A 71,164-nucleotide genomic window follows, 5' to 3' on the forward strand; every position below is an offset into this window, starting at 1 on the left:
AGTGGGGGGGGGGTGGGGGCGTGCAGGAGGCAGCTGATCGATGTTTCTCTCTCATCGATGTTTCTAACTCTCTTCCTCTCTGTAAAAAATCAATAAAATATATATTTTTAAAAATTAAATGAATGGGGGTCCCTGCACTGTTTGGCGCCGTTTTTCTGCCTCCCAGCCCCTGGGGAGTTTAGCCGCAGGGGCCTTGAGGGGAGCAGCGCCTCCTGGTGGCGCTGGGGAGCCAGCGCAGAGCGCCGCGGGGGGCGGGCGTGGGCGGGGCGGGGGGCGGGGCGAGGGCGGCGTGGGCGGGGCTCCGCGGGGGTGGAGACTGGCCCAGTCGCGCCGCCTCCGCCGCCTCTGCCGCCCTCGCCCCGCAGGCACGGATCCCTTGCACAGCAGCCTCGCTCCGACCCCTGGTCTCCGCGTCCCCGTGTCTCGGCGTCCCGGTTCCCGCAAGATGACGCTCAAGGCGAGCGGGGGCGAGGGCGGGGGCAGCATGCGCACCGCGCTCTCCGACCTCTACCTGGAGCACTTGCTGCAGAAGCGCAGCCGGCCCGAGGTGAGCGGGCCCCGGGGGTGCCCGGGGCGCGGGGTGCCGAGCCAGCGATCGGCCGCGCCGCCCGCTGCGGGACCTCCTCCGGCTGCGGCCCTGGCCCCGGGGGGCCTGCCCTGGGGGGAGGGGTCCTCTCTCCGGGGTGGAGGCCGCGGCGGGAGGCAGCGTGTGCTGAGTTTTGGGTGCGATGGGCGGTTGCCCTGGTCAGCCCTTCTGGGTGGGAAACAGCCGAGGCCAAGGCCTGGGCAGAGTGCTTTTTAAGGTCAAGGAAAACTTCTTCGTGGACGGAAGTCAGGGGAACAGAAAGACTGGGGGAGCAGATCCAAGAGGTCTGATTCGTTGGTGTTGAAACGCTTGTGTCTGGTCAGCAGAAAGGGTTGTAAAAGCCAGCTCCCGCTCTAAAGTGCTCACTCACCGTCCCTCTGCATGGAGCAGGATCCCCTTGTTAGTGTGTGCCTGTGTGTGTGTGTGTGAGAGAGAGAGTGGACCAGGAATGCAAAGATCTCAGAGATAATTCCGCCCTCGGGGTCTCTGCGATGACCTGTAAGAGCCTGCCTGCGAGCCTCTGTCCTCAAAGATGCCCACAGGGCAGGGTGACCATTTTCTTAAGAATTCCTCATGGTTCTGGGTGGGAGTGGGGTGTCTCCCTCAGGGGTGCTGTTATCAGAAAGCTCATTCCCTCGCTCATCTGACTCATCAGCCACAGGACACATCATGGTGGCCAGGTACCACGGAATGTAGAGGGAGGGAAAGAGAGAGGGAGGGAGGGAGAGACAGAGAGACCGAGAGAGTGAAGGAAGAGAGGGAGAGAGAGAGAATCCAGCTGTGGGCAGCCCTTTTCTGTCTGGTTCCTTTCCCTCCACATGAGCTGAGCCCCTCTCTAATGCCATGACCAGGCCGTGTGTACATCTGAGGGGCAGGGGGGGAGATGGTCCGCCTGTTTGCAAACAGGCCCCACGACGGCCAGCGTTATGTGGTGGGTGCACCGTCTGAATAGACAGCGGTTTTTGTGGGGCTGTGAGTTTATCCTCAGATATCGGATACAGTCTGTGGGTCCGCCCAGTTGTCCTGTTGTTATTAAACGATTTGAAAAGCTGAAATAAGAAGAGGTACTGCATCCCTGAGTGACATAGTATCCAGATCTGCCAAGGTGTGGGCGGGCATCAGAGGGAGAATCTCTAAGTGGTGATGGGTGGGGCTTCACCCCACCAACCTGCTCTTTTCTCTCTCTTTTATCTTTTGTTTTTAATATGTTTTTATTGATTTCAGAGAGGAAGAAAGAGGGAGAGAGAGAGAAACATCAATGACAAGAGAGAATCATGGATCGGCTGCCTCCTGCACGCCCCACACTGGGGATCGAACCCGAAACCCAGGCCCGTGCCCTGACCGGGAATTGAACCGTGACCTCCTGGTTCACGGATCGACGCTCAACCACTGAGCCAAGGCGGCCGGGCTGATTCTTATTTCTTGAGTTCCGCCTTCCTTTTCAGGGCTCTTACCGGTCTTCATTGCCAACACCAGGCTGTGCCTCGTGCCTGCTGTGTGGCCTTTAGCTGCTGAGGCGCTCTGTGCCTCTGGTTTCTCTTCTCTATGCAATGGCCCTGCCTGGGGGGTCCAGTTGATGCTTTCCTGAGATAATGCTTGTCGGGCACTTCAAGAATCACTGGGACATCCAGCATCTCTCAAAGAGCCGCCCTCCAGAGGCAGGTATCTTGTGTGCCTATCCTGGCAAGACTCAAAACCCAAAGTTTTACTTCTGACCGTAGTCCACATTGAATATTGAAAAAGTGGCCCTCGCTGGTTTGACTCATTGGCCTGCGGACTGAAGAGTCCCAGGTTCGGCCGAAACCGGTTTGGCTCAGTGGTAGAGCGTCGGCCTGCAGACTGAAAGGTCCCAGGTTCGATTCCGGTCAAGGGCATGTACATTGGTTGCAGGCACATCCCCTGTGGGGGGTGTGCAGGATACAGCTGGTCGATGATTCTCTCTCATCGACGTTTCTGACTCTCTATCTCTCTCCCTTCCTCTCTGTAAAATATCAATAAAATATATATATTTTTTAAAAAGGGGTCCTAGGTTCGATTCCAGTCAAGGGAGGCAGCTTATCAATGATTCTCTCTCATCGTTGATGTTTCTATCTCTGCCTCTCCCTTCCTCTGTAAAATCAATAAAATATATTTTTTAAAAGGAAATATCTAGATTCTTGCCTTTAAAAATATACACTGAGTGGCCAGATTACTATGATCTCTGAACACATAAGAATCTGGCCACTCAGTGTATATCCTATATCAGTGGTTGGCAAACTCACTAGTCAACAGAGCCAAATATCAACAGTACAACGATTGAAATTTCTTTTGAGAGCCAAATTTTTTAAACTTCTAACAAATGCCACTTCTTCAAAATAGACTTGCTCAGGCCGTGGTATTTTTAAAAAAATATATTTTATTGATTTTTGTACAGAGAGGAAGGGAGAGAGATAGAGAGCTAGAAACATTAATGAGAGAGAGTCATCGATCAGCTGCCTCCTGCACACCCCCCACTGGGGACATGCCCGTAACGTGCCCTTGACCGGAATCGAACCCGGGACCCCTCAGTCCCCAAGCCGACGCTCTATCCACTGAGCCAAACCGGTCCCGGCCAGGCCGTGGTATTCTGTGGAAGAGCCATACTCAGGGGGCCAAAGAGCTGCATGTGGCTCACGAGCTGCAGTTTGCTGACCACGGTCCTATATAACAAAGGGCTAATATGCAAATTTCCCCTCAACCAGGAGTTCAACCAACTACCCATGTCCCCTCCCCCTGGCCAGGCTGGCCAGACCCCACCCATACACAAATTCGTACACCAGGTCTCTAATATATATATATATATATATATATATATATATATATATATATATATATATATATATATAACTGAGTGGCCAGATTATTATAGATCATAATAATCTGGCCACTCAGTGGTATGTGGTATATTGAAAAAGTGTCAAATTATAATTTTGCAATAAGTTTGAACTGTAACCTGTCTCCCATTAAGTATATAGTTCCTTCCTTAGAGAAACTAATTTTATTTTTATTTATTTATTTATTTGAATATATTTTATTGATTTTTTACAGAGAGGAAGGGAGAGAGATAGAGAGCTAGAAACGTCGATGAGAGAGTAACATCGACCAGCTGCCTCTTGCACACCCCCTACCGGGGATGTGCCCGCAACCAAGGTACATGCCCTTGACTGGAATGGAACCTGGGACCCTTCAGTCCGCAGACCGACGCTCTACCGCTGAGCCAAACCGGTTTCGGCTAGAGAAACTAATTTTATAAGCTCTCCCTGGCCTTAATTCTTTTGTAAAAAAAATATTTTTATTGGTTTCAGAGCGGAAGGGAGAGGGCAAGACAGATAGAGACATCAATGATGAGAGAGAATCGATCAGCTGCCCTCTCTGCAGCCCCACACTGGGGATCGAGCCCACAACCTGGACATGTGCCCTGACCCAGAATTGAACTGGGACCTCCTGGTACATAGGTTTAACCATTGAGCCACACCAGCTGGGCTGGCCTTATTCTTTACATAGTACCCATTAGTACACATAAAATTGATTGTAAAATTCCTACTCCTGCTTTTCTTTTGAGTCTGATTTGAAGCAGCACTTTTCCCATGACCTGGCATTGAGTAGGTTGAGAATCCCTAAAAATTCCCTTGGGCCTATCCCACATAAAAAAAAAAAAAATGAATGAACAGACCTGGCCAGTTTTCTCAGTGGTTAGAACATCAACTCACGGATTGAAGAGTCTCGGGTTTGATTTCATTCAAGGGCACAGGCGTCAGTTGAGGCTCGACCCCCGGCACCGGTCAGGCAGGTACAGGAGGCAGCCAATCAGTGTGTGTCTCTCACATCGATGTTTCTCTCTGTCTCTTCTCCTCCCTCCCTCTCGCTCAAAACCAGTAGAAAAAAAATATCCTCGGGTGAGGACTAACCAAAAAGAAAAAAAAGAACTGACAAATAAGTCAGGCCTAGGTGAGTTTCCTCTAAGACCTGTCTGTTGCTTCTTAGGCCAGTGGTCGGCAAACTGCGGCTCACGAGCCACGTGCGGCTCTCGAGCCTCAGTTTGCCGCTCTGTTACTAATGAGTTTGCCGACCACTGCCCTAGACTCTCGATTCCAATAATTAGAGGCTGTTGTTGTTCCTTGTGATTAAGCTCCTATCCCAGTGATCTGCAAACTCAGTCAACAAAGCGGCTCACGAGCTGCAGTTTGCCGACCACTGTCTTAGGCCATCACAGGCAGCATCACTCCACAGCGGTCATCATTCACTCTGGCCCTACTATGTGCAGGCCTGGTGCTGCGGCTACGTGTAAATAAGTGAGGACACAGAGGCAGGTGTGGGGGGCTGTGAAACTGTTGGAGCCCGAGTTTTTTCTTTTCATTGACCTATGAACCAGGAGGTCACGGATCGATTCCCAGTCAAGGGCACATGCCCGGGTTGCGGGCTCCATCCCCAGTGCAGGAGGCAGCCGATCCATGATTCTCTCTCATCATTGATGTTTCCCTCTCCCTTTCCCTTCCTCTCTGAAATCAATAAAAACTTTTTAAAAAAAAAGAAAGAAAGAAAAGAAAGTGCTATTTTCCAATTATTTAGACCTCTCCCCACTTTCCCAGCACACGGTGCGACTCCTTTCCTTCTGGGAACTTGGTGACTGCCTTTCACAACTAAAGAGTCTGCCCTGATCAGTTTGGCTCAGTGGATAGAGCCTCGGCCTGCGGACTCAAGAGTCCTAGGTTCGATTCCAGTCAAGGGCATGTACCTTGGTTGTGGGCACATCCCCAGTAGGGGGCGTGCAGGAGGCAGCTGATCCATGTTTCTCCCTCATCGATGTTTCTGACTGTCTGTTCCTCTCCCTTCCTCTCTGTAAAAACAAAAACAAAAAACAAAAAAACGCACTAAAGAGTCTGGTGTCCCTGTGACCACTCGGAGGCCGAGTGTATTAAAATGCTATCATGCACATTCTAGTCAATATTTTAAATGAGAGAAGATAACCTTTTCTAATTCATTTGTCCTCTCACAGTGAATTCGATTTCCTGGGTCAAGACCAATTCCCTGAAGCCGGGGTCTGTCTGACCTTGGCGTTGTTGACATTTGGCGTCTGGCCATGCTTTGTTGGGAAAACTAATACCTGCCCCGCTCACCCACTTGCGACAACAAAAATGTCTGGAGACGTTGCCTAATGTGCCCTGGGGGAAGCGAGACGAACTCAGTTGACATTTCATTGATGTAGGGATTTTCCCTGAGCAGTGACTGGCTCAAAATTTCAGGGTCGCTAAGAAAGAGGGCTCTGGGTGTGGGGCATAGAAAGGCCAGAGTGGCCGAATTTCCAAAAGCTCTGGGAGAGGGAAGTGACCTGGGGGTAGGGGGTGGGGTGGGTGGGGATTGGACCGGAAGAAAAGCTCTGAATTACGGAACCAGAACACAACTTTCGTAACATGGAATTTTCTTTTCTGATTCTTCACTTTTTTTTTTTCCTCTTTTTAAAAATATATTTTATTGACTTTTTACAGAGAGGAAGGGAAAGGGAGAGAGTGTAAGAAACATCGATGAGAGAGAAACATCAATGAGCTGCCTCCTGCACACCCCCTACTGGGGATGTGTCTGCAACCAAGGCACATGCCCTTGACCGGAATCGAACCTGGGACCCTTCAGTCCGCAGGCCAACACTCTATCCACTGAGCCAAACTGGGTAGGGCTTCACTTTTTCTTTTTCCTCCATATAAAGACATATACAGGAAGAAAATACATATGTATGTTTTTGCTCAAAAGTCACCTTTCCTGCAATGCCTCTTCTGGACACCCTACTTAATATGTTTTGTTGTTTTTAATTTACTTCAGAAAGAGGAAGGGAGAAGGAGAGAGAGAAACTCGATGATGAGAGAGAATCATCGATCAGCTGCCTCCTACATGCCCCCTTCTGGGGATCGAGCCTGAAACCTGGGCATGTGTCCAGGAATGGAACAGTGACCTCCTGGTTCACAGGTCAACAACCACTGAGCCACACCGGTTGGGCTGGACACCCTACTTAAAATCGCAAACCCCCTTGCCCCACTTCTGCCTGATTTTCCTCCATAGCACATATCATCTTTGATATTCCATCTAATCAGCCCACAGACCCAAGGGCCCCAGGTTCGATTCCAGTCAAGGGCACATGCCTGGGTTGCAGGCTCGATCCCCAGTAGGGGGCGTGCAGGAGGCAGCCGATCCATGATTCTCTCGCATCATGGATGTTCTGTCTCCCTCTCCCTCTGACTGTGTAGTCATTGAATCTGCCCACTGCAACGCCCACTTTGTGAGTATGGGGTCTTGTCTCCTACTCATTGCTCTATCCCAGACACCTGCATGTACCTCTGTCAGGTGAGCACTGGTCCTCTCACGGGCTCAGCTTGCCCAAAGTTGTGTGGAGAAGCCCTCCTAAAGCTTGGACTCCAGGTGAGGAGATGACGGGAGCAGAGTGCCCTGCAGCTCCAATAGACATGAACTTCCATCAACACTAAGGTGACCAGACGTCCCGCTTTTGGCGGGACAGTCCCGATTTCTAACAATCTGTCCCGCATCCCGCCAAAAATCGGGACTGTCCCGCCAAAAGCGGGACGTTTGGTCACCTTAATACCCATGTGCGCCCCTCACATAAAGGCTCCCCCTGTCCCATATACTTTGTAAGGTGCTGTGCCCATGCTCTTCCTCCAACCCTCACTCATTCTGAAATCCATACTCTTTTTGGAAAAAAAATTTTTTTTAGCCCTGGCCCGTTTGGCGTAGTGGATAGAGCATCAGCCTATGGACCGATGACTTTCAGGTTTGATTCTGATCCAGGGCATGTACCTCGGTTGCAGGCTCCTCCCCAGCCCAGGGCCCCGGTCCGGGTTTGTGCAGGAGGCAACCAATTGATGTGTTTCTCTCTCATTGATGTTTCTCTCTGTCTTTCCCTCTCTCTCCCATTCTCCCTAAAAGTCCATGGAAACATATGCTCGGGTGAGGATTAAAAAATAATAATATTAAAAATATGTTTTATTGATTTCAGAGAGGAAGGGAGAGAGAGAGAGAGAGAAACATCAATGATGAGAGAGAATCACGGATCGGCTGCCTCCTGCACGCCCCACACTGGGGATGGAGCCCGCAACCCGGGCACACTGGGAATCGAACCATGACCTCCGGGATCTTAGGTGGACTCTCAACCACTGAGCCATGCCGGCCAGGCCATGCTCTTAAGTCCTAGAGTCTAAAACTTTACCTTCAGACAAATTTCTAAACCTTTTCACACAGAGTGGGGATGCACACAAGTATCTGGCTTTGCAGTCCTGCGTTTCCTGTTTTCCTCCAGTGGACATAGAACAGCGGGTAGATGAAGGGTACTGGAAAAGGAGCTTAGGGAGTTGGCCTTTGGATGGATGGACGTGTTCTCAGAGGGCTTTACTGCCTGAGGAACAATGTGCCTAGTTAATGGATAATTGGAAGACAGTACTTGCCTGAAATCCTGGCTCTCAAGTCTTCCTCTCTCTCCCCAACTCTTCCCCCAGTTCTTGGTCATTTGTGGTTAGACAGTGATAACCTCTTCCTCGTGTCTTGAAGCACTCTTAGTTTCCTTAAAGGTTGTCTTTGTTTGTTTGTTTTTTTGTTTTTGTTTGGTTTCAGAAAGTGGAGTAGGATCTCCTAGGCGAGCAAAGAGTGGGGTGTTTGCGTGCCCCTGGCCCCGGGCCGGGCTGTGGGAGGCCAGCAGTGTGGAGGGGCAGTTCCCAGGGTCTGCCCTCTTGGTGACCGCCCACCTTCTGGGCCCAGACTCTCCCCTGTCCCTTTGCCAGCTGCGGCTTGGCAGAGAGCCTGGCAGTAGGCTGAGCTGGACTTGTTCTTTCCTCTGTTCACTGTCACTCGTTTGTAATTTGATTGTTTGAATGAGAAGAGCAACTTTAATTGCCCTGCTTCATTCACTTCCCCACCCCCACCCCGCCCCCGAGTTTGTTTTTCATCTTTTTTTTTTTTAAGCCCAGCTTCCTTTGAGCAGCTACCCCTGCCCTTTGAACCCTGTGGCAGATGTTTCCTCCAGAGGGGGTTTCAGAGCGCCAGGCTTGCCACCCCAGCAGTTTGTAGGACTAAAGACCAAGAGGCTGCAGGGCAAAGGCCAGCCGTGCAGCCATGTTTGCTCCCCAGTTTCTCCTGAGCCTGAGCAGTCATCTCTAAGGAGGGTCCCTCCACCTTGCCTGTCCTTGGGGCAGGCTCACCTCAGCCCTGGGGCTCCCCAGGTGCCTCCGAGATGAGGGTGTGGTTTTGAAGTTGTGGAGGGAACTCTGCGAAACAGAGTCTAGTTACCTTTGACTTTTCCTGTGTGTCAGCATTGATCTTGTCACTTACCACTTGTGTGCTGGTGGCGATGATGGTGGTGGCAAAACTGAAAACACAGCAGCACAACCCGGCCGAAGTGGCTCAGTGCTTCAGGGGCAGCCTATGAACCAGGAGGTCATGATTCGATTCCCTGTCATGGCACATGCCTCAGTTGCAGGCTCGATCCTCAGTGGGGAACGTGCAGGAGACAGCCGATCAAGGATTCTCTCTCGTTGTTGGTTCTGTCTCTCTCTCCCTCTCCCCTCCTCTCTGAAATCAATAAGACTATATTTTTGAGAAACAGCAGCACATGCCATTGACCTTAATCATGCATGTCTTCAGTGACGTTGCAGAAGCTCTTGTGAGAGCCGGCACTGTCTGGGTCCCCGGGTCCATGAGGGAAGACAGCAGAGGTGAGAGCTCTGCCTGTGTGGGACTTACACTCCAGCTGCGGAGAGAAAAGCAATGGAGCCAACAAGTCAAACATGCAGAACCCATTGGGATGAACGACCAGCGGTGTGAACAGGCCAGGTTTGAGGAGATCGAGGAGTCAGGACACATGCTTTAAGACATCCACCTGGGCCCGTTAGTTACCGTGTGTCCCCCCTCCCTCCTGAGCCCAGGAGGGAGGGGCCCTGGGACACAACTTCCTCAGGCAGAACTGGAGGCTGAGTCTCTGTCTTTCTGTCTTCGCCTCGCACTGAAGAGCAGACTTCACTTGGGTCTGCCCCCAGGACTTCCTGTCTTCTTCCCCTCTCTCCCCTGCAGGTGCTGTCCTCCTCACCATCTAGCTGTGAGGCTCCATTTGCTAGTTGGTTGTTGTTTTTATTGATTTTTAGAGAGACAGGAAGGGAGAGGGAGAGAGAGATAGAAACATCAATGATGCCAATTTGGCTCAGTGGATAGAGCATCAGCCTACAGACTAAAGGGTCCTGGGTTTAGTTCTGGTCAAGGACACATGCCCAGGTTGTGGGCTCCATCCTCTGTGTGGGGTGTGCAGGAGGCAGCCGATCAATGATTCTTTTTCATCATTGATGTTTCTTTAATATATATATATATATATATATATATATATATATATATATATATATATACACACACACACACACACACACACACACAGAGAGAAACATCAATGATGAGAGAGAATCATTGATCAGCTGCCTCCTGCACACCCCACACAGAGGATGGAGCCCTCAACCTGGGCACGTGCCCTGACTAGGAATCGAACCCTGACCTTCTGGCTGATAGGTCAACATTCAACCACTGAGCTACACCAGCCGGGCGCTGCTAGGATGTTCTGTAGCGAGGAGATACAGGGGGTTAGTGGAAGGCGTTTGCTGCGAGGTGTGGCTGAGGAGAAGATGGCCCTACTTTTCAGAGGGAAGCCGCAGTGAAGACGGGGCTGGGGGGCAGGGGGGCTTGGCAGGCTGGGCAGAGTGTGTCTCAGGAAGACAGGCTGGCTCGGGGGACAAGTTCATGGTGGAGACTGTGCTTTGCTTTTGGAAGCCTTCCTGGTGCGAGTTGGTTCTTTACTTACCACGTCGGAGGCTTCCGTTGCCCTTAATCATCATTTGTAACTTCTGCGTGAGGGTGATAGTGACTCTGAGTCATCGCGGAGGGGAGTGACTTGATGGATAAGCACATTTGAAAGACCAACCTTTGGGATGGCAGCTCTTGAACTTGTCTGACTGGAATGTGTTTTGCCTCTGGTCAGCTTTCCTGAGGCCTTAATTGAAAGGCTGATATGTCCAAATCAACCTTTGTCACGAGGCTGAGTAAGAAGTTTATCTGCCTCACCGAGGTCCTGTATCTCGGAGGCTTCTCCCCCTCTCAAAGGTCGTTTTGTGTTCTGCGGACTAAGACTTTCTAATCTGTCATTATTTGGAACATTGTACAGGGCTCGCCAAGTCTGAAAGCACAGGTGGATCATCATAAACGGTTTATCGTGGGACATTACAGCACGCGATAAAATAATATGAGCCACCTGGCCTGACTTTATGGCCACCTGGAGACTGTTAGTTGCCAACACGCAGAAATGGTAGTTGCTGATAAACCCATACAAGGAATGGCCAGGTTCGGTTTTCCGCTTTCTCAGCCCCACAATAACGAGTGATAAGAGACTCAGAGGTCAGGGTCAAGGAAAGGCCTTCATTTTATGTCATGCTTTGCATTAGAAATGTGAAATTGGCCGAAATCGGTTTGGCTCAATGGATAGAGCGTCGGCTTGGGGACTGAAGGGTCCCAGGTTCGATTCCGGTCAAGGGCATGTACCTTGGTTGCAGGCATATCCCTAGTGGGGGGTGTGCAAGAGGCAGCTGATCGATGACTCTCTCTCATCGGTGTTTCTGACTCTCTATCTCTCTTCCTTCCTCTCTGTACAAAATCAATAAAATATATTTTTTAAAAAAAGAAATGTGAAATTGGAGCTCATCATTGGAGGGCAGCGATTATTCAATCGGTGGTCCTTGAATTCCTCATTCTGTAGCCCATGCACACGGTGAAAACATACAAATAATATAGATGATTAATTTGAGTAAAGGAATTTCCCTTTATGCTGATTTTGCTCTGGTTTTCCTGAATCTACTTGGATATCTGATCTCGTGCCCTTTAAGCGGATCTGTGGCAGTAGACACATAGCCTGGAAGAGTTCTAAGCAAATGTCCCGAGGAACTGCTTCATCACTGTGTATCATGGCCTCTTATTTTCTTTTTCTTTTTTAAAATCTATTTTTATTGATTTCAGAGAGGAAAGGAGAGGGAGAGAGATGTACAAACATCAGTACTGAGAGAGAATCATTGATTGGCTGCCTCCTGCATGCCTTCCAGTGGAAATCAAGCCCGAAACCTGGGCATGTGCCCTTGGCCGGAATCGAACCTGGGACCTTGAAGTCCACAGGCCAACGCTCTATCCACTGAGCAAAACCAGCTAGGGCAGTATGCAATTGTTTTCACTCAACAGAATGCCTTTTAGATCCGTCCCAGGTTGTTGCCTGTATGAATAGTTTACTCCTCTTTATCGCTGAGAAGTGTTCCACGTTACGGATGGACTAGAATCCATTGAAGTGCTCATCTGCTGTAGGCCATTCTGGTTGCTTCCAGCTTTGGGTATTACGAAGAAAGCTTCGATGACCCTCCATGTACAGGTTTTGTGTGGACATTTCCAACAAAGCACCCAGCGCTCTTCCCCAATGGCATACCACTTTACATTCCTGCTGGCAGTGGCTGAGAGATTTGGTTTCTTCGAATCCTCACCAGCATTTAGTGTTGTCTATTTTTAACCTTAGCTATTCTGAGTATAGTGGCTTCTCATTATGGTTTTCATGTGCGTTCCTCCTTGATGATGTACAACATGTTTTCATACCCTCGTTTGCCATCCTTCCTTGCATATTCTTTTCGTGAGATAGCTATTTATGTCTTCTGCTCACTTTCAACTAGATTGTTCTTATTAATGAGGGTTGTTGTTGTTTTTTTAAATTTCAGAGAGGAAGGGAGAGGGAGAGAGAAACATCAATGATGAGAGAGAATCATGGATCGGCTGCCTCCTACATGCCCCCCACTAGGGATCGAGCCCACAACCCAGGCATGTGCCCTGACCGGGAATCAAACTGTGACCTCCTGGTTCATAGATTGACGTGCTTAACACTGAACCACGCTGGCCAAGCTATACCACACATTCTTAACTGCTTGTACCTATACACTGAGTGGCCAGATTATTATGATCTCTGAGTGCATAATAATCTGGCCACTCAGTGTATATATACATTAGAGGCCTGGTGCATGAATTCGTGCATGGGTGGGGCCCGGCCAGCCTGGCCAGGGGAGGGGACATGGGTGGTTTGGCCAGCCTGCCTGCTGGTCGAACTCCTGGTCGAGAGGACAATTTGCTTATTAGCCTTTTATTCTATAGGATATACACTGAGTGGCCAGATTACTATGCGTTCAGAGATCATCATCATCTGGCCACTCTGTGTATGTCTTGAAAGTGTATACACTGATTCCTTCTATCTTCCTTTTTGAAATGGTTTCTGTTGTTTGGGGCCTGTGCCTTCATGTCACATACGTGATTTTGTAAAGTCATTCAGAGGTGCTTTTAGTGTAACCCACATGGATCAGGTGAGTGAAGCTGCTTGCATGTAAGAGAAGTAACGTCCCAGGTAGAGGGGGGTCAGCACCCAGCACTTGGCTCCTGTACCAGGGAGCAGCAGGAGGGAAAGAGCTGGAGAGCGTGGGCCGGCCTGCAGGGGTACGCCATTCCTCAGCCCCACCAACAGCTTAGCCCCACTTGCTACCTATTTCATGCAACAAGCTCAACTCTGCCAGCTGTATGTCTTCACACTGTGCACACCAATTCCTTCTACTGGCTTCCTTATCCCGGTTCTCCCTGATTTTTTTTTTAAAAAAATATGTTTTATTGATTTTTTTACAGAGAGGAAGGGAGAGGGATAGATAGAAACATCCATGAGAGAGAATCATTAACCAGCTGCCTCTTGCACACACCCTACTGAGGATGTGCCTGCAACCAAGGTTCATGCCCTTGACTGGAATCGAACCTGGGACCCTTCAGTCCGCAGGCCGACGCTCTATCCACTGAGCCAAACCGGTTTCAGCCGCCCTGATCTTGTTTGGGATGGCAAGACGCCCAAATCAGTTCTTTTCTCAGCCTTTCTGCAGCCTGAGCTGGCCATAGTCAATCCTGGCCGAGGAAACACGAACAGATGTGCGCTGGAGAAGTCCTCGGACAGCTGTCCTGGCCCCTTTCCCTTCCTCCTGCCTTGAAAGTGCAGCTCAAGGCCTGATTGGCAGCTTTTCCAGAGATGTTTTCACCCCGAGCTCATTCTTCCCTTCCTCGGAGCCCTGGGCTATGTGCACTGCAGAGAGACACGCCTCACCCCAGCAATCACTCCTCCGTGCACATGTCAGGCTCGGCTCTCTCAGCTCTGCTCGCTCAGTGACCATCCATTCCCCCATCTGCTTTCCGTCTTCCAGAAAGTGATTGAAATCTCTCCTCCCTGATGACTTCCTCATGTTTGCTTTTGGTGTGTGTGTTCCCAGTCCCTTCTCCCCCCCGCCCCCCCCCCGTCCCCGCTCTCATTTAAGCAGGGTGTGGGGTGCACACCGGTTCTGAGGCTGCCAACTTGAACCTCAATCACAGTCACGAGAATTCTCTCTCGCCAGAAGGGAAAGCATTGTACTTTGTAGAGCTTTTAGGAAAAACAGATTCTCATTTGCCTATATAGAAATACATTGAACCCAGCTGGTGTGGCTCAGTGGTTGGGCGTTGACCTATGAACCAGGAGATCATGGTTTGATTCCCGGTGAGGGCACATGCCCAGGCTGGGGGCTCAATCCCCAGTGTGGGGTGTGCAGGAGGCAGCCGATCAGTGATTCTCTCTCCTCATTGATGTTTCTCTCTCTCCCGCTCCCTCCCTCTCTGAAATAAATAAAAAGGTATGTAAAAAACAACCACAAAAAGAAATTAATTGAAACTGAAGGGATGCATGAAAAAATTTATTTTATTTTTATTATTTTTTGTTGTCGTTAATCCTCACCCGAAGATATTTTCCCCTCATTGATTTTAAGAGAGTAAGACGGAGGGAAGGAAGGGGGAGAGAGAGAGAGAGACATCTATGTGAGAGAGACACATTGATTGGTTGCCTACTACGCACACCCTGACCCAGCCGGATTGTGCCTGCAACTTAGGTACATATCCTTTTTTTTTTTTTTTAATATATTTTATTGATTTTACACAGAGAGGAATTGAGAGGGACAGAGAGTTAGAAATGTCGATGAGAGAGAAACATCGATCAGCTGCCTCTTGCACACCCCCCACTGGGGTTGTGCCCGCAACCAAGGTACATGCCCTTGACCGGAATCGAACCTGGGACCCTTCAGTCTGCAGGCCGACGCTCTATCCACTGAGCCAAACCGGTCCCGGCTAGGTACATGTCCTTGACTGGGAATCGAACCCAGAGCCTTTGGTCCATGGGCAGATGCTGTAACCACTGAGAAATGCCAGCCAGGGCTGATCCATAAAATTTTTAATGCTGAACCTCTGTAGCAGTGTCTTTCTAGATTCTTTTTTTTTTTTTTAATCCTCACCTGAGGATATTTTCCCATTGATTTTTAGAGAGAGTGGAAGAGAGAGGGAAAGACAGAAACATCGATGGGAGAGAAACCTATCGATTGGTTGCCTCCTGCATGTGCGCTGACCAGGGCCTGGGCCAGATAGAAGCCTGCAACTAAGGTATGTGCCCTTGACCGGAATCGAACCTAGGACCCTTTGGTCTGCAGGCTGGTGCTCTACCCACTGAGCCAAACCATCTGTGGCTCTTTCAGGATTCTAAATGCATCTCAGCCCTCTCCTACAGACAGACTGGGCACAGCATCTTGACAATAGCCCACATTGGTTTTGGTTTTTGTTTTTTTTAAAATATATTTTATTGATTTTTTACAGAGAGGAGGGGAGAGGGATAGAGAGCCAGAATCATCGATGAGAGAAACATCGATCAGCTGCCTCCTTCACACCCCCTACTGGGGATGTGCCCTCAACCAAGGAACATGCCCTTGACCGGAATCGAACCCGGGATCTTTCAGTCCGCAGGCAGACGCTCTATCCACTGAGCCAAACCGGTTTCGGCAATAGCCCCCATTTGTAAGTGAAGCACCGAGAGCTCGCCATCACCCAGATGCTAGTGAGAGTCAGGACTCGGACCCAGACAGTTTGGATCTGTAACCTGTGCTGCCTTTCTCCTCTCTGATTTCCTTTACCGCAGTAACACACACACACACACACAGAAAATTATTTGAAAGGTTGAAGTGGCTGATACCGGTTTGGCTCAGTGGATAGAGCGTCGGTCTGCGGACTGAAAGGTCCCGGGTTCGATTCCGGTCAAGGGCATGTACATTGGTTGCGGACACATCCCCGGTAGGGGGTGTGCAAGAGGCAGCTGGTCGATGTTTCTCTCTCATCGACGTTTCTAGCTCTCTATCCCTCTTTCTTCCTCTCTGTAAAAAATCAATAAAATATATTAAAAAAAAGAAAGGTTGAAGTGGCTACACGGGGAATACAATTTCCTCCTCACCCCATTCTGTGGTCACCCAGTTCTCCTTCTAGAAGCACTCCGGTTGCCTGTATCTGCTTTTAGAGGTCACGTATGCATTTATAAGCAAGTATGAACGCGGTCATTGGTTCGCTGTTGATGCTGTGGGTTTTCTTCCTCTTAACAAATTATCTTCAAGGTTAACCGCAGCCCCTCCTTGTCCTTGCTACATGCTAGGGTGCCCCCAGGACAGTGGTCAGCAAACTGTGGCTCGCGAGCCGCATGCGGCTCTCTGGCCCCATGAGTTTTTGGCAAAGGCCAGCTTAGGAGTACCCTAATGAAGTTAATAACAGTATACCTCCCTATATAGTTTATGTTTAAAAACTGGCTCTCCAAAGAAATTCCAGTCGTTGTACTGTTGATATTTGGCTCCGTTGACCAGTGAGTTTGCCGACCACTGGCCCAGGAGAAGCCATATGAACTGTACTGTTGAGCCGTCTGCTATAGAGAACCGTGAAGTTATGTGGAGGTCTGTGCTTCCAGGTAAAATAAGTGGGATTTCTAAATATACAACTCTGTCGCAGGCGATTCTGTTTTCAGAGCGATGTCCTATGATTCGATGTCATGTGAGTCTGGTTGCTACATAGGCAGTTTCTCTTTCTTAGTACTTCCCTCATTTTAGGCCGCCCTGTCACTAGCACTATTTCAAGTGTCATCATCTTCTCAGTCTCCATTGACCTCTTAGAAATATGTTCATTAAAATGGCAATAGTAGCCCTAGCTGGTTTGGCTCAGTGGATAGAGCGTCGTCCTGCAGACCCAAGTGTCCTGGGTTCGATTCTGGTCAAGGCCACGGTTGCAGGCTCCTCCGTGGCCCTGGTCGGGGCATGTGTAGGAGGCAACCAATTGATGTGTTTCTCTCCCATCGATGTTTCTCTCTGTCTCTCCCTCTCTCTTCCACTCTCTCTAAAAGATCAATGGGAAAATATCCTCGGATGAGGATTAAAAATAAATAAATTAAATTAAAATAAAATAGTATATTGTTTTATGAGTAACACCCCCTATCTTATGACATATATGCCCATCCACAGCTTCAAGCCTCCTTGTCTCTGATCTACCGACCCTTTTCCATATAGTCTTTCGGATAGGCCATTGGGCACTTCCCAGGAATGAGTGAATGAATGAATGAATGAATGAATAACTGATTCATTCAAAGTGGATAACAAGGTGCACCACTCACAGCCCCACTGTCTGAGGGACACCCCAGGGTATGGCTGGAATGCAACTGCCAGCCATTTTCAGCTTCTACTCAGATACTGAATTGACCCTGCTCCTCCTCCTCCATATTGTTTTTTATTTATATTTTACCAGGGTGGAGGGCACTTTTAGAGATTCCACTTGGCCTTCCCCACAATCATCGTGCTACCCGAAGACCTGGGCTACTTCAACATCAATCGTTTATTTTTTTAAAATTTTTAAATTGATTTCAGAGAAGAAGGGAGAAGGAGAAAGAGATAGAAACATCAGTGATGAGAGAGAATCATTGATCAGCTGCCTCCTGTACGCCCCCCACTGGGGATTGAGCGTGCAACCCGGGCATGTGCCCTTGACCGGAATTGAACCCTTCAGTCCCCAGACTGATGCTCTATCCACTGAGCCAAACCAGCTAGGGCCAACATCAATAGTTTAGAAAGGTGAGGGAGAGCCAGCAAAGAAGACTGGGAAGGAGCATTTCAGGGAGGAAAGGGTTGGAGATGCATAACCTCAGACTAATCATGTGAAAACATTGGACAAATACAAACTGAGAGACAGTCTACAAAATGGTTGCCCTGCCTGGCTGGTGTGGCTCAGTGGTTGAGCAACAATCAGGGCACATGCCCAGGTTGTGGGCTCGATCCAGTGTAGGGTGTGCAAGAGGCAGCCGATCAGTGATTCTCATCACTGATGTTTCTCTCTCTCCCTCTCCCTTCCTCTCTGAGATCAATAAAAATATATATTAAAAGAACAACAGCCGAAAATGGTTTGGCTCAGCGGTAGAGCGTCGGTCTGCGGACTGAAAGGTCCCAGGTTCAATTCCGGTCAAGGGCATGTACCTTGGTTGCGGGCACATCCCCAGTGGGGGGTGTGCAAGAGGCAGCTGGTTGATGTTTCTCTCTCATCGACGTTTCCAGCTCTCTATTTCTCTCCCTTCCTCTCTGTAAAAAAAATCAATAAAATATATTTTTTTAAAAACAAACCAAAACAACAACAAACAAACAAACACAGTAGCCCTGTCCTCTTAAAAAATGTCAAGGTCATAAAAGGCTGAGGAACTTTTCCTAATGAAGGATGATTAAAGAGATGTGCAAACTCAATGCAGTGCCCAATCCTGAATTGAATTTTCGTCTAGGAAAAGAAAATATCTATACATATAAAAGCCTAAATCAGTGGTCTGCAAACTCAGTCAACAGAGCCAAATATCAACAGTACAACGATTGAAATTTCTTTTGAGAGCCACATTTTTTAAACTTAAACTTCTTCTAACGCCACTTCTTCAAAATAGACTCACCCAGGCCGTGTTCTTTTGTGGAAGAGCCACACTCAAGGGGCAAAAGAGCTGCATGTGGCTCGAGAGCTTCAGTTTGCCAACCATGGGCCTAAACGACCGAAGGACCAGTCAACTGGTTGCTATGACTTGCACTGACCACCAGGGGGCAGATTCTCTGACCAGTAGGTTAGCTCGCTGCTGGGGTCCAGCCAGTCAGGACTGGGCGAGACAGGCCAGACATGCCCTGGAGCCAAACTCCCACAGTCCCTCCCCTGCCTCTAAAATACTCTAATTAATTTGCTTTCAATGTGCACCGGGCCTCTAGTTTCTTTAGAGCCTCAGAGGTGGTTTGTGAGAAACTGATGGTAACCTGAATCACGTTTCCTGCTGTGTGATCCAGAGCATCAGGAAGCAAAGGGGGCTCTAACCGGTTTGGCTCAGTGGATAGAGCGTCGGCCTGAGTCAAGGGTCCCAGGTTCGATTCCGGTCAAGGGCTTGTACCTTGGTTGCGGGCACATCCCCAGAAGGGGGTGTGCAGGAGGCAGCTGACCGATGTTTCTAACTCTCTATCGCTCTCCCCTCCTCTCTGTAAAGAAATCATATATATAGTTAAAGGACTTAAAGAGGAAAGAGCAGTTGGGTCTGATCTCACCAGAGCTCTTGGCATCCGTGCTCACTTCTCTGCGTTACTGAGGCTTTCCCACCACAGCTGTCCGCTCTCCTCCTCCCATTCTGAGTTAACCCCCTTGGCCCTTCACTATGGAATGTGTGTGTGTGTGTGTGTGTGCGTGTGCGTGCGCGCGCGCCCCATGTCAGTACACAGCCCCTTACCAGGAGCTCTTGGGGCCCAATGTGCATTAGAAATCACAGTTTTCCTGGCTGTGTTCTCCTTTTTTAATCCTCCCAGCAGGGCAGTACCCTGCAAATCAAACACATTAATATTTCTGCAGAGAGCTGAATCAACATGTCTATTAAGTTGGCTAAATAAAGCTTCCAGACAGCTTCACATAAATTCAAAGAGATTGGATGCCAAACTCAGCACTGTTGGTTGTCAGAGTCTTGGGGTTTAATTTTTTTAAATATACTTTTATTAATTTCAGAGAGGAAGGGAGAGGGAGAGAGAGACATCAATGATGAGAGAGGACCATTGATGGGCTGCCTCCTGCATGCCCCCTACTGGGGATCGAGCCCACAACCCTGGCATGTGCCCTGACCAAGAATCGAACCGTGACCTCCTGGTTCACAGGTCAATGCTCAACTACTGAGCCACACCGGCCGGGCCATGGGTTTTAGAATTGCTATTACAGACTGACCTAGGGGGGATCTTCGCTGCTTACTTCACACATTGCTCTGTTGTTTTGATGGGACAGGCCGTGAAGCACCAGTTGAATGCGGTGACTGAGGACATGTATACCGATGGGCCTGCTGCTCCGGGTAGTCCTACCCAGGCTAAGGGACAGGAAGTGCGGAAGGTGCGACTCATCCAGTTCGAGAAGGTCACCGAGGAACCTATGGTAACCCCTTGTCCTTTTACCCGCTGCTTACTCTCCACCACATAAGTCACTGGGCCCCGAGAGGAAACTCAGAAGCTGAGTTAGGGGAGCAGCCAGCTGTCACATAGTCTGTCTCCATCTCAAATTCCTCCTCCATGCAGGCTTCATGCTCGTTCTAGTTGAGGAGCACCCCATGTATAGATGCAAAATCTTTCTCCTGAAACATTGCCTTACAACCAAGATTACTATACCCAGAAAAGCTATCATTCAGAATTGAAGGTCAGATAAAGAACTTCATAGATTTAAAAAAAAAGCTAAAGGAGTTCATCACTGCTAAACCAGAATTATATGAAATGCTGAAAGGTATTCTTTAAGAAGAGGAAGAAGAAGAAGAAAAAAGTAAAGATAAAAATTATGAACAACAAATATGTATCTATCATATTTGTTGATATTATATTCTCCAGTTAATACTGTACATCAGATTTTTTATTCCCTTGCTTTTTAGATAGCAAGGGAATAAAAAATCTGATGTACAGTATTAACTGGAGAATATAATAGAATCAGGGGCATAGAAAGGGTGTGGACTGACAATTCTCGGGGCGGGGGGGAAAGGGAGTGGGGGTGCGGGAAGAGACTGAACAAAAAGTGTACATCTGCTGAAACCGGTTTGGCTCAGTGGATAGAGCATCAGCCTGCGGACTGAAGGGTCCCAGGTTCGATTCCGGTCAAGGGCATGTACCTTGGTTGTGGGCACATCCCTGGTAGGGGGTATGCAGGAGGCAGCTGATCGATGTTTCTCTCTTATTGATGTTTCTTGGAAGGCAGTTATGCTCACCACTATACCACCAACGCGGACTTATTGATGTTTCTTACTATCCCTCTCCCTTCCTCTCTGTAAAAAATCAATAAAATATATATATTTTTTAAAAACGTATACCTATGGAGGATAGTGGCGGGGGGTGTGGAGGCAGAGGGTGGGATAGGAACCTGGTGGAGGGGAAATATGGAGGGAAAAAGAGGAACAATTGTAATAATCTGGACAATAAAGATTTATTAAAATAAAATAAAATAAAATAAAATAAAATAAAATAAAATAAAATAAAATAAAATAAAATAAAATAAAAATTGCCTTATCAGGGGTCCTCAAACTTTTTAAAGTGGGGGCCAGATCACGGTCCCTCAGAGAGCTGGAGGGCCGGACTATATGAACTACTAATTCCTACTGTAACACCTCGGCTGCGCTCACTGCCCAAAAAACCTGGCGGGCCGGATCAGACTCCTCTGCGGGCCGCATGTGGCCCGCGGGCCGTAGTTTGAAGACCCCTGCCTTAAATGGTCTTCAAAATAACCTCAGAAAGATCTTAAAGTAAAGCATTCTGCACCGCTGTCTCTGTTTCAGGGAATCACTCTGAAGCTGAACGAAAAGCAGTCCTGTACGGTGGCGAGGATTCTCCATGGCGGCATGATTCACAGACAAGGTACTCTGCGGTTCCTAGATTGTGTCACTCACCTCAGTGGTGAGGGACATGAAGCTTATAATCTTCAAAGCCAGGAGCGTTTTTGGACCCTAGCCTGTGTGGGTCAGTAGTAGAGCTTCAGTCCTGGCAGTGAAGGGTCACGGGTTCGATTCCTGGTCAAGGGCATGCACCTCGGTTGCAGGATTGATCCCCACCTCCAGTCAGCCTGCATGTGGCAGGCAACCAACCAATCGATGTGTCTCTCTCACATCGATGTGTTTCTCTCTCTCCACCCCGCCCATTTCCAATATCTCTAAAAATCAAGGGGAATAATATCCTTGGGTAAGGATTAACAACAACAAAAAACCCAGCATTTTTTTATGTGTGCCAAAAGATTATTTGTGGCTTAATAACTGGCTTTTTAGAATAATTGAGTGATAAACTCTTCATATGAATTGCTCAGTGCTTATAAACCCATGTATATACTAGAGGCCTGGTACACCGGCCCAAGGGGATCAGGCTGAAACCGGCTCTCCGACATCCCCTGAGGGGTCCCGGATTGCGAGAGGGTGCAGACCACCCCATCAATCCACAACTGGGGCCAGGGAGGGCCTGAAGGAGGGCTCCAGGGCATGCCTGGCCCATCTCACCCAGTCCCGATTGTCTGGACCCCAGCAGCAAGCTAATCTACCTGTTGGGTGTCTGGCCTCTGGTGGTCAGTGCGTGTCATAGCAACTGGTCGAATGGTTGGACACTTAGCATATTGGGCTTTTATTATATAGAATACCAATATTTTCCCATTTAATATTTGAGCAATTATTGTATACAACCCATTGCATTAGGATTTGAGTACAGAGTAGTGAAGAAAACAGACCGTCTATACCTCCTGGAGCTCACAGTTAAATTGACATTAAACATTAGCTCCTACCCTTTTATGTACAGCTTTGTATCTGGGGTGTCACAAATATTGGTAAGCACTCTTCACATAGAATCTAAATACTGGTGAGCTTTACCATAAGGTAACATTTTGGGCTTTTAACTAAACAACAAAGAAATATCGAACTTTCTGGCGAATAAGGAGAACCGTGTACTTTGCCTTACATTGTTATTATTTTTAGTGGGATCTCTAATTACGGGGAACTTTGAGGATGAGGTGCTTTTATTTATTTATTTTTATTCTTTTTAAAAAAATCCTCACTCAAGGACATGTTGAGAGAGAGAGAGAGAGAGAGAGAGAGAGAGAGAGAGAGAGAGAGAGAAACATCAACGTGAGAGAAACATTGATCAATTGGTTGCCTCCCGTACATGCCCTGACCAGAGATGGTACCCACAACCTAGGTATGTGCCCTGACAGGGAATCAAACTACCTGACAGGTAGTTCAGGTGGTTGAAGGTGCAGCCCTTCAACCACCTGAACTACCTGGTCCAGGGCAAGGGCGAGGTGCTTTAATTCTGCTGTCGGAGTACTGAGGTCAGGGAGAATGTGATAGTCTTAAACCGTGAAGTACTTGCCTCGATACATTCCTCAAGGGAAACAAAAGAACATTCATGGTTGAATTGTGTAAAATTCTGTATTTTATACTATCCTCTAGGACAGGTCATGGTTTCTTTTCTGTGGTTTCCTTTTTAAAAAATATATATTTTATTGATTTTTTTACAGAGAGGAAGGGAGAGGGAGAGTGAGTTAGAAACATCAATGAGAGAGAAACATCAACCAGCTGCCTCTTGCACACCCCCTACTGGGGATGTGCCCGCAACCAAGGTACATGCCTTTGACCGGAATTGAACCTGGGACCCTTCAATCCTCAGGCTGACGCTCTATCCACTGAGCCAAACTGGTCAGGGCTAGTTTCCTTTTAAAAAATATTTTTTTAAATTGATTTCAGAGAGGAAGGGAGAGGGAGAGAATTAGAAACATCAATGATGAGAATCATTGATTAGTTGCCTCCTGCACGCCCCCTACTGGGGACCAAGCCCACAACCCAGGCATATGCCCTTGACCGGAATTGAACCCGGACCCTTCACTGTGCAGGCTGATGCTCTGTCCACTCAGCCAAACTGGCTAGGGCTGAACATTTATTATTTTTTAAAATACATTTTTATTGATTTCAAAGAGGGAGAGGGAGAGAGAGATAGAAACATCAATGATGAGAAAGAATCATTGATTGGCTGCCTCCTGCATGCCCCCTGCTGGGGATCGAGCCCACAACCCAGGCTTATGCCCTGACCAGGAATCTAATCATGACTTCCTGGCTCTCAGGTCGATGCTCAACCACTGAGCCACACCAGCCACACCACAAAAAAAATTTTTTTTCTATTACAGTTTCCATTCTATATTATTCTATGTTAGTTTCAGGTATGCAGCGTAGAGATTTGACAATCATATGCTTTACAGTAGGGGTGTCGAACTCAATCAGAGAAGGGGCCAAAATCTAAAATCCAGCCTAAATCGCGGGCCGAATGGTTTACTGAACAGTCATAAACTGACAATGTCATAAACTGACAGCGGAGTGCAGTGATGACAGCGCAGTGCGGGCCACATTGCAAGGCCTGGCGGGCTGGATTTGGCCCGCGGGCCTTGTGTTTGACACATGTGCTTTACAGAGTTAAACATTGATTCTTTTGTGGACTGATTTTTCATTTCACGGCAGGTTCCCTTCACGTGGGAGATGAGATTCTAGAAATCAATGGTACAAACGTGACCAATCACTCGGTAGATCAGCTGCAGAAGGCGATGGTGGGTATTTGCTATATCATTGTCCTCATTGGTGTCGGTGTGCCTCATTCTTTCTGTCCGAGTATTTGTATCTCATGGAGAAAACCATTCTCAATGTTTATCCTGTGCAAGAAATGAGTTCTCTGCTTGCATTTAGTAAACTTCTCAAACCAGGCAAATAGCACAGAGCATCTGTCTAGAAAGAACGTTGGCCTGGCTGGCAGAAGGCATTGGTCTGTAATGACAGCTCAGAATCCCTGCCTTTCTTTATTCTAGCCCTGTGATTTTGAGCAAGTGAATTAACTTCTCCAAGTCATCTGTAAAATGAAGATACTAACTCCTATTCTTATGTTACGGATTTGTTATGCAGAGCAGATGGGATATTCTTTTTCTTTTCTTTTTTTTCTTTTTTAAATATATTTCTTTGATTTTTTTACAGAGAGGAAGAGAGAGGGATAGAGAGCCAGAAACATTGATGAGAGAGAAACATCCATCAGTTGCCTCCTGCACACTCCCCACTGGGTATATGCCCACAACCAAGGCACATGCCCCTGACCAGAATCGAACCTGGGACCCTTGAATCTGCAGACCGACGCTCTATCCACTGAGCCAAACCGGCTAGGGCAACAGTAAACATTTTTTTTAAACAACCCATGGGGCCCTGACTGGTTTGGCTCGGTGGATAGAGCATTGGCCTGCGGACTCAAGGGTCCCAGGTTCGATTCCGATCAAGAGCATATACTTTGGGTGCGGGCACATCCTCAGTGCGGTGGGGGGGGAGGGGGGGCGGCGGTTTGCAGGAGGCAGCTCATCGATGTTTCTAACTCTCTATACCTCTCCCTTCCTCTCTGTAAAAAATCAATAAAATATATATTTTTTTAAATTAAAAAAAACCACCATGGGTGGTTGGGTGTCATTGGCCACCACAGCAGAAGCCACACCTGGGCACTGCGAGACGCTAGGTACTTGCCTGGAAACGAATCAGAGAACAGCAACCCGGGAGGAAGTGTCATTTGAAAACCAAAATGCATTTTTTTCACTTGAGACAGAAATGAAGAAACGGAACCTTGGAGAGTTCTGAAACTTGCCCACGATCACATGGCTTTTAAGAATTTGATTGCAGCCCTAGCCGGTTTGGCTCAGTGGATAGAGTGTTGGCCTGTGAACTGAAAGGTCCCGGGTTCGATTCCGGTCAAGGTCACATTCCTGGGTTGTGGACTGGATCCCCAGCGGGGCATGCAGGAGGCAGCCGATCCATGATTCTCTCTCTCTCATCATGGATGTTTCTATCTCTCTCCCTTCCTCTCTGAAATCAATAAAAAAATATGTTAAAAATAATTTGCTTTCATCAAAACTCCTAGTGTAGACTTCTGCTTCTGACCAAGATGGAGAACAGGCACCATACATATCCTGCCTCTTGAAATGACCCAATCTCAAATGCCCAGACCCCTAATGACAGAACTCCAAGGTACTTGAAGCAAAACCTGGCAGAACCAAAAGAAGAAAAATACAAATCCATGATTATAATCCAAGATTTCACTATCTTTCTCTTTTTTTAATTTTTATTTTATTGATTTTTTGCCAAAACCGGTTTGGCTCAGTGGTAGAGCGTCCGTTTGCAGACTGAAAGGTCCCGGGTTCGATTCCGGTCAAGGGCATGTACCTTGGTTGCGGGCACATCCTCGGTGTGGGGTGTGCAGGAGGCAGCTGGTCGATGTTTCTCTCTCCGACGTTTCTGGCTCTCTGTCTCTCTCCCTTCCTCTCTGTAGAAAATCAATAAAATGTTTTTTTTTAAATGGCAGTTGGGAAAAGAAACACATGGGACTCTGAGGAGGGAGATGACTTTATGAAACCCCAAATCATCCGCATTCGTTTTCCTTAACATTTATTTCCGCTTTCTTTTTTTATAGAAAGAAACCAAAGGAATCATCTCATTAAAAGTAATTCCCAACCAGCAAAACCGTCTTCCTGCATTACAGGTGGGTGTGCTCCGTTGTGGTGATGGCAGAATTCAGGCCCAGTGTTGAGATGTCATTTGAAATGGTATGATTGTATTGAAAGTATTTTTAAAAATAGATTTTTTTTTATTGACTTCAGAGCGAAGGGAGAAGGAGAGAGAGAAAAACATCAATGATGAGAATCATTGATCGGCTGCCTCCTGCACGCCCCCTACTGGGGATCGAGCCCACAACCCGGGCATGTGACCTGACTGGGAATTGAACCATGACCTCCTGGTTCATTGGTTGACGCTCAACCACTGAGCCATGCCAGCAAGGCATAACTATATATCTTACAGATATAGTTGGTGCTGTCTGAACTAAGCTAACATCTACCTGCAGGGTTGGTACTTTGCTGCCTGTTTGCAATGAATTCTAAAGAAAGGCGTAATCTTACTCCACAATCCCAAGAAGGAAATGGGTAAAGAGAATGAAGAACTCATTCCTAGGAGGGAAAACACACATGGCAGTAAACATGTGAAAACATATCCAATGCTGCCATCGAAGAGAGAAATAGCTCGGACCGGACGGGGCCTTGGCAGATGAATTGTGGGAGGAGTTTGGTTTGGTTTATTTATTTTTTTAAATAACTCTGAAGTTTCTACTACAGATTATTGTAACAAGTTCAGAGGCTTTAATGGACATATCAGTGTTCATATCAATAGTTTTATTTTCTTGTGTCACGTTTGGTAAATTGTGTTTTTCCAGTGATTTTTCAAAAGTATTGGTGTGAAATTGTTCATAAAAATCGTATAACCTGCCAAAACCGGTTTGGCTCAATGGATAGAGTGTCGGCTTGGGGACTGAAGGGTCCCGGGTTCGATTCCGGTCAAGGGCATGTACCTTGGTTGCGGGGACATCCCCAGTAGGGGGGTGTGCAGGAGGCAGCTGATTGATGACTCTCTCTCATCGATGTTTCTAACTCTCTATCTCTCTCCCTTCCTCTCTGTACAAAATCAATAAAATATATTAAATAAATAAATAAATAAATAAAATCGTATAACCTTTTATTTTTTTAAATATATTTTATTGATATTTTACAGAGAGGAAGGGAGAGAGATAGAGAGCTAGAAATGTCGATGAGGGAGAAACATTGACCAGCTGCCTCTTGCACACCCCCTACCGGGGATGTGCCCGCAACCAAGGTACATGCCCTTGACCGGAATCGAACCCGGGACCTTTCAGTCCGCAGACCGACGCTCTACCACTGAGCCAAACCGGTTTCGGCAAAAAAAATCATATAACCTTTTAAACAGCTCTGGGATCTCTACTGGGAAATGGTATCTTCTCTCTTTTCTTTTTTTAAAATATATTTTTATTGATTTCAGAGAGGAAGAGAGCGAGAGATAGAAACATCAATGATGAGAGAGAATCATTGACTTGCTGCCTCCTGCACGCCCCCTACTGGGGATCAAGCCCGCAACCTGGGCATGTGCCCTTGACCGGAATCGAACCTGGGACCCTTCTATCTGCAGGCAGACACTCTATCCACTGAGCCAAACCAGCTAGGGCTCTTCTCTTCTTAATTGGCCTTGCTAGGTTCTTAATTTCGTGTTTCTTCAAAGAACCACTTTTGCTTTTGTTGATCCTCTCAACTCTTGTCTGTTTGATTTGTTTCTGCTCTTTATTATTTTTCTTTTTCTTTTTTTTAATATATTTTATTGATTTTTTACAGAGAGGAAGGGAGAGAGAGAGAGAGAGAGCTAGAAACGTCGATGAGAGAGAATCATCGACCAGCTGTATCCTGCACACCCCCCACAGGGGATGTGCCTGCAACCAATGTACATGCCCTTGACCTGAATCGAACCTGGGACCTTTCAGTCCACAGACCGATGCTCTACCACTGAGCCACACCGGTTTGGGCTCTTTATTATTTTTCTTCTTTCTTTGGCTTAGATATGCACCCCTAATCTTCCTCCCCGAGGAAGATTATGTATAAATACATACTTTTTTAAAAAAAATATCAAGTGTGTTAGGTATTGTTTTTGTTGACCGATATTCTCATTTAATGTTATATCAGCAGCATTTTTCAAGGGCTTTCAATATTCTTCTACACATTGATTTTTATAGGTATGTGGTCATACATTCAGTAGATGATCAAAACTTAACTAAATCCCCCATTCTTGGAAAATGAGATTGTTTCCAATAGTTCATCCTTATAAATAATTTTGTGGCCTTAGCTGGTTTGGCTCAGTGGTTGGAGGATCGGCCCAAGGACTCAAGGGTCCCAGGTTCGATTCCGGTCAAGGGCATGTACCTCGTTGCAGGTTCAATCCCTGCCTGCCCCCCCGCCACCCCCGGCAGAAATCGTGTGAGCGGCAACCAGTCGATGTGTTTCTCTCACATCGATGCTTCTCTCTGGCTCTCCCTCTCTCTTCCACTCCCCTTAAAAATCAATGGAAAATATGCGCAGGTGAGGATTAACAAAAATAAATAAAAGGAGAAGAAAAAAAATAATTCTGTGGTGAAGATATTATCTATACTTTGTAACTGACAACTTCCGCATAGAAGTGGGTTGTGGGGTCAAGGGGGCATCAACTCAGACCAATAACCACAAACATGTCAACTCAAAAAGGCAGTTCATACCTTCTTGTTGGAGGGCTCGGGTCTGACCTCTCCACAGACACCACAGTTACCAGTTCCAGTCACTTCAGCTCCCCGTCTATTCTTTTTTTTAAATATATTTTTAAAAATATATTTTTATTAATTTCAGAGAGGTAGAGAGAGGGATAGAAACATCAATGATGAGAGAGAATCATTAATTGGCTGCCTCCTGCCCATTTCCTACTGGGGATCGAGCCCAAAACTCAGGCACATGCTCTTAACTGGGATCGAATCCGGGACCTTTCAGTCTGAAGGCTGACGCTCCATCCACTGAACCAAAACTGGCAAGGGCTTAATATATTTTATTGATTTCAGAGAGGGAGAGAGAGAGCGAAACATCAATGTTGAGAGAGAATCATACATCAGCTGTCTCCTGCATGCCCTCTACTGGGGATTGAATCTACAACCCTGGGTTGATGCTCAACTGGTGAGTGACACCAGTTGAGCCCCTTCCCTGCCCTGCCCCCTCCTCTCTATCTCCCCCCCCCTTGTCCATTCTTGCTTCTTGCCTCTGATTTATTCATTCAGTCCTGACCCTACCTTTTTAAAAAATATATATATATATTTTTATTGATTTCAGAGAGGAAGCGAGAGGGAGAGAGAGATAGAAACATCAATGATGAGAGAGAATCACTGATCAGCTGCTTCCTGCACACCCCCAGGCATGTACCCATGACCAGAATCCAACCCGGGACCCTTCAGTCCACAGGCCGATGCTCTATCCACTGAGCCGAACCGGCTAGGGCCTGACCTACTTATTTTCAGCAGAACTTTCTATCACGTGTGCTGATGCCGGGGATTCTCCTGAAGCTGCCCCTTGCCTTCTCTTTCAGATGTTCATGCGAGCGCAGTTCGACTACGACCCCAAAAAGGACAACCTGATTCCTTGCAAGGAGGCGGGACTGAAGTTTGCCACGGGGGACATCATCCAGATCATCAACAAGGACGACAGTAACTGGTGGCAGGGGCGCGTGGAAGGCTCTTCCAAGGAGTCAGCAGGCCTGATCCCGTCCCCTGAGCTGCAGGAATGGTGAGCCGCTCTCCCGCGGGTGGCATTGGCAGGTGGCATGGGCCCGTACCTGTCACCAGTAGTGTTTTAGCTTCCCGAACCCGTCATCTTGCGTGTACTTTCTCTTTCTCAACCAGGCCAATCTCCCAGCTTCCCTGACAGAATGAGTTGATAAGCTTACCTAGCAGGACTTTTTTTAAAATATATTTTATTGATTTTTTACAGAGAGGAAGGGAGAGAGATAGAGAGCTAGAAGCGTCGATGAGAGAGAAACATCGACCAGCTGCCTCTTGCACACCCCCTACTGGGGATGTGCCCGCAACCAATGTACATGCCCTTGACCGGAATCGAACCTGGGACTTTTCAGTCCGCAGACCGACGCTCTACCACTGAGCCAAACCTGTTTCGGCGCTAGCAGGACTTTTTAAAAATATATTTTTAAAGTATATTTTTATTGATTTTAGAGAGGAAGGGAGAGATGAAAACATCATGAGAGCCAATCATCAATTGGCTGCCTCCTGCACGCCCCCTACTGGGGATGGAGCCCACAACCAGGCCACATGCCCTGATGAGGAATCGAACCGTGACCTTCTGGTTCATAGGTTGACGCTCAACCACTGAGCTACACCGGCCGGGCTCAACCACTGAGCTATCCCCAAATAGCTCTTCATTCATCCGAGGGCCTCTGTTTCCTCAAATGCTCTCCCTGTCCCTACAAGGAGGTGGCAGCACCGGGACTGGAGCTTCCCTGCTCTCCTGCCTCCCAGGCTGGTGCCTTGCTGAGCCCTGCAGGAAACAGTCACATTGTAAATACACGTCCTTTATGCAAATTGCCAGTGCATGGAAAATGGGGCGAGAGAGAGAAAAAAATGCCTGGCTGGTTTGGCTCAGTTGGTAGAGCGTCAGCCTGTGAACTCTAGGGTCCCAGGTCAGGGATGTCCAACCGCCCCAGATTGGAGAGGGTGCAGGCTGGGCTGAGGGACACACACCCCCCTGCCATGCACGAATTTCATGCACCGGGCCTCTAGTAAATTTTTTTTTTTTTTTTAATTAAGAGAGGGGCAGAGAGAGAGAGAGAGAGAGAGAGAGAGAGAGAGAGAGAGAGAGAGAGGATGAGTGTTAGGGACTCACAGACAATGAGCAGCTGGCAGAGGGTATGAAGGTTTTGGGCAAGTGCCAGGGACAGGAAGGAGCAGGTCAGTCTGGAGGTTTTGCATAGACGGGCTGGGGGGTCACTGGGCTCTGTCAGGTGAGCGAGCCTGGGCCTCCCCCTGGCCTCCTCTGATGTCCTGGTCATCTTTCCTGCCAGGAGGGTGGCGAGTATGGCTCAGTCTGCTCCCAGTGAAGCCCCGAGCTGCAGCCCCTTCGGGAAGAAGAAGAAGTACAAAGACAAGTACCTGGCCAAGCACAGCGCAAGTGAGTGTCCTTGAACTTCCTGGGCTCCTCCCTGCGGGCTCCTGGCACAGGGCAGGGGGCGTGGTGCTCAGGGCAACATACGTGATGCTGAAAGCGTGCCATTTCTTCTGCTTTTTTTTTCTAATGCTCACCCGAGGATTTTTTTCCCCCCACTGATTTTCAGACAGAGCAGAAGGGAGCGAGGAGGCGGTGCAGGGAGAGAGAGAGAGACATTGATTGGTTGCCTCCTGAACAACCAGGGCTGAGGATCGAACCCACAACCGAGATATGTGCCCTTGATCAGGAATTGAACTCACGGCCTTTTGGTCCACTGCCTGGTGCTCTAACCACTGAGCAACCTAGCCAGGGCATATTCTGCTTTTCTAACTATTTGTTTTTTTAAAAAATATTTTTAATTGATTTCAGAGAGGAAGGGAGAGGGAGAGAGAGAGAAACATCAATGATGAGAGCGAATCATTGATGGGCTGCCTCCTTCATACCCCACTGGGGATGGAGCCTGCAACCCGGGCATGTGTCCTGACCAGGAATCGAACCGTGACCTCCTGGTTCATAGGTCGATGCTCAACCACTGAGCCACGCCGACCTGGCTCTTCTGCTTTTCTTTTATTACCCTCATGTCCCCAAGTTCTCTGAGACGATGCCAGTATATACAGGGTGTCCCCCCAAAAAACATAGACACACTTTCACAGCTGATAGCTCAATGTTGAGAATGAAATGTATTTTAACAAACACTGCCTTTATGATTCAGAGTGTGTGTATACATTTGGGGGGACACCCCATATAAAGGAAGGCCAGTGGTCTTTTCACACCAGCTCATCACCCTCACCCCTCAGGTAAGCAGCTGAGCAGCCTTCCAGAACTTTCTCAGTGTGCCATTCCATCAGCACTCCCAGCCGGAAGGGCTGAACACCCCCAGAGCATGCTGTCTTCCCGAGATCTCATTCTGGCTTTGTTTTTCAACCTGCCATGGTTGGGAATATAATATACTAACGTTATAAATGGATTTTCAGGAAAATTGTAGATAATCTATACTAATGAAAGGGTAATATGCTAATTAGACTGGGAGACCTTCCAGACTTTCTTTCAGACAAAGCCATGGTGGCTGGGCTGAGGCAGAGGTGGTTAGGTTAGGGGTGAGCAGGCTGGCAGGGTGGAAGGGGAGAGAGTTGGGGGCAAACAGGTTGGCAAGGGGCAGTTGGGGTGAGCAGGCAGGCAGGGGGGCAATTGGGGGCCATCAGGCTGGCATGCAGGGGCAATGGGGATGATTAGGCCAATGGGGGGGGGGCAGTTGGGGGCGAGCAGGCATGTAGGTGGGGCAGTTTGGGGCAATCAAGCTGGCAAGTGGGGGCAGTTGGGCGTGATCAGGCTGGCAGGGGGGGCAGTTTGGGGCAATTAGGCTGGCAGGTGGGGGCAGTTGGGGGCAAGCAGGCCAGCAGAGTGGGGCAGTTGGGGGTGAGCAGGCAGGTGGGGGGGGGCAGTTAGGGGTGATCAGGCCAGCAGGTGGAGGCATTTTGGGGCAATCAAGCTGGCAGGTGGGGTCAGTTGGGGGTGAGCAGGCCGGCGGGGGCAGGGGGCAGGTGGGGGCAAGCAGGCCATCAGGCAGAGTGGTTAGGGCTGATCAGGCAGGCAGGTGAGTGGTTAGGAGCCCGCAGTACCAGATTATGAGAGGGATGTCCAACTGCTGGTTTTGACCCGATCTCATAGGGGTCCCAGATTGGAGAGAGTGCAGGCCGGGCTGAGGGACACCCCATCCCCCTTCCCCCTTGCACAAATTTCATGCACCGGGCCACTAGTAAATGAATAATAATATACCACTTTTTTATTTTTTTAAATGGTATAGCCACTTCATTTTTATTTATTTTAAATCCTCACCTGAAGATATTTTTCCATTGATTTTTAGAGAGTGGCAGAGAGAGGGAAAGGCAGAGAGAAGTATCAATGTGAAACTCATCGATTGGTTGCCTCCTGCATGCACCCCAACCAGGGCCCAGGTTGGGAAGGAGCCTGCAACTGAGATATGTGTCCTTAATTAGAATCGAACCCTGGACCCTTCATTCCCCAGGACAATGCTCTATCCACTGAGCCAAACCGGCTAGGGCCATCATGTCAAACTCAAAGGCTAGCACGGGCCAAATAACCAAGGTTGAAATGTGTGTAGGCCACAAAACAACCAAAGCTTCCATTTTCATAGAAACGTAGGTCTATTTCAATAGAGACATGCTGAATACAAAGGGTTGAAATACATGAGTCATCATTCACATAAAATAATAGATCATTTTAATAAAAATTAATATTTTTTCTTGAACATTCACTTACCAGACACTGAATAACTGCACAAAATAATAAGCGTCATGCAAATAAACATATATATATTTTTTTGTTCTCCAAAAGTGAAATATTTCCTGTTGCACACACCAAACAAGTCAGTACAAGACTAAGGACGTGGCCATTGGCTACTAAAATATTCGCTGCTGGTATTAGTGGAAAGAAATGGTGCGTCTGAGCATAAAGCTCGTAAGGGAAATGAATGCACCACGATTATAGTCATCAGTCATTAGCAAACGTTGTAGTTCCTTATTAATAATTACGTATAACAGGATATTGTAAAATTTAAGTTATGAAATTTTTATTAAAACGTTTCTTACATACCGTTATATTGGCTGGGCCCCACAAATAGTCCTTGCGGGCCACATGAGGCCCGCGGGCCGTGAGTTTGACATGCTTGGGCTAGGGCAATGACATAGCACTTATTAAACGCCTCCGTCCTGCTCTGGATAAAGACGGGAGCGGGAGAGTCACAGGCAGGGAAGTCGCTGGGCGTGCTTTCTCCTGGGCTCTGGAAATGAACTTTGCCTGGTTTCCTTTGTCTCTAGTTTTTGACCAGTTGGATGTCATCTCCTACGAGGAAGTGGTTCGGCTCCCTGCGTTCAAAAGGAAGACCCTGGTGCTGATCGGTACCTTCTCCTTGCCCCTCCTGTTGCTTTGCTCGTTAAGGACCTCTCTGTCCCTGTTTTCCTGCCTGTGGTATACAATCCTTCCAACAAAAAAGAAGACAGTGAGGAAAAGAAGAAAAGAATAGAAGGGAAGTCTCTCAGGTTCTCCATATAAGGACAGACATAAAGACTTTTCTAAGTTCTTACCTTTCTGGGTTCACCTTACAAGTGAAACTAAACCTTACAGGTTTTCCTGCCACTAATTCTTTTTTAAATGTGTTTTTATTGATTATTAGAGAGACAGGAAGAGAGAGGGATAGAGAGAGAGAGAAACATATGTGAGATATCGATCACCTGCCTCCTGCACTCCTCACAGAGGGGATCAAGCCCGCAACCCAGGGCATGTGCCCTGACCGGGAATCGAACCAGTGACCTCCTGGTTCATGGGTTGATGCTCAACAACTGAGCACACCAGCTGGGCTGCAACTAATTCTATTAGATAGGGTTTGGGGTTGGCCAGTCCTAGCCTGAGTTTTGCTCTTTGTTCATCTGACTGACGGTAGGGGTGTTCCAGTCCTGAGCCTTTTTATTTGTTTGTTAATCCTCACCCGAGATTATTTTTTCCATTGATTCTTTGAAAAATATATTTTTTATTGTTTTCAGAGAGGAAAGAAGAGGGGGAGAGAGAAAGAAACATCAATGATAAGAGAGAATCATGGATCAGCTGCCTCCTGCATGCCCCCTACTGGGGATCAAGCCCACAACCTGGGCTTGTGCCCTTGGCCGGAACTGAACCCGGGACCCTTCAGTCCACAGGCCAATGCTCTATCCACTGAGCCAAACTGGCTAGGGCTCAGTTGATTTTTTTAGAGAGAGTGGAAGCAGGGGATGAGTTGGAAGGGGGCAGGGGGAGAGAGAGCAACATCAATGTGAGAGAGACACATCCATCAACTGGCTGCCTCCCACACTCCAACTGGGGCCAAGAATGGATCCTGCAACCTAGGCACATGCCTTTGACTGGGATTCGAACCCACAGCCCTTTGGTCCAAGGGCTGACACTCTAATGACTGAGCCAAACCAGCAAGGGCCGTCCTGTGCTTTTTTCAAAGTATATGTGTTAGAGTGCTTCGTTAGTAACATAAGCTCTTTAGTCATCCACATGAGCTCTGGCCTTGAGATGAAATTAGTCTTTGCTCCACACCCAGGTATGTGGACCTTGGGTCTGGTGGGTGATTCATCAGAATTAAATAATAGTTGCTTAGAAGATCTGTATTAGGTTTCAGTGACATTTCCAGTGAAGACACCAGCTTCAATCCAACACTATTCATTGGGAGAACTCAGTACAGCTATCCTTAGAAAATAGAAACCCTCGTATGTGGAAGGAACAGTTATGGTCTGAGTCCTGGCCCTCAGCCTTAGAAAGAGCCTACTTCCCCAACTGGGACACAAGGGCCTGGAGCCTCAAATCCCCCTGCACCTAAAGCAGAGATGGGGAACCTTTTTTCTGCAAAGGGCCATTTGGATATTTATGACATCACTAGAGGCCCGGTGCATGACATTCGTGCACTTGTGTGTGTGGGGGGGGTTCCTCAGCCCAGCCTGCACCCTCTCGCAGTCTGGTACCCCTCAAGACCCCTTCTGGCTGAGCGGCACTTCCCCTGTGGGAGTGCACTGACCACCAGGGGGCAGCTCCTGCGTTGAGCATCTGCCCCCTAGTGGCCAGTGCGCGTCATAGCGATCAGTAATTCCACCTTTTGGTCAATTTGCATATTAGGGTTTTATTTTTTTAAAAATATATTTTAAAATATACGTATAGCCCCCTACTGGGGATATGCCCGCAACCAATGTACATGCCCTTGACCAGAATCGAACCCGGGACCTTTCAGTCCGCAGGCCGACGCTCTATCCACTGAGCCAAACCGGTTTCAGCATATATTAGGGTTTTATTATATAGGATTTGCAGGCGATACAAAATTATTTACTTAAAAATTAGGCTGCTATATTTTATCAAACATTTCATTAACTCGCCCCTAATGCTTTGGCAGGGCCAGACCAAATGATTTCACGGGCCTAATACGGCCCGAGAGCTGGAGGTTCCCCACCCCTGTGCTTAAGGAACGCTTGCCTCTGACCCCAGCTCAGAGGCTATGCCAACTTCCTTTCACCTGCTGGCGATTGCAGGCCTGGGAGAGGAAAGCCATGTCCTTTTCCTACTACCATCCCTCCTTTCTCTCTGGGGAAAGACATGGAAGGCTTCCTGAAAATCAGCAACGTGGATTCTCTCTCCTCCTCCGCAGGAGCCAGTGGCGTAGGTCGCAGCCATATTAAGAACGCCCTGCTCAGCCAGAACCCGGAGAAGTTTGAGTACCCAGCCCCGTGTAAGTAGCTCTGGGGGCTCGGAGGGCAAGTAAGAGCACTCCCCCATCTGAGAGACGGTGATGGTCCTTTTTTTGGTGAATTTATTTGAAATGTTTCATCATAAAAACAAAACACAATTTAGGCAAGATACAGATTTGTACCCATAATCGTTCCAACTAACAATGTAACTGTGTGTTTTGTCTTTGTTTTAAATATGTTTTATTGATTTTTTACAGAGAGGAAGAGAGAGGGATAGAAACATCGATGAGAGAGAAACATCAACCAGCTGCCTCTTGCACACTCCCTACAGGGGATGTGCCCGCAACCAATGTACATGCCCTTGACCGGAATCAAACCTGGGACCTTTCAGTCTGCAGGCTGACGCTCTATCCACTGAGCCAAACGGGTTTCAGCTTTCTTATCTTTTGTAATGTGTTTTCATTGCTTTCAGAGAGAGGAAGGGAGAGGGAGAGAGAGAGAAACATCGATGATGAGAGCGAATCATGGATCGGCTGCCTCCTGCACGTCCCACCCTGGGAATCGAGCCTGCAACCCAGGCCTGTGCCCTGACCGGGAATCAAACCGTGACCTCCTGGTTCCTAGGTTGATGCTCAACCACTGAGCCACACTGGCTGGGCTGATAGGAATTTTTTTATGTTGGGCTTCACCTCCTGAAGGTTAAATGTATTCTGGGTGGTTAGGGGATTTCCTGATCCGCATCACCTCCTGTGGCCAGCCCGTAAGGATCCCGTGGGAGAAAACCACCTACTAAGCTCTGCGCCACAGGCAGCGAGGGTTTCGGTCCAGACGCCATGGTCCGTGGCGAGGACCCCGGGTGTGTCAGGGGCCGGGGCTTCTTGTGCGCAGATACCACACGGCCGCCCAAGAAGAACGAGGAGGACGGAAAGGAGTACCACTTCATCTCCACGGAGGAGATGAGCAGGAGCATCTCTGCCAACGAGTTCTTGGAGTTCGGCAGCTACCAGGGCAACATGTTCGGCACCAAGTTTGAAACGGTGCACCGGATCCACGAGCAGAACAAGATCGCCATCCTGGACATCGAGCCGCAGGTGGGTCGGCACCAAAAGGCAGGCGCGTGGGCATGGGGGACACTGCAGAGCAGCGCTGATGGGCATGTCTGGGGAGCTCAGAGGTGCTTCAGATACTCCCAGCGGGGTCAGCAGGAAGAACAGGAGGACAGGAAGTGATAGAAATAGGACTGGGCGTGGTGATGCCCAGAGATGCTTACTGGAAGGAATGCATGGGGACAGCTGACTACGTTTTAAAATCTTTTCTTCCCCTTCCTCTTTTCTAGACTCTCAAGATTGTCCGGACAGCAGAACTGTCACCTTTCATTGTGTTTATCGCACCCACTGACCAGGGCACTCAGGTGGGAAGGAGGGGGTAGTACAGGGTGGAGAGGGGTTAACTCTCTTTTTTTATTTTTTTTAAAATATATTTTATTGATTTTTTACAGAGGAAGGGAGAGAGATAGAAAGCTAGAAACATCAATGAAAGAGAAACATGAGAGAGAAACATCGACCAGCTGCCTCCTGCACACCCCCCACTGGGGATGTGCCCCCAACCAGAGTACATGCCCTTGACCGGAATCGAACTCGGGACCCTTCAGTCCACAGGCTGCTCTATCCACTGGGCCAAACCGGTTTCGGCTCTCTTTTTTAAAAATATATGTTTATATCATAGAGGAGGGGAGAGGGAGAGGGACATAGAAACATTAATGATGAGAGACAATAATTGATCAGCTGCCTCCTGCACGCCCCCTTCCCGGGCATGTGCCCTGACAGGGAATCAAACCGTGACCTCCTGGTTCATAGGTCAACCCAGGACCTTCCAGTCCGCAGGCCGACGCCCTATCCTCTGAGCCACACCGGTTTGGGCCATGTCAGACTCTTGAGGGCCATTTGTATTGCCTTTTTAAATATACACTGATTGGCCAGATTATGATCTCTGAACGCATAATAATCTGGCCACTCAGTGTGTGTGTGTGTGTATGTATATATATATATATATATATATATATATATATATATATATATATATATATCCCTAACCTCTAACCCCCAGCACAGCTCCCCAAATGAATACCATATATTCACCTGATGCATGAATTCGTGCATGGGTAATATCCGACCAGCCTGGCCAGGGGGAGGGGACATGGGCAGTTGGCTGGCCTGCCTGCTGGTCGAGGGGACAATTTGCATATTACCCTTTTATTATACAGGATATACACTGAGTAGCCAGATTACTATGCATTCAGAGTTCACAATAATCTAGCCACTCAGTGTATATGTATGTTTTTATTTCAGAGAGGTAGAGAGAGGGAGGGAGATTGAAAAACCAGCTAGGGCCATTTGTATTGTCTTTTTAAAAATATGTTTTTATTGATTTCAAAGAGAGGGAGAGATAGAAACATTAATGATGAGAGAGAATCATCAGCCTGCCACCTCCTGCATGCCTTCTACTGGGGATCAAGCCCACAACCAGGGCATATGCCCTGATGGCGGAATGGAACCGTGACCTACTGGTTCATAGGTTGATGCTCAACCACCGAGCCAGGCCAGCTAGGCTTGTATTGTCTTTTCTGTTAAGACCTGGTCATGTCCTTAGCGTATTGTTCTGTTGGGTTATCGGCCTTTCTCTTAGTGATTCCTAGGAACTCTATATTAGGGTAATCAGCCCTTCGTGATATCAGTTGCAATCCCCCCCTCCCCCAATTTGGCATGCCTCTTGGTGTTTATCGCTACAGAACCCTTTTTACTTTTACAAAGTTAAATTATCTATCTTCACGGCCACTTGGTTCTGGGGCCTAGGAAGAGGCCCAGGGTTCTAAGTTGCAGTTACCCTTGCCCTGGGATCGCAGCTCTGGTGGTTGCGGAAATGGCTGTCCATGTTCAAGGGCAAGAGCTGGGAGATAGCTATCGGTCTTCCAGAGAGCTCTGATTAGCTTGAGAGTTAGAGATCCTCTGAGAATTATTTATAATTGCTTGCCTCTCTTCCAACATTCTCTTTGTTCCCTTCCAACATTCTCAAAGTCTTCAGGGTTTGTCTCCAAGCAGGTGACTGAAAGCTAGGCAACGGTCCCAACAGTCAACACCCACTTAAAAGCTGTCACTGGCCCCACCAGCATGGCTCACTGGTTAAGCGTGGACCAATGAACCAGGAGGTCACCGGTTCGAGTCCCGGTCAGGGCACATGCCTGGGTGTGCAGGAGGCAATCAGTGATTCTCATCATTGATGTTTCTCTCTCTCCCCTTCTCCCTTCTTCTCTGAAATAAAAAAAAAAATTAAAAAAAAATAAATTCTTTTTTTTTCAAAAGCTGTTACTAGCCCCTCTGGCTGGGCTTGCCGCACCTGTTTCACCAGTGGCTGCTTCTCTCTCCTTTGCAGACGGAAGCCCTGCAGCAGCTGCAGAAGGACTCAGACGCCATCCGCAGCCAGTACGCTCACTACTTTGACCTCTCCCTGGTCAACAATGGCGTGGATGAAATCCTTAAGAAACTGCAAGAAGCCTTCGACCAAGCGTGCCGATCTCCACAGTGGGTGCCGGTCTCCTGGGTTTACTAAGCTTGCAGAAATGGGGCTCCCGCATACTCTGCTCAGTATCTGGAACTCCGCTCCCCTCGCTTTAAGACAAACAGGGTCGCTCCAGCTAGTTTTGTGTCCGCTTCCAGCTCTATGCAACTCTCCTAATTAGGCCAGTGGGTGGCAGTCTTACTCCCAACTCCTCAAGGGCTCGGCTTGAGTTTTCCTGCTGCATGGGGGCCCCACTGATTTTTCCAAAGAAATCTCTGGAAATTGGGGCAGAAGCACGACCCAAATGCAAATGCTAATCCAAGACGGTGCTCACGGCGAGAAAAAGCCTGGCCCCTGGCCCTCCGCAGCCTGCGCTCCTCCACCTGTCATCAGTCTTTCCTCTGAAGAAAGCCTTTTTTTTTTACTGCCTTTCTAAACCGCCAAAATGCAACAGCTGTGCAATAGGATGTGTGCTCTAGGAAAACCCTCAAAAGCAATAAAGAGATTACTGTGAAAATGCCGGTGACCTTGGAACTCTCTGGGTGTTTACTGGTACCCCACGCCTCTGACTAGAGCACATGTGTCAAACACAAGGCCCGCGGGCCAAATCCAGCCCGCCAGGCCTTGCAATGTGGCCCGCACCGCGCTGTCATCACTGCACTCCGCTGTCAGTTTGACATTGTCAGTTTATGACTGTTCAGTAAACCATTCGGCCCGCGATTTAGGCTGGATTTTAGATTTTGGCCCCTTCTCTGATTGAGTTCGACACCCCTAGACTAGAGAGAAATGCCACCTGCTTTAAGCTCCGGGAGCAGTGGTTCTCAACCTTCCGAATTTTGCTACTGTTATGAACCACAACGTAAATATCTGTGTTTTCCGATGGTCTTGGGCTCTACGGCAGCGACCCACAGGTTGAGAACCACTAGCTGGGTCTACTAAGACCATCAGAACACCAGATATTTACATTACGATCTATTAACAGCAAAATTACGGCTATGAAGTAGCAACGAATATAATTTTATGGTTGGGGATCACAACATGAGGAGCTGGCTTAAAGGGCTGTGGCATTAGGAAGGTTGAGAACCAGTGTCCTGGAGGGATAGCATTGCCACCAGATGCCTCCCTCAAGTGTTGAGCAATCTTTTTTAAAAAATATATTTTTATCCATTTTGGAGAGAGGGAGATAGAAAGAGCAATGACAAGCCCTTAACTAGTTTGGTTCAGTGAATAGAGCATCAGCCTGTGGACTGAACAAGGGTCCTGGGTTCCATTCTGGTCAAGGGGATGTACCTTGGTTGTGGGCTCAGTCCCCAATGGGGGGCATGTTTCTATCCCTCTCCCTTCCTCTCTGTAAAAATCAATAAAATAATCATCGATCAGCTGCCTCCTGCAGACTAGGGATAGAGCCCTCACCAGGAATCGAGCTTCCTGGTTCATAGGTCAACACTCAACCACTAAGGTTGAAAAATCTTAAGGGTCAGAATTATCCTACCTCTTATTTGGGGGGTAGGGTGCGCATGCACTGGGCAGGGCACAAATTGGTGCGTTGAGGCAGGTATGTATACATGTACACGTGCAACATAGAAAAAGCACTGAGAGCATTGGTGTAAGACTGTCCAGTTTTGCTTCTGCTTGCACCGGCCTTGGTTATTTCTACTAAATCTTACCATTTTCCCCAAGTCACTCGTTTTCTTTTCTTGTTTTTCATTTTTATTAATTTTATTGATTAAGGTATCACATAATTGTCCTCATCCCCCCATTCCCATCCCAAACCCCTCCTCACATATGCCCCCACCCCCCTGTTGTCCATGGCCACTGGCTAGGCCCATATGCATGCACACAAGTCCTTTGGTTGATCTCTTCCCCTTACCCCCACCCTCCCCTAGTCACTCATTTTCTTTCTCTTTATTCAAAGACATGGCTTTATTTAAAAACATATTTGTATTGATTTCAGAAAGGGAAAGGAAGAAACATCAACGATGAGAAACATTTGATTGCCTGCCTCCTGCATGCCCCCTACTGGGGATCACAACCTGGGCACGTGAGCCAAACTGGGTCGGCCACCAGACATGGATTTAGAGCAATCACATGACTGGCTGCCCAGGTTAAACTCTCAAGAGCTGAAATGAGGAACTATTAGGATTACAAACACATACCCTGGAAAGCCCCAACACTGTCCCAAGGGTAGTGTCCACATAAGTCTTCACCCTGAACCCATCCCTGGCAGGCATTTAACTTCCTAATACTGTGGTCACTCCGGGGGGGGAGGGGGACCCCATAGGGGGTTGGTAGGGGGTTCTTGCTGCATCTGGAGACTGCTCCCCATATTTGTTTCATGGGTTTTGGTGCCAGATTGTAAACAATCCTAGAACTCACCAAGCCCTTGATTCCTAAACACTCACCCATCACTCCCTCCCCAGGTTTTTGCCACGCACTGGCCCCCATCCAACTGAGTCGGAGCACTAAGTGTTTAGGTACTTAAAGGCCTGTCAAGATCTGGCGCTTTGCCAGGCCCTTGTGGCTCTGTGGTTGATCGTCAACCTGTTAAGCCAGGAGGTCACAACTCCAACTCCGGTCAGGTCAAAGGCCCAGGCTGCAGGCTCGCTCCTGTGTGTGGTGGGCAGGAGGCAGCCGATCAAGGATTCTCATCTATGTTTCTCTCTCCCCTGCTCCCGCTCTGAAATAAAATTAAAATGTCTTAAAAATCTGGCCCTTTCATGCTTCCTCGGGCTTTTCCCAGGCACCCCACCACCACCACCACCACCACCACCACCACCACCACCACCACCACCACCACCACCGCCCATACAGGGACACGCACACCTTCTGCCAGACACGTCGCATAATTAGCATCACCTTTCAAGTCTGACACAAAGGCCCCCGATTTTTAATCAAAGTACTTTACATTTTTTTTTTTGTTCTAGTTTGAGACCATCATCGATTAGAAAATCCAACAGGAATAGTTTTAAAAAAAAACATAGTAAGCAAACTTTAATAAGTAAAAATTACAACCACCTTTTCCCCAGCAAGGACTGACTGCGTCCTTTGAAAGAAAGAGGGTAGGAACAAGAGAATACAGTTCGGGTTTTGTCAGGAACACAGGTGGTCGGACGGACTGAGGTACATGAGACTGTACGCAAGCTGGAGTAAGGGCGCCCGCTGCCAGGCCAGCGGGACAGGAGCGGCTGGAAAGGCGGAAGACCCACATGGAATAACAAAGGTGGCGCTGACACCAGCCTAGCCCACTGTCCTGTCTCACACTGGAGATTCACCCCAGCAAACATGGTTGTCCTATTGTTTTATTTCCTCTAAACCGTTTCCCTGTGCAATTATTATCGACTTTTTTTTTTTTTTTTTTTTTTTTTACCAGAAGGGCATGGGGGAATGGCAGAAGCAGATGAGTAGAGGAGGATGGAGTTGGAACAGCTGTCCGGAAACAGCTGTGCTGGTTACCAGGCAGTGCAGGGTCCGAAGGCGGGGCTCCCCACTCCCCCAAGGAGAGAAGGGGGGGGGGTATCCAATCTGCCTCCTGCACCCGTATCCTTAAAACAGGACAAGATGGGATGACCACACCGGGTAACGTCACTCAGGTTTCGTCACTCAGGTCTCGGCTAGCTGCTAAAATGTGCCCAGCTCTCACCCTTGAAGAACCAAAGGAGCTATGTTTTCTCAGTAAGGCTTTCATTCCTCCTCCCAGCTGGGCACGGCGCCTACGGTGATCGCCACTAGTCAGAAACCACTTCCACTTTGATTTTCTTTTTCTTCTTCTTCTTTTTGGTGGCATCACTGTCCTGGAGAGAGAGAGAGAGAGAGAGAGAGAGAGAGAGAGAGAGAGAGAGAGAGAGAGAGAGAGAAAGCTCACAGAACCTGTTAACTGAACCACTGCCGCTTTCCCAAAAGGAAATAAATCGGGGAAGCTCCACAGGCAGGATCTGTGAGGATGCCCCGGGTTCAACCATTTTTGAACCTAACAAAGCCCTGAGCTTGCCAAAACCGGTTTGGCTCAGTGGATAGAGCGTCGGCCTGCGGACTGAAAGGTCCCGGGTTCGATTCCGGGCAAGGGCATGTACCTTGGTTGCGGGCACATCCCCAGTGCGGGGTGTGGAGGAGGCAACTAATCGATGATTCTCTCTCATCGATGTTTCTAACTCTCTATCCGTCTCCCTTGCTCTGTAAAAAATCAATAAAATATATATATTCTAAAAAAATAAAAATAAAAAACCAAAGCCCTGAGCTTGTCAGCGGACCTCGGTGGCTCACTTTTACAAACAAGAGCATTCTGAGTCTAAAGCTGCACGCCGTACCACCTGCCACCCACAGAATTCTAACTATGAGCCGTTACTATACAATGCCAGGGCCTGCCCAACCACAGCGTGGCTCAGGGTTGAATGCTGACCTGTGAACCAGGAGGTCATGGTTCGATTCCCGGTCAGGGCACATGCCCTGGTTGCGGGCTCGATCCCCAGTGGGGGGCGTGCAGGAGGCAGCCAATCGATGATTCTCGCTCATCATTGATGTTTTTCTCTCTCTCCCTCCCTCTCTGAAATCAATAAAACTGTATTAAAAATAAAAATGCCAGGGCCTGTCTATGTACATCCTGCAGGATAGTGGGTATAAAAGGCACTCCAGTAATACGGCTCAGCTCCCCAGTTGACCAAACTGGCACCGACTGGGCAGTTCAAACCACCCGGCGCCTGAGGACTAAGCGGGCTGAGGACCCAGGGCATGTCCATACGCACCCCATCTGCCTGCTCGCCCGCGTCCTCCGCGGCGGCTTTGGCCTTCTTCTTCTCCTTCTTCTTCTTTTTCTTCTCCTTTTCCTTCTCCTCCTTGACTGGCTCCGGAGACTCTGGCTCTGGCGAGGTCTCGTCGCTCTCACTCTCTCGACTCCGCTGAGGAGACAATGGAGCAAATGTTAGATGTCAGGCAGAAACGATGGGAGAGGTTCAGGAAGTGAACAGGTAAGAAAAGTCCCTCCCTGGGCACCCAGGAGGGTCCTTAAAGATTCCGAGACTGTCTCATCCACAGAGCAGGAAGCCGTTTGCCTGGAGGCCAGCCTCTCTAGGATCACAGGCTGGACTCTATGTCCCCGAGGGGCCCCCTGAGTCCTCAAAGGTGACAAGGCAGGAAAAGCTCTAGACAGCTTGCTTCTCGTCACAGTGGCCCCCAACCCTGGGGAGCCAAGCTGTCCCTCTAAAACAGTGTTTCCCAACCTTCTCTCATGATGAGAATCACCTGGTGGAGTTGTTAAAACACAGATTCCTGAATCCCAACTAAGAAGTGCTAAACTAGAATTTTTGAGAACATATAGGTAAAATTGCATACCTAACTTAGTGCTCTGTATATAACATCTGTCTTAGAGCACTAGTTAAGTATACAATTTTACCTATATGTTCCCAAAAATTCTAGTTTAGCTCTTCTTAGTTGGGATTCAGGAATCTGTGTTTTAACAACTCCACCAGGTGATTCTCATCACGAGAGAAGGTTGGGAAACACTGCTCTAAAACACTGAACTGGTGCTGTCTGGGGAGAGCTCGCGGGTGGCATTGCTCCTCCCGAGTTCCGTATAGCTCCACGTGGTACAGCCTCCAATTTCAACACACACGTGCGATCACTTGACCCGGGGTGGGGGTCAGAGTTAACACGCATCCCCCACCCCCCCACACCCTAGTTTCGGTGCTGCCTAAGCTGAGGTGGAAGATGAGGCCAGTCTGATCCCCGAACCCCCATGTCTCCCGGAAGACACAACAGGGAGGTGACCTGGCACCTGCAGAGCCCCCTGCAGGCAAGGACCCTGGGGCACAGCACGTCATCTGAGCACCATGCACATATGAGGCGGAAGGCCCTGTCGGGCTGAGCCAGGATGCATGGCTGGCCTGCAGTCACCAGGATAAGCCACACAGAACCACTGCCCGCGGTGCGTTCCAAACTAACCGCCACGTGCCCCGTACCTTAATCGGAGCCTTTATCGGTGTAGCAACCGCCTCTGTCTTCACGGCATCGCTGAAAGGAGAGGGAGCGTCGGGTTAGATTGGATGAGGAGGGACTGCTTCCCCCGCAGCCAGTCACAGGTATCTGGCAAGTCTAACGCCACCATCAGAATACTGACGCCGGACAAGGCAACTCACCACTTACTGTGGCAGATGGACGCCCTCTGAAGTCCCACGTGCCAGACTAGAAAGGGTAACTGTCTGCTGCAAAGCAACCTCCTCGCCCTACGGCCAAGGCCACATGAAGGGCCGCACGGGCTCCTTTGGTCCGTCTGCCACCCTTCCCCCAAGTCTGCCCCCTCCCCACAGCGTGTGGTTGATGTGCTTGTCCAGGTGGCCAGCATGCTGCGTCCACCCCTCCGGGTTCCATATCCTCCTGTCCCCACTGCTGCCGCCATCAGAGTTGATGCACTCTAGCACGCAAATGCAGGCAAGCGTGCGTCTGCAGGCCCTGGGTGTCCACAGCGTCCTGCTCTCACCTGTAGTCAACGTACTCCTGTGTCCAGGCGGCGGGCGTGCTGGCTGTGGCCTTGCCGTGCTTGTCCAGAAGGCCCTGCTTGATCATCTGCTTCTTCTGACTGGCCTGGGGACGTTAGGATTCCAACGTCAGGATGGCGTCAGCACATATAGCAGGCTGACTGCATGCACCCGGCCCAAATCAGGTTTCTCCCTTGTGTATTCTCACCTGGGCCCGAAGTTCCTATATACAGCACTCAGAATTCCCCCATTCTTGCCCTGGCCAGTGTTCCCAATGGTTAGAGCGTCAGCCCATGAGCCAAGAGGTCTCACATTTTGTTCCCAGTCAAGGGCCCGTACCTGGGTTGCAGGTTTGAGACCCTAGCCATGGTCAGGGTGCGCGTGGGAGGCAATCAATTAATGTTCCTCCCTCCTCCAACCTCCTCCCTACAAATCTCTAAATAGCCTTAGGTGAGGATTAAGAAAAGCCAAACAAACAAACCATAACAAAAAACCCACCCATTCTCTTGGACTTGGTCAAGGTCACGAGGCTTACTGCCTTAGTGAGAGCCTCTGCAGTGCCATTTGTGGCGCAGGGCCTTTGCACATACTATTCCAGCTGCCTGGACTTTTCCCAGCTCATACCATCTAATCCTTCCCGCTGGCAGGGCTCAAGTGACCCTCCCTCCCCCAGATCCCCTCACTGAAGACTCCTGAGGTGCCAGGCACCCCTGCACTCCTTGAGAAACCCTCACCTTGGCTGAAATCCACCATTCTAGCCGAGTGATGCCCACCTGCTTTCTCCCATCAGACTGAAGTCTCGACTGGTCCCACTTACCTTTGGCCCCAAACCCCACTTGCGAGGGTAAGTGTCCCTTTCCATGATCACTCTCTTGATCTTGGCTACAATCCCATGGTCGCAGGTAGAGATCACTGCGGTGGTCATTAATGCAATAGCTGCAGGTGTGGAAGAGATAAAAGAATGTTTTAAGCCCAGCCAGTGTCGCTCAGCGGAACCAGGAGGTCTCAGTTCCATTCTGGTCAGGGCACATGCCCAGGTTGTGGGCTTGATCCCCAGGACGGGGCGTGCAGGACACAACTGATCAATGATTTTTTTCCTCATCGTTGATGTTTCTATCTCTTTCACCCTCTCCCATCCTCTCTGAACTCAATACACACACACAGAATGATTTAAAGGGGCAAGACACAATAACTGCTGAGCCCGAATTCCACTGTTTTATATGGCTTTTTAAAAGCTCTACTGCCTTGAGGTTCCTTCACTGAAGATGGACGTATAGACAGAAGTGGAATAAAGGCTTTCATTGATAAGCAGACATTCATTCCCGTTCTTCTGGATGTCCCCTCCTCTCATTAGAGAACCACGCTGCTGAGACATGGCCTCTAACAGCAGCCAGAGGGGTAAGGGAAACCCCTTCTACCTCCCCCTCGCCGGCGCCTGTCTGGCATGGCCCTTGGCTGGGACCCCACCTACAGACCCTTGGCGATTCAGTGAGTTCAAACCGAGGGACCAGGATCGGGGGACCTGCTCTTCGGGCGCCTGGCTCGGATGGTGCAGGAGGGAGCGCGACCCCTTACCTATGCAGATGGCTTCCCCTTTGGTGGTGATGACCACGATCTCCTGGTTGACCTCGATGCCGTCCTCATATCGCAGCACACCCGGAAGCATGATCTTCGCCCCATAGCAGATGGCGTTCACCTGCAAGGGTGGCACCAACCCTGAGCGCCCCAGCCACTGCCTTTACCCCACAGCGGAGACGAAGGGGAGGGGCCTTGGGCATCGCCCCACATGGGAAACCAATGGCTGCAATGAGCATGCGAAGGGACTCTGAGTAACAACCACACACTAGGACTTTAAATAGCAACTCCTCTGTCTGTGGAACTTAGGATGTTTTCATTCTGAATCAACGCCTAGCCTTCGTTTCCCTTATGGCTCTTCTGTTCCTTAATGAGAGAAAACCTTAACAGAACTAGACCTATCAGATCTACTGGGAGATTTGGATAGTGGTCAGAGCATAGGTTCCCAGAGGAACTCGCTAGCAAGATTACCAAGACCTATTGAACCACCTACCGTGTTTCCCCGAAAATAAGGCATCCCCCGAAAATAAGCCCCCCCGCCCCCCAGGCTCTGTCTCAGAATGCTATTGCTAAACATGAGAGATTTGGTCCACTGATTCTGAAAGAAATGGAGTCACAAGAAATTCACCAGGAAATTCAGGAATTGGATTGTTATGATGATGTTCCAGAAGATGATGACATGATTGCCATTGAATGAGTAAATTCTTGTTACTGTAGGATTCATAGTTTGTCTGGTTTGTGTTGATAACTACCGTATTGCCGTACCGTATACAGGTAATAAATTTCCTTTATTTTCATTTAACAATAAATGTGTACCGTATTCTTCATGGAAAAATAAGACATCCCCTGAAAATAAGACCTAGCGCATCTTTGGGAGCAAAAATTAATATAAGACACTGTCTTATTTTCGGGGAAACAGGGTACCTACAGGTTTTGGCATAACTTATAGGCCACCTCTCCCTGAGTTCAATGGCACTTAATGCATCCCGCTCCACCTGACTTGTCCTAGCTAGATCTCTTCTGTTGATGCCCATGGGTTCGATTCCCGGTCACCTCGGTTGCAAACTTGATCTCTGGTCCCATGCAGGAGGCAACCAATTGATGTGTCCCTCTCACATCAACATTTCTTTCTCCCCATCCTTCCTCCCCACCACTCTCAAAGAAAAAAAAAATCAATGGAAAAAATATCGAGTGATGATCTTTTTAAAAAAATTCTATATAACAGGATTTGAATATGAATGATAAGCCTCAAACGATTTAATACAGAAATTTATATTCTTCAAAGTCAGAGAATCTTTTTGTTGCTACATAACGTTGGACAAAAACTTGGTTAAGCAGCTGGGCACGAAGACAACCTTAATTTATAAAAGGCTCTTCTCTGACCATCAGAAATAAAAAGGCTATTTTTAAAATTCTGGACTACTTGGAAGAGAAGTAACTTATCTTTGAAGCTCTATAGTCTCAACTTTTTATCCCCATCAAAACAACCTTTTCTTGCAGCAATTTAAATACGATCCGTATATTACACACATGTAGAACTACCAGGTATGGAAAGCAAATTCCATGGACCACAGATAGTCTATTTGGCTCAGTGGATAGAGCATCGGCCTGCGGACTGAAAGGTCCCAGGTTCGATTCCGGTCAAGGGCATGTACCTTGGTTGCGGGCACATTCCCAGTAGGGGGTGTACAGGAGGCAGCTGATCGATGATTCTCTCTCATCGATGTTTCTAACTCTCTATCCCCCTCTCTTCCTCTCTGTAAAAAAATCAATAAATTAAAAAAAAAAAAAAAAAAAGAAAAGAAAAAAGAACTCAGTGTACAATCTCCAAAACAAAAAGCAGAAACCCCAAGGAATTTGATTTGATGTCATGTTTCACCTCTTTAAAAAGTTGTCAGAACACGGACATCTCAGCTGTGAAGTCACGCTTTGTCCGAACGTGGACTTGACACCCAGAACTTACTGCGCTGTCTTTCATAACCAGCCGTTTATGAGACGTCAGCAGCTTTTCCAGAGGGTAGACCACTCGCCGCAGGTAACTCTCGTCCTTGTGGTTATCATACAGCCACTGGGCGTCCAGCACGTCGTGCATTGTCACCATGTGATCCTGGAAGAGCAGCCACGTGTGAAAATTATCCACTGTCATTGGATCTCTAATAGCACAACAGACGCCTAACTTCGGAAGGAACAGAGTCTTCTGCTAACCCAAGCTCATTAGTCTTCGGTCCCCTTTAACCTGCTGATGTATTTCCACCTGAGCAAGCATTTTTGTAGGCCGGGAGGTTAGTGAATAGAACAATGTTTTCTATCCGGTCATCTCCCCTGGCCCGTGTTTCAATGTCCCAAAGTTTAATTAACAGAACAGGGAAGTTGCCCTGGACTGAACTCAACACTTTGGAAATTGCCTTTTCCTGGCAGTCCACCAGGAGCCAGAATATACAGGGTGGGGCGAAAGTTGGTTTACAGTTGTGTGGGAAATAGTACAGTAATCACTAAATAATAAACTGTTTCTTGTACCCACAACTGTAGACCTGCTTATGCCCCGCCCTGTATCAAGTACCAGCTCTAAAACTGCTAGGCCCGTGACGGCGTGTACCTTCTCGCTCATGACTCCGGAACGAATCCGCCGAAGTTCCTGCATCTGACCGCCAACTCCCAGCAACAAACCAAGGTGCACGCACAGCGTCCGAATGTAGGTGCCGGCCTCACAGCTCACCCAAAAGATTCCTAAGGTACACACACACAGAAATAACCCACATCTTCCAGAGTAAACCACCACCAGGTGAAAACCCCAGAGCTATTCTCCATCTGAGCCAGAGAGGCTGAAGATGAAAGACATGGGCCATGACGGCGCCATATACTAAAGGACATCTACTCCGAACCACAGAGTATAATTCGCAAGAACCCATTTCCACCCATGCATGCCCGGCCTATTAACTGAGCTCCTCAGGCCTGGTCACCCACCTAATCTTCTTTCGGGGTCATACTCGACCATCTTGCTCTCGTAGATGGTCCGCACTCGGAGCTGCCTCTTCACTGCAGCGATAAGTGGGGGGCGCTGGAATAAGGCGCCGGTCAGAGTTTCTAGGGCCTGCGAATAAGCACAAACCAACACGACTCATTGCATGGACTCTCCAGTAACAGCAAAGGGCATTATGTGGGGGAGCTGGAGGTCACAATTGAAACACACAAGATTCCTGTCAATCATTTAAGGTCAACTCCACGGGGATGGCTCAGTGCTGAAGCGGAAGAAACATTGAAAGAAGTGCCCCTGCCACCTTAGTCACCAGGCCAGGCTGCGAAGGCAGCCTGCTCAAAGGGGCACGCGAGAGGCCAGCCGGGAAAGCTGGCCTGTCTCCACATGCCTAGGGCTTCAGAGATCCAAGTCACCAAGACATGCCCTCCCTAGAATTCCACTTACCCTAGCCAGCTGAGTCCCCCCTTCAATAGCATTGTGCAGCCGGACAATTCCCACATACTCTTTGCCTGAAAAATGACAAAAGAGTAGTCAGGTGTGGCCACTGACTTTTCTGTATTTTTTTATTTTCTCCTGTCTCATCGCTCCTATTTTGTGCAGCAGGAAAAGCAGGCGATTGGACCTTGTTGTTCCTGGAATATTTGCAGTAAGACCCATTTCCCGGTGCAGGTGTGAGGAAGGGATGCAGACACAAGGACAGCCGGCCTGGGAAAAACTCTGCAAGGTCAAGGTAGAAAGTCTTCCCAGCTGAAAATGCGGGAAGAGCACTTTCTTTCTTTTTAATCCTCACCCTAGGATATTTTCCCAATGATTTTTAGAGTGAGTGGAAGAGAAAGAAGACAGAGAAGTATCATTGTGAGAGAAATGCAGATTAGTTGCCTTCTGCTCACGCCCTGATCAGGGCCCCAGGCCTGGGAGGAGCCTGCAAACTGAGGTATGTGCCCTTGACCAGCATCAAACCCAGGTCGCTTAGCTGATGCTCTAGCCACTGAGCCAAACTGGCTAAGGTGGGAAGGGCTCTTTAGACAGAAGTCAGATGAGCCCGGAGTGATGAGCTGAGCCGGACTGCCTCAGTGCTAGGAGCACACATGGCTAGCTCCATGTACATACGCATGTAGTAACCTAGCACTCTGAGAAAAGGCAGACAAGTAGCACAGAAGGCACACAGGAAAGTAGGAATTCCCACACATACCTGCGCTCTGCTGCGATTTTACCAAGCGGGTGGCCCGTTCTATGCACACGATTAAACAGCCGGTCACTTTGGGGTCCAGAGTACCGCTGTGTCCTGTCTTCTCCACCCGGAGGATCCGTCGGATCCAGGCTACCACCTCGTGGGAAGAGGGGTTAGAGGGCTTGTCAAGATTAATGAACCCTGTCCTAGAATGGAAAAGAAAAGTCTGGGCATCGGTTCTGGTCCCCTAAGCGAAACGGAACCTGAAGAGGAAAAGAGAATCCCCCCTGGGTCCCGGCGAGGAGATTTAGGCAGGGCAATCCCATTCTAAGATGCCGCTCCCTCCTTAAATAACTGATGCTAAAAGGTGACATAAATAAAAAGAACAGAAGTAAGAACGGTGCTCGCTCCAAACACACTTACCTGATATAATCGCCGATCTCCCTCTTCAGAGGATTTGAGCCACAAGGAAGAGGCGTATAGTGTGCCGTCCTTATATTTAGCTTATCAAAATTCTAGAAAGCAACACAGAAGAAAACTATTGATACATGTCAAACAAGAAATGAGCACCCACCATCATTAGTGATATGGTTACCCTTCAAGTTCACAAACTTGATTCTGCTCCTATATTTTCGTTATCTGCTGTGACAGACTGCTAAGCCTCCTTCTAGACCAGAAAAATTACTCACAGGCAGTAAGACAAAGGTGATCACTCCTCTAGAAAGAGCCTCCTTGGGGCGCTACAGGTCAGACTGGGCTTCACTATGCAGGTGTATGAATCAAGTGTGGACTAGCTTTTTCTTTCTTCTTTTTCTTTTTTAAAAATATATTTTATTGATTTTGTATAGAGAGGAAGGGAGAGAGATAGAGAGCTAGAAACATCGATGAGAGTCATCGATCAGCTGCCTCTTGCACACCCCACACTGGGGATATGCCCGCAACCAAGGTACATGCCCTTGACCGGAATCGAACCCGGGTCCCTTCAGTCCCCAAGCCGACGCTCTATCTACTGAGCCAAACCGGTCTCGGCTGGACTAGCTTTTTCAAAGGGACAAAACCCAGCCAAATCGGGGAGGACTGGCAGCAACGTTTCTCAAATGCAGCTAGCTAGTTCTTCCTCCAAATGCTCCTCTCTGTCTGTCTCATGTCTGCTCCTTGTTACTCTCCTTTCTGAGGCGCGATCACTGGTCTGAAAGCACTCACCACCTTTCATATCACCTGCCCCCCGTTTAGTTTTCTTATGGTGTTTACCACAAATAGCAATTCTTTTAAGCCACTGCCCACCCCTGGATTGTAAGTTCCAGTCGAGACATTGCCTAGCAGGTTTACTTAGCATATTCCCAAGGCCTGCAATAGAAAAGCAGATGCTTTCCAAATAGCAGGCATATCTGGCTGCGCAGAAACTCAACTGTGTTTAATTCTAGAAACAAAGCTCATTCCTTTCCCATCTATGTTTTATTAAAACACCTTGTCAAGCCGGGACCGGTTTGGCTCAGTGGATAGAGCGTTGGCCTGCGGACTGAAAGGTCCCGGGTTCGATTCCGGTCAAGGGCATGTACCTTGGTTGCGAGCACATCCCCAGTAGGGGGTGTGCAAGAGGCAGCTGATCGATGGTTCTCTCTCATCGATGTTTCTAACTCTCTATCCCTCTCTCTTCCTCTCTGAAAAATCAATAAAATAATTTTTTTTAAAAAATAAAAAATAAATTTAAAAAAATAAAAATAATAAAACACCTTGTCAAGGCGTGTTCTCAGGAACCTCTTCTACCTTAACTTTTCCTCCCAATCTCAGAGCTGGTGCCTACCCAGTCCTTCATTAGTAAACCATCTTATTTAAAAACCAATATAATAATCAATCATTTCTAGACGACATGTTACATGCCAGGCACTATGGCTAAACATGTTTTATGGATTGCCGTTGGCTTGTCTTCCTAAAAGATATTATGAGCAAACAGCTTCAGAAGTGAAATGACTGGCCCAAGGTCACACACTGCCCATGCTTCTCAAGCACTAAAGTAGTCCTACTCCATGTGTGGCCCTCAAACTGGTACCAGTCGGTCAAGTGAAGTACAAAAACCAAGAACTAATTGCTTATAAACTTTGATAGCAATTTGATGTTGCTTTGACATTTTAACTGTATTCTAGGACTGTGCTGAGTACACTGGAAATGAAAACAAACAAACAAACCTGGTCCTTCATCTCAGATCTTGAGAAACACTGCTTTTAGGCTATCACCCGGCACTTCTAAAAGTGAAGGATGCTAGTATTAAGATCTCTTAAGGGCCCTAGCCGGCTTGGCTCAGTAGATAGGAGCGTCAGCCTGCAGACCAAAGGGTCCCCGGTTCGATTCCAAACAAGGGCATATGCCTAGGTTGCAGGTTCAATCCCTAGTAAGGGGTGTGCAGGAGGCAGCTCATCAATGATTCTGTCTTCATTGATGTTTCTATCTCTCTCTCCGAAATCAATAAAAATGCTTTTAAAAAAAGAATTCTTGCCAAAACCGGTTTGGCTCAGTGGTAGAGCGTCAGTCTGCGGACTGAAGGGTCCCGGGTTCGATTCCGGTCAGGGGCATGTACGTTGGTTGTGGGCACATCCCCGGTAGGGGGTGTGCAGGAGGCAGCTGGTCGATGTTTCTCTCTCATCGATGTTTCTAGCTCTATCTCTCTCCCTTCCTCTGTAATAAATCAATAAAATATATTTTTTTTTTTAAAAAAGAACTCTTAATGAACTGTTGAACCTTTAGAAATAATATAAAAACCAGGCACTGACCTCATGCACAATCTTAGCCACATACCTTTAGCAGCAGGGGCCACTGAGACGTGTCCAGCTGAGCCACTTTGGATTCAGGTTTGATAAGAAATTCTCCAACGTGTTGGATTTCCTTTCAAGGACAGAAACACACCCTATTAGACATCCCACTGGATTCTGCACAATTCCATCATCACCACCAAAGCCTACGCCCCTTCAACAGGAAACCAGCTAGTCCAGGCCTCTTCACTGAGACCCACAAGGGAAAGAGAAGAAATAAGCCAGGACCTCAGAAGGGTCTGGGTATTTAAAGAGAAAGAGGGATGGTTGGTCTGTAGGTGGAATAAGAAAGAAATTTCCAGGGAAAGCAGTTGGTCTGGCCAACACCACTTGGTGAGCTGTAGGTGATGGTAGACTTAGGTTGGCTGGGGTCTTGTACAAAGACCACCCAATTCTAACCCATTCCTTCAAAACCTCTGCAAAGAGTTAAATTTGTTACCCAAGTTTTGCTTCTAGTCAACACAAAGTTAAGACATATTCCTACTCACTGCAACATCTTCTTCTGGTAACGACTTGGACTCTTTTTTCTTTTTATGCTTCTTGGGCATAGTAACTGCTGGAAAACAAACAGACACGAGATTTGGGAGTTCTTTCCGAAAATAAAAGCAATGAAGTTTAAAACAGAGAAGGAACCGGGGCAGGTAGGCAATGGATGCTTGGTCTACCATTACTTGGGAAAACAAAGTGCGTCAGGCCAAACGCGCGGGATGCGTGGCTCAGGAACAGATTAGATGCGGTCGCACGTGTCAGCTCCCATTACGTTCACCACGTGGCGGGGCTCCCTACGCTGCAGACGCGCTCGGGCCCGCGTGCCCGAAAGTTCCATAAGTGCCTCCTTGACTATCCCCGCGTGCTTGTGACCTCCAGAACTTTCTTGCGTGGCAAAGCTCCGCCCGAGTCCCTCCACCCCTTTGCATCGCACCCACTGCGACCATCCTTTCCTCCCCTGCCCCGGAGCGCTGCCGGAAGCACCGGGCTCCTGGTGCACGCAGCAGGGCCGTCGCCTTTCGCAGGCGATCCCGGGCCCTAAGAAGGTTGTGCTGTCAACGGGAGGCCCGAGCCTCGTAGCGCCGGCTCATCGCGAGGGCCTCCCGCGTTCTTGCCCTAAAGCCGCGGAGCCAAGGCCAAGAGCAAGGCTGGCAGGAGGCTAGGCAGCGACCCGAGCCGCGCGGGGCAACTGGAGCTAACGGAGAGCTCCGGCTGCGACGCCGGCCCCCGACCCAGGACCTCCAACGCAGCAAAGCTGGCCCCAGACGGGAAAACAGCCCGAGCAATCGTGACGGAACGACCCCTACCTTCCATATCCGCCATGTTCCCCGGCAGAGCGTGCAAGCCGCGTGAGCCACCTCCAAAAGAGCGACTCTAGATTCCCACCGCCCAGAGGCCCCGCCGCTAGGCCCCGCCCACCTGCGCGCCTCTCCGTGCGTGCCGCGCCGCGGGGCGGGGCCAGGATGAAGGGGCCCGTGGCGCGCGCGGGCCACTTGCGCAATCTCATTGGCTGGCTTCTCCCCCGCGGTGGCGCGCCTGCGCCCGCGCGTGCGCTCTGGGTCGCGGCCCCCGCCCTTGGCAGCTGGGCTGGGAAGCGCGCAGACCCCGCAGGCAGCGCGTAGCCTGTGGGCGTGGCTTCGCTGGGTTTAACCCAGACTTGGGCACCTGGGCACCCCGCTGGGTACCCCATTCATGATAGCTCGTTGCTGCCTCTCGACGGCCCTTTAAGGTCACTATCGGATCAGTCCCCATAGAAAAAGGAAGACGTTAAGGTAAAGAGAGGTTGAAAGCCCTTTGCTACTTGCGTTTCTCAGGCAGCAGCGGAGTCGCTGGCCAATAGGAATGGAGTGCGAGCCACTCGTGGGCTTTTAAATTTTCTGGCAGCCACACGGAGACAAAAAGTAAAAAGATAGAGTTGAAAACTATTTTAAAGATACATTTATTTAATCCAGACATCCACAATATTATTTCTTTTTTAAAAATATATTTTATTGATTTTGTACAGAGAGGAAGGGAGAGAGATAGAGAGTTAGAAACATCCATGAGAGAGAGTCATCGATCAGCTGCCTCTTGCACACCCCCTACTGGGGATATGCCCGCAACCAAGGTACATGCCCCTGACCTGAATCGAACCCGGGACCTTTCAGTCCCCAAGCCGACGCTCTATCCATTGAGCCAAACCGGTTTCGGCCATAATATTATTTCAACATGTAAGCAATACACAATACTATGAAGGGGATATTTTACGCGGGGGATTCTTAACCTTGCCTCTCTGAACGTGATGGATCCCTGGTTACTTATTTTTTTTAAATATATTTTATTGATTTCAGAAAGGAAGGGAGAGAGAGAAAGAGATAGAAGCATGACAATCATTGATCAGCTACCTCTTGCACGCCCCCTATTGGGGATGAGTCTGCAACCAGGGCATGTGCCCTTGACAGGATTTGAATTGAGGACTCTTCAGTCCACAGGCTGACGCTCTATCCACTGAGCTAAACCAGTTAAGGACCTAGTTATTTCTTTATTGCCATTATCTTTTCTAATGAGTTGCTGCTGACAGAAGAGGGCAGTTATTGCTTTTCTTCCAATCCTCCTCTGCCAACCAAAAGAATAGAAAATTTCCATTTTATTTTACTGTGGCTTAAAAAAAAAATGCTTGCTGAAACCGGTTTGGCTCAGTGGATAGAGCGTCAGCCTGCAGACTGAGGGGTCCCAGGTTCCATTCCAGTCAAGGGCATGTACCTTGGTTGCGGGCACATCCCCAGTGCGGGGTGTGCAGGAGGCAGCTGATCGATGACTCTCTCATCGATGTTTCTAACTCTATCTCTCTCCCTTCCTCTCTGTACAAAGACAATAAAATATATTTGGGAAAAAAAAAAACACGAAAAACAAATGCTTGGTTTTTTCTCAGATAACTTTTACTCTATCAAGAATTTATTTTGGTGTGTGCCAAGGTAATGATAATTATTTAAATTTACTTTTTATAGATAACCAAAGCTGCCCGTCCCAAACAACCCATGAGCAGTTTATTACTTACCCCATTATTTTATAATATCCCATCAGTACATGTTTGGCTGAATAGGTTTGAAGTATTCATTCGTGGTTCTTTTATGGGGTCATCTTTCTTCAACACTCATCCGATCTGTTAGCAAAGCCTGTCATCTTTGCTTTCAAAAGAGATGCAGAGCCGGGTCAGCGTTGCTCAGTGGTTGAGCATTGATCTATGAACCAGGAGGTCACTGGTCGATTCCTGATCCTGGCACATGGCCGGGTTGCGAGTTTAGTCCCCAGTGGGGGTGAGGGTGAGGGATGAAGCCGATCAATAATTCTCTCTCATCATTGATGTTTCTCTCTCTCCCTCTCCCTTCCTCTCTGAAATCAATAAAAATATTTTTTTAAGAGAGATGCAGCTCTAACCGGTTTGGCTCAGTGGATAGAGCATTGGCCTGCAGACTGAAAAGTCCTGGGTTCGATTCCGGTCAAGAGCATGTACCTTGGTTGCGGGCACATCCCCAGTAGGGAGTGTGCAGGAGGCAGCTGATCAATGTTTCTCTCTCATCCATGCTTCTGACTCTGTATCCCTCTCCCTTCCTCTCTGTAAAAAATCAATAAAATAGCCTTAACCGGTTTGGCTCAGTGGATAGAGCATTGGTCTGTAGACTGGAAGGTCCCAGGTTAGATTCTGGTCAAGAGCATGTACCTTGGTTGCGGGCACATCTCCAGTAGGGGGTGTGCAGAGACAGCTGATCCATGTTTCTCTCTCATAGATGTTTCTGACTCTCTATCCCTCCTCTCTATAAAAAAAAAATCAATGAAATATATTTTTTAAAATCAATAAAAAATATTTGAAAAAGAGATCGAGAGAGAGATGCAGAATCTAACGGTTTTTTTCACTGTTCTCACTGCTGTCACCGTAGTCCATGTCATCATTATGGCTCTCTTAGATTGTTTGTCAGTGGCCTCCTGCAGTTCCCTTTTCTCCTTTTTCCAAATATAGTGTCTTGTCAACACAGCAGCCGGAAAGAGCCATTAAACGCTAAGTCAGGCCATCTCTGCTCAAAGCCCTTCAATGGCTTTCCTTCTGTAATGGGGTGAGGAGTGGGCCCTCAAAAGATCTGTACTAACTCCTGGAGCCTAGGAGTGCGGCCTTATTGGGAGGAAGGGTCTTTGTAAATAAAATGAAGTATCTCAAGATGAAATCATCCTCGATTGCCCAAGTGGCCCCAAATCCAACAACCAATGTCCACAGAAGAGACGGGAAAAGACAGAAGAGAAAGCCATGTAAAGATGGCTGCACCTACCGAGACCGGTTTGGCTCAATGGATAGAGCGTCGGCTTGGGGACTGAAGGGTCCCGGGTTCGATTCCGGTCAAGGGCATGTACCTTGGTTGTGGGCATATCCCCAGTAGGGGGTGTGCAAGAGGCAGCTGATCGGTGACTCTCTCTCATCGATGTTTCTAACTCTCTATCTCTCTCCCTTCCTCTCTGTACAAAATCAATAAAAATATATTTTTAAAAAAAAAATTAAAAAAAAAAAAAAAAGATGGCTGCACCTAACTGGTGTGGCTCAGTGGATGGAGCGTTGGCCTGCAGACTCAAGGGTCCCGGGTTCCATTCCGGTCAAGGGCATGTACCTTGGTTGCGGGCACATTACCCAGTAGGGGGTGTGCAGGAGGCAGCTGGTCGACGTTTCTCTCTCATCGATGTTTCTCTCTGTCCCTCTCCCTTCCTCTCTATAAAAAATCAATAAAAAAATATATATTTTTAAAAATCAATAAAATATATTTTTTAAAAGTTAAAAAAAAAAATAAAATGACGGAGGCAGAGATTGGAGTGATTGCCATCTCCAGCCTGGATGACTGTGAGAGAATAAATTTCTGTTGTTTACAGCCATCCAGTGTGGGGTCAGGTGTTAACGGTAGCCCCAGGAAACTCAAGTACCATCTCACTAAGCTGTTCAGGATACTGCAGGCACATTCTTCCCTCTTCCTTAATATACTTTGTTTATTGTCTGTCTCTTCACAAGAACATTAACTTTATGAAGCCAGGAAATGTTTGTTTATTTTTATTTTTTTATTTTTATTTTAAAATATATTTTATTGATTTTTTACAGAGAGGAAGGGAGAGAGATAGAGAGCTAGAAACGTCGATGAGAGAGAAACATCTACCAGCTGCCTCTTGCACACCCCCTACCGGGGATGTGCCCGCAACCAAGGTACATGCCCTTGACCGGAATCGAACCTGGGACCTTTCAGTCCGCAGGCCGATGCTCTATCCACTGAGCCAAACCGGTTTCAGCTGTTTGTTTATTTTTAAAATACCTTTTTATTGATTTCAGAGAGGTAGGGAGAGGGAGAAAGAGAGAGAAATATCAGTGATGCTGAGAGAACATGGATCAGCTGCCTCCTGCACGCCCCGCAGTGGGGATCCAGCCCACATCCCGGGCATGTGCCCTGATCTGGAATCAAACCTTGCCCTCCAGGTTCAAAGGTCGATGCTCAACCACTGAGCCATATTGGCTGGACGATTTTTCTATTTTGTTCACTGCTCTATACTTAGCTCCTAGAAGATGCTCAGTAAATATTGGTTGAATTAATCTCTATATATTTTTAAAATATATTTTATTGATTTTTTTTTACAGAGAGGAAGGGAGAGGGATAGAGAGTCAGAAACATCGATCAGCTGCCTACTGCACACTCCCTAATGGGATGTGCCCGCAACCAAGTACATGCCCTTGACTGGAATGGAACCCAGGACCCCTCAGTCAGCAGGCCGATGCTCCATCCACTGAGCCAAACCAGTCAGGGTGAATCTATATCTTTTTGTTTGTTTGTTTTTTTTGTTTAAAATATATTTTTATTGATTTTTTTCCAGAGAGGAACAGAGAGCCAGAAACATGGATGAGAGAGAATCACCAATCAGCTGCCTCTTGCACACCCCCTACCAGGGACGTGCCCGCAACCAATATACATGCCCTTGACCGGAATCGAACCCGGGACCCTTCAGTCCGCAGACCGACGCTATCCACTGAGCCACACTGGTTTCGACATGAATCTATATCTTTTTAACCCAGAAACTTGATGGATCTTCCCTCCCCAGCAGGAACAGCTTCTCCTCCCATTCTGATGTAGCTGATCCTGCCTTTCTTGGAAACTTCATTATCCTGGTCCCTTGCTGAGCAAAGGGATGCCAGTTCTCCTTGTGCCTAACTCCTCCATCCCTCATTGTCTCAATCTCAGCTCGCAGGGAGGTGGGAATGGAGGGATGGAGTTGTCATGTGCACCCCACTGGCGCACCCCTGAACTGCATTCCCTGAGAGGGCTCAAAGGACATTCCTTTCACCAAAACACTTAGACCAGTGGTTCCCAACAGGCGCCCACGCCCACAGGGGGAAGCAATTTGATTTTGAAGGGGACAATTTGAGAACGAGTTAACGGTGAATTTTTTTTTTATTATATATATTTTTTATATCTCTTTTTTAAATATATTTTATTGATTTTGTACAGAGAGGAAGGGAGAGAGAGAGAGAGAGTTAGAAACATTGATGAGAGAGAGTCACCGATCAGCTGCCTCTTGCACACCCACTACTGGGGATATGCCCGCAACCAAGGTATATGCCCTTGACCGGAATCGAACCCGGGACCTTTCAGTCTCCAAGCCGACGCTCTATCCATTGAGCCAAACCGGTCCCGGCTATATTTTATTGATATTTTACAGAGAGGAGGAATGGAGAGAGAGAGCTAGAAACATCAATGAGAGAGAAACATCGACCAGCCGCCTCTTGCACACCCCCCACTGGGGATGTGCCCGCAACCAATGTACATGCCCTTGACCGGAATCGAACCTGGGACCTTTCAGTCCGAAGACCGATGCTCTACCACTGAGCCAAACCGGTTTCGGCTATCAGTGAATTTTTTGCATTTCATATGGTCCTAGGGGCCTCATATATAGGATATTAATACATACTGTGACATTTATGCTTTCAGTTATTATATGTTTTGAAACTTTATTTGCTATTTTTTCATATCACTTCATATTAATATTTTTTTAACAATTTCTTAGTGATTTCTTCCTCAGTACTTCAACTGTCCTTCCATTATTTTATTTTTCTCTTTCATGGATGTGAATAGGAGTTCACATCCATGAAAAAAAAATAGATAGATAGATAGATAGATAGATAGATAGATAGATACATCCACTGAGCCAACCGGTTTTGGCAGGAGTTTACTTTTTAAAAATATATATTTTTATTTATTTCGAGAGGAAAGGAGAGGGAGAGAGATAGAGAAACATCAATGATGAGAGAGAATCATTGATCGGCTGCCTCCTGCACGCCCCACACTGAGATGGAGCCTGCAACCTGGGCATGTTCCCTGACTGGGAATAGAAGTATGACCTCCTGGTTCATAGGTTGACGCTCAACCACTGAGCCACACAGGCTGGGCAGGAGTTGACTTTTTGAATAATAAGAATTATATGTCCTGGGGCGGGGGGGGGGGGAGGAGTCGAGGGAGGAGGACATGGCCACAAAAAGGTTGGGAACCACTGGCTTAGACATACTTTGGTGAAGGTTCTGGAAAACTAGTCTGGGAAAGGAGGCAGGCAGCATTGTCATGGAAACAGGCTTGCACTCCCCTTGGGAATGATGGGACCCTGGAGGGCAGAGGCCACCCAGTGGCATTAAATCTCAGAGAAACACAATGGGTATTCAGACAGGTAGCAGAATGGCAGCTCGAACCCAATAGTGGCTCCCCATGCATCTCTGGGGGTGGCTAATTGATCATATTATCCTGTCAATAGGCCTCCTGTAGCGGGCCATCATGTCTTTAACCCCAACAACCAACAACCAACAACCAACAACAAAAGCTCTGGGTGTGGTGAATGGCAGCCTGCCTCATATGGGACATCTTGGCCCTTCCTCCGATTCCCAGACCCTGTCAGTTCCCAGGCTGGGGCCCTTCAGTGCAGGTACATCTGACACTACAACTAGGTTTTTTTGTTTTTGTTTTTAAAATATATTTTATTGATTTTTTACAGAGAGGAAGGGAGAGGGATAGAGAGCTAGAAACGTCGATGAGAGAGAAACATCGACCAGCTGCCTCCTGCACACCCCCCACCGGGGATGTGCCCGCAACCAACGTACATGCCCTTGACCAGAATCGAACCTGGGATCATTCAGTCCGCAGGCTGACGCTCTACCCACTGAGCCACACCGGTTTCGGCTACAACTATCAATAGGTTTTAACCCTTCCTCCTACTTCCCCCCAGGACATAGAATGTCACTGTGACCCACTGGTCAGAAATGGAGTCTTTGTCCACGTCCCTTTCGGTGTGGACCCCCGTGGCTCTGTCCCCAGTTCCTCTTTGCATCATCGGAATAAACACAATTGGCTGATGGCAAAATTCCCACAGGGGCTCCCTGACTCAAGGGCTGAGGATAATTTTGAACAAAAAGGTCAAAAGGACCCCCCTCCACCCCCACCCCCACACTGTCCTTCAGTGCTCTGGCCCATTAGCATAATTAAGTCCCCACGGGGCTGACTTGATCATCGCATTGTCTCTGGAGGCATCCCACTGGCTGGTCCATGGCATGAATGACATCATGCTGACTGGGCCTGGTGCATAGGAAGTAGCAAATATTTCACCACAGGATGAGAGAAAAGCCCCAGGAACTTCCAGGGGCCCATCACCTCTGTGAAGTTTCGGGGCATCCAGTGCCCTGAGGCACATCCAGATGGTCCCTCTAAAGAACGAAACAACTCGCTGTACCTCCACCCTACTGCCACTGAGAAAGAAGCAGCCCGGCCAGTGTTGCTCAGTGGTTGGGTGTTGACCTCTGAACCAGGAAGTCAGTTCGATCCCAGTCAGGGCACATGCTCGGGTTGTAGGCTCGATCCCCAGTGTGGGGCATGCAAAAGGCAGTCAGTCAATGATTCTCTCTCATCATTGATGTTTCTAGTCCTCTCCCTTCCTCTCTGAAATGAATAAAAATATATTTTAAAATTTTAGGAAAAACAAAACACATTTTGTGAAACAAGCCAAACACAGGACAAACACAGGGGTGGACAAAAGTAGCTTTATAGTTGTGAGTTTGCAAAACACATAGTTTATTCTTGTACTATTATTGATTCTTATATACAGTATTTTTCCATAAGAACAACTGTAGCCGGGACCAGTTTGGCTCAGTGGATAGAGCGTCGGCCTGCGGACTGAAAGGTCCTGGGTTCGATTCCAGTCAAGGGCATGTACCTTGGTGGCAGGCACATCCCCAGTGGGGGGTGTGCAGGAGGCAGCTGGTCGATGTTTCTCTCTCATTGATGTTTCTAACTCTCTGTCCCTCTCAATTCCTCTTTGTGTAAAATCAATAAAATATATTAAAAAAGAACTGTAAATATACTTTTGCACACCCCAGTATTGTATGATTCCATGCATATACAATAGCCAGAATAGGCATCCTAGTACAAACAACAAGCATATGGATGAGGAAGCTTCCAGAATATAGCCTCCAGCCATCCCATCACCCTCAACCATCCAGTCATCTCAACTGAGTCTCCAGATAAGGAGCAGAGAGAAGACATTCTCACCATGTCCTGTCTGAAATCCTCAGCATAATCTGTCAGCCGAATAACAAAACATCCCCAAACTTAGTGCCATTAAACAGCCACTTTCTGATGCTGACAGGATCTGGTTGTGTTAAGAATTCAGCTTGGAGATCTGAATGGGAGCACTGGAATGGGAGCACCTTCTACACGTTGCCTGTCCGTGTGGCTTGGAGTTCCTGGCAGCCTCAGAGTCCGCAGACTCTGCACTTGGTCTCCAAAAGCAAGTGTTAGGGCGGATGAGGCAGAAAACTGCATCAACTTTTTAAAAAAATATATATTTTATTGATTTTGTGCAGAGAGGAAGGGAGAGAGATAGAGTTAGAAACATCCATGAGAGAGTCATCGATCAGCTGCCTCTTGCACACCCCCCACTGGGGATATGCCCGCAACCAAGGTACATGCCCTCGACCCGAATTGAACCCGGGACCCTTCAATCCCCAAGCCGACGCTCTATCCATTGAGCCAAACCGGTTTCGGCTGCATCAACTTTTGTGACTTGGAAGTCTCAAAGTGTTACAGAAAACCGAAGAAGAACAAAACAATACCAGAGAGATGGAGTTACATTTATTACGCGCGGGTCCAGAGGCAAATGCCTCTCAAATTCTGGGCCCCAACATGCTTCAAAAGCATCCTTTCTTTCTTTTCTTTCTTTCTTTCTTTCTTTTTTTCTTTTTGAGACTCATTTATTTTTATTTTTTAATTTTTTTATTGATTAAGGTATCACATATGTGTCCTCACCCCCCCCCATTCCCATCCCAAACCCCTCCCCACGCATGCCCCCACCCGCCTGCTGTCCGTGACCACTGGATGGGCTAGTATCACATGATCTCACGCATCTAGGTGAAATAATGAACAACATAAACTGATGAACAAAAACAGACCCGGAGACAGGGAAGCATCAAGCAGACTGTCAAACCTCAGATAGGAAGGGTGTATGGGGGAGAAATCAACCAAAGGACTTGTATGCATGCATATAAGCCTAACCAGTGTCTGGTCGAAGCAGTCACCAGCCTACCCAGGCTCAAAGGGAGGTGGCATCGACCCCAACTCAGTGAAAACCATGTCAAATAATTTTGGAGCCCAGGTGGCTCAATGGTTGAGCATTCACCCATGTACCAAGAGATCCCTTGTCAGGGATCAATGCCCGGGTTGCAGCTTTGATCCCTAGCAGGGGGCATGCAGGAGGCAGCTGATCGATGTTGATTATCGACGTGATGTTTCTCTCTTGCCCTTCTCTCTCTAAAATTAATGAGAACATATGAATCAATTAATTAATTAAATCTGCCACATTCACCAAGACTTAACCAACTGCTGTGCAGGCCAAATTGATGAATTCAATGGCGTTGTGATAGAATTTCCTTTTCTGCATTTTTCAAGGTTGTTTTTTTTTTTAACTTTATTTTTTATTGATTTCAGAGAGAAAGGGAGAGGGAGAGATAGAAACATCAATGATGAGAGAGAATCATTGATCGGTTGCCTCCTGCACGCTTCCTACTGGGGATGGAGCCCACAACCTGGGCATGTGCCCTATCGGGGAATCAAACCGTAACCTCCTGATTCATAGGCTGATGTTCAACCACTGAGCCACACTGGCCGGGCATTTTTAGATAATTTTTATATAAGGCTTTGGTTACCATTTTTAAATTCTTGTTTTGTTTTGCTTTGCCCATGGATGTCCAATTGCTCCAACACCATTGAAAAGACTGTCTTTCATCCACTGAATTGCTGTTTTGCATTTGTCTAAAAGCAGTTTGGCTAATTAATGTGAATCTATTTTTAGGGGTTCTCTATTTCATTCCATTTATCTATGTGTCTATTCCTCTAGCAATATCACAAGTCTTGATTGCTATAGCTATATAATAAGCCTTAAAATTGTGTAAAGAGCTTTGTGTAATGATCTGGCATCCTGCAGCCTGTAAAACTCATTAGTTATGGATGTTTTTCTGTAGATTTCTTGGAATTCTCAATGAAGACAATTCTATCATCCGTAAATTGAGTCAGTTTTATTTCTTCCTCTCCAGTCTGTGCCTTTTTGTTTCTCCTCCTCCTCCTTCTCCTCCTCCTCCTTCTCCTCCTCCTCTTCCTTCCTTTCCTTCTTCTACTTTTGCCTTATTTTACTGGCTAAAATTTCCAATACTATGCTGAACAAGAGTAGTGTGAATGGCCCAGCCGGCATGGCTCAGTGGTTGACCATTGACCTATGAACCAGGAGGTCAGGGTTCGATTCCCGGTCAGGGCACATGCCCGGGTTTCTGCCTCAATCTCCTGTGTGGGGTGTGCAGGAGGCAGCCAATCAATGATTCACTCTCATCATTGATGTCTTTCTCCCTTCCTCTCTGAAATCAATTTTAAAAAATCTATTTAAAAAAAAAAAAAAAAAGAGTAACCCTAACCGGTTTGGCTCAGTGGATAGAGTGTCAGCCTGCAGACTGAAGGGTCCCAGGTTCCATTCCGGTCAAGGGCATGTACCTTGGTTGCGAGCACATCCCCAGTAGGGGGTGTGCAGGAGGCAGCTGATCAATGTTTCTCTTTCATGGATGTTTCTAACTATCCCTCTCCCTTTCTCTCTGTGAAAAATCAATAAAATATATTTTTAAAAAAATAATGGTAGTGAGAGTGGATATCCGTGCCTGTTCCCAGTCTTAGGGGGAATGTATGCAGTTTTTCACCAGTAAGATGTTAGTCATAATGTCTTCTGTAGCTGGACATTAACAAGTAGAGGAAATTGCCCCTCTATTCCTAGTTTTATGAGAGTTTTGTCATGAGTTGGTGTTGGGTTTTATTAAGTGCTTATTCTGCATCAATTGATCGGATTGTGTGATCTTTCTTTCTTCGCTTGTTAATGTGGTGGATAGCACTGACTGTTTGCTTTTGTTTGTTTGTTTGTTTTTAAAATATATTTTATTGATTTTTCACAGAGAGGAAGAAAGAGGGATAGAGAGTTAGAAACATCGATGAGAGAGAATCATCGATCAGCTGCCTCCTGCACACTCCCTATTGGGGATGTGCCCGCAACCAAGGTACATGCCTTGACCGGAATCGAACCTGGGACCTTTTAGTCCGCAGGCCAACGCTCTATCCACTGAGCCAAACCGGTTTCGGCAGCACTGACTGGTTTTCATATGTTAAACAAGCATTGCAGTTCTAGGATAAAACCCACCTGGCCATGGTGTATAAATCTTTATATATTTGTAAGTTCCACTTTGCCAGTATTTTGCTAAGGAGTTTTCTGCATTAGGCATTTTGCTCTGTCGGTTTTAAAAATTATTTTTATTGTATTTTTTTTTTTTTCTGGTTTGGGCATCAGAGTAATACTGTCCTCCTAGAATGAGTTGAAAAGTGTTTGCTTTGGCCGAGACCGGTTTGGCTCAGTGGATAGAGCGTCGGCCTGTGGACTGAAGGGTCCCGGGTTCGATTCTGGTCAAGGGCATGTACCTTGGTTGCGGGCACATCCCCAGTGGGGGTGGTGCAGGAGGCAGCTGATTGATGATTCTTTCTCGACGATGTTTCTAACTCTCTATCCCTCTCTCTTCCTCTCTGTAAAAAATCAATAAAATATATAAAAAAAGAAAAAAAGAAAGAAAACTGTTTGCTTTGGACTGGTGACAGCAATTTTTTTCCTCCTTAAACTTTGCTTCAATGGATCCCACCACCCTGTGACATATTTTTGGTCAAATTGTTTCTATTACAAAGTACTGATTGTAGAGAGCAGTCACTCAGAAGTTGCCACACAAAGAAAACCAAATGGTCCACAGAACCTTCTCTTTTCCTTCTGAGATTTTACGATGCATTGTAATCACCAACCAGCCTTTTACTGTGAAACTTAAGTGGCCAATTGAGACAAACAGTTCTTGCCTCTGTGAGTGTGTGTGTGTGTGAGTGTGTGTGTGTGTGTCCGCAAGCATGGGTGTAGGGATTTTTTTTATTTGTTTTTTCATTTTGACGTTTCAGATGCAATTTATTAGTATATTTGGGATTGCTTTATTAAACCATAACACTTGGGGCCTGTCTGTCATTTTTATGGTTGCAGATAGAGACAAACAGTTCCGAGACCGGTCTTTCACCACTAATTAAGTCCGCGGTGGCAGCGTGGGGAATACTATTCATTCCGCTTTCTGCGCTTTCTGGGCAGACGTGGTGACTTTGTCAGCTCCAGCTGCCTTCTTGTCCACTGCTTTTTTTTTTTTTTTAATTTACTTTTATTGATTTCAGAGAGGAAGGGAGAGGGAAAGAGAGATAGAAACATCAGTGATGAGACAGAACCATTGATTGGCTGCCTCCAGCATGCCCCCAACTGGGGATGGAGCCCACAACCCAGGCATGTGCCCTTGACCGGAATTGAACCCAGGATCCCTCAGTTCCCAGGTGGATGCTCTGTCCACTGACCCAAACCAGCTAGGGCTTGTCCACTGCTTTGATGACACACCCACAGCCACTGTCTCATGTCATGAACAGCAAAGTAGCCCAGAGGAGGGTAGTCAAAGAAGCTCTCAGCATATATCACATGTGTCAAACACAAGGCCCGCGGGCCAAATCCAGCCCGCCAGGCCTTGCAATGTGGCCCGCACCGCGCTGTCATCACTGCACTCCGCTGTCAGTTTATGACATTGTCAGTTTATGACTGTTCAGTAAACCATTCGGCCCGCGATTTAGGCTGGATTTTAGATTTTGGCCCCTTCTCTGATTGAGTTCGACACCCCTAGCATATATTATGGGCTTTCCCCAGGAACCATAGCAACAGTGGCAGTATCACCAGATTTAATTTAATTTAATTAATTAATTTATTTATTTTAAAATATATTTTATTGATTTTTCACAGAGAGGAAGAGAGAGGGATAGAGAGTTAGAAACATCGATGAGAGAGAATCATCGATCAGCTGCCTCTTGCACACCCCCTACCGGGGATGTGCCCTCAACCAAGGTACATGCCTTTGACCGGAATCGAACCCGGGACCTTTCAGTCCGCAGGCCAACGCTCTATCCACTGAGCCAAACCGGTCCCGGCACCAGATTTTATTTTTAATTTTTTAAAAATATATTTTATTGACTTTAGAGAGGAAAAGAGAGGGATAGAGAGCTAGAAACATCGATGAGAGAGAAACACCGACCTGCCGCCTCCCCCACACCCCCCACTGGGGATGCCCCCATAACCAAGGCACACGCCCCTGACCGGAATTGAACCCGGGACCCCTCAGTCTGCAGGCCAACGCTCTATTCACTGAGCCAAACTGATTTCGGCTGTATCACCAGATTTTAAACCATTGGAGCCAACTGCCAGCTTTTTCCCACAACGATGATCAGCCTCCTCCTTCGGCTCAGCAAATTTGCAAGTGATGTGAGCTGTGTGATAGTCCAGCGCAGGCACATCCCCACACTGATTGGCCTGAATGTCAGGATGAGTTTTGTGGACCTCCTAGAGGGGCAGGCCCAAGGCCTTGTCAGTTGGATGAGTCGGTGGCCGGATGCAAACCAGAGCTTCAGGCAGCGCGGGTCCCATGGCACTGCCATCTCCACGGGGGACTTTCCATGCCTTGAACCACTTGGCTCCAGCAGGTTGTCACCATTCCAATCAAAATTGCTACAAATGCTCCTGTGTCATGGTTGTAGCCCATTTTCTTTTTTTTTCTTTTCTTAAATATATTTTTATTGATTTCAGAGAGAGAGAGAGAGAGAGAGAGAGAGAGAGAGAGAAAGAGAGAGAGAGAGAAAGATCAATGATGAGAGAGAATCATTGATCAGCTGCCTCCTGCACACCCCTTACTGGAGATCTAGGCCACAACCTGGGCATGTGCCCTGACTGGGAATTGAACCCTGTCCTTCTGGTTCCTAGGTTCACACTCAACCACTGGGCCACACTGGCCAGGACTGTAGCCAATTTTAAAAAATATATATTTATTGATTTTTTACATAGAGGAAGGGAGAGGGATAGAGAGCTAGAAACATTAATGAGAGAGAAACATCGACCAGCTGCCTCCTGCACATCCCCCACTGGGGATGTGCCCGCAACCAAGGTACATGCCCTTGACCGGAATCGAACCTGGGACCCCCTCAGTCCGCAGACAGACGCTCTATCCACTGAGCCAAACCGGTTTCGGCCATATCTCTTCTTGCTGTGGGGTGGCTCAGGGAAATCCATTTTGTTTCCCACCCAGGGGGTAAGCCAGAATGGCAAATTCCCAGGTCTGCGCATTCCTGGAGACACCCCCTGCCACTGCAGCAGCTAAACTGACCAATAAAATTGAACCAGGGGCATGGAAATGTGGAACGCCTGGGGAATCTCAGAGGGCAGCGGGGAGGTGGGGCGGGAAGGGATTAACCAAAGAATTTATCTGCATATATGCATGGCCCATAGTCACAGACAATAGGGTGGTGAAGGCCTGGGGCGGTAGGAAACGGGTGGAGGGGCACAATGGGGGGTAGAGGGAAGACCTCAGTAATACTCTCAACAATAAAGATTTGTTTTTTAAACTAGTAAAAATTAAAATCTCACCAACGCCAGCAGCCAACACTCAGGACAGCACCGTCAGCCTGAGATATGTTGTTGACAAAGTCTCTGTGTCCTGGGTCAGTGGTCGGCAAACTCATCAGTCCAC

At 47.9% G+C, this 71,164-nt stretch overlaps 2 protein-coding genes across 3 annotated transcripts; one reads left to right on the top strand and one right to left on the bottom strand.

Moving 5' to 3' along the window:
- The first annotated feature begins 321 nt into the window (after positions 1-321).
- On the top strand, positions 322-40,505 carry MPP1 (MAGUK p55 scaffold protein 1). The gene is made up of 12 exons (XM_084871104.1): positions 322-547; positions 19,838-19,981; positions 21,360-21,438; positions 24,069-24,154; positions 26,044-26,112; positions 29,568-29,764; positions 31,053-31,159; positions 34,033-34,113; positions 36,390-36,470; positions 37,318-37,520; positions 37,766-37,840; positions 39,859-40,505. The coding sequence occupies exons 1-12, from the start codon at positions 446-448 to the stop codon at positions 40,033-40,035; spliced, it is 1,401 nt and encodes a 466-aa protein (XP_084727230.1). The 5' UTR covers positions 322-445; the 3' UTR covers positions 40,036-40,505.
- A 2,343-nt stretch (positions 40,506-42,848) lies between these two features.
- On the bottom strand, positions 42,849-56,414 carry DKC1 (dyskerin pseudouridine synthase 1). Of its 2 annotated transcripts, none has more exons than XM_084871098.1 (15): positions 56,277-56,414; positions 55,470-55,537; positions 54,968-55,054; positions 52,598-52,689; positions 52,196-52,380; positions 51,448-51,512; positions 50,991-51,117; positions 50,623-50,753; positions 49,990-50,133; positions 48,027-48,147; positions 47,269-47,387; positions 46,454-46,557; positions 45,936-45,987; positions 44,724-44,876; positions 42,849-43,775 (listed from the first exon to the last, which is right to left on the bottom strand). In XM_084871098.1, exons 1-15 carry the CDS (start codon positions 56,290-56,292, stop codon positions 43,710-43,712), a joined length of 1,530 nt encoding a protein of 509 aa, XP_084727224.1. In that variant the 5' UTR covers positions 56,293-56,414; the 3' UTR covers positions 42,849-43,709. The 2 variants fall into 2 exon arrangements, with proteins under 2 accessions (XP_084727224.1, XP_084727225.1); XM_084871099.1 differs by having other exon boundaries at positions 55,470-55,534; positions 56,277-56,394.
- Positions 56,415-71,164: the final 14,750 nt, after the last annotated feature.

This window comes from Pipistrellus hanaki, assembly GCF_964339955.1.
Source record: "Pipistrellus hanaki genome assembly, chromosome: X".
In the NCBI taxonomy this organism is placed as follows: Eukaryota; Metazoa; Chordata; class Mammalia; order Chiroptera; family Vespertilionidae; genus Pipistrellus; species Pipistrellus hanaki.

Coding starts and splice junctions, on each gene's coding strand:
- MPP1 (XM_084871104.1), top strand. CDS start 446: ATGACGCTCAAGGCGAGCGGGGGCGAGGGCGGGGGCAGCATGCGCACC. Junction 34,114..36,389: donor GAAGACCCTGGTGCTGATCG/GTACCTTCTCCT, acceptor CCTCCTCCGCAG/GAGCCAGTGGCGTAGGTCGC. Junction 37,521..37,765: donor TCCTGGACATCGAGCCGCAG/GTGGGTCGGCAC, acceptor CCTCTTTTCTAG/ACTCTCAAGATTGTCCGGAC.
- DKC1 (XM_084871098.1), bottom strand. Junction 50,754..50,990: donor TGACCCCGAAAGAAGATTAG/GTGGGTGACCAG, acceptor TGTGTACCTTAG/GAATCTTTTGGGTGAGCTGT. Junction 46,558..47,268: donor AGTGGGGTTTGGGGCCAAAG/GTAAGTGGGACC, acceptor TAACGTCCCCAG/GCCAGTCAGAAGAAGCAGAT.